The 72,089-nt window shown below is 34.8% G+C and overlaps 1 long non-coding RNA gene across 2 annotated transcripts; it reads right to left on the bottom strand.

The window, feature by feature from the left end:
* Window positions 1-39,252: 39,252 nt before the first annotated feature.
* LOC141563532 (uncharacterized) lies at window positions 39,253-52,556 on the bottom strand. 2 transcript variants are annotated; one of them, XR_012488449.1, is made up of 3 exons: window positions 52,346-52,556; window positions 49,922-50,100; window positions 39,253-39,338 (listed from the first exon to the last, which is right to left on the bottom strand). It is a non-coding gene; the product is annotated as an uncharacterized LOC141563532 (long non-coding RNA). The 2 variants fall into 2 exon arrangements; XR_012488448.1 differs by lacking the exon at window positions 39,253-39,338 and adding an exon at window positions 41,808-41,877.
* Window positions 52,557-72,089: the final 19,533 nt, after the last annotated feature.

The raw sequence follows: 72,089 nt of genomic DNA, 5'->3' as shown, positions 1-72,089 counted from the left end.
AAAGAAACTCACAAGGAGGAGAAGGGATGCTCTTCATACCTGTGAAGAAAGTACACACACTGACAATAAAGTTTTTAAACTATCGTCAAAATAAAGTAAAATTTCAGTGCTTCACTACTATTTGCTTTCAGGATAAAACATGAGATTAATTAGATGTTACTTTTTACCTATAAAGATCATTCAGCTTATTTTAGAACATTTTTGTTTCATGTTATTTTAAGAAAGGACATATAAATTCATCTATAACACCTGGCATTTAGTAAGTGGGTTATTTCTCTAAAGAAAAAAAAAAAGGTCTTTGGACACTTAACTACTAAGTCATTATGTTGTTTTTCCACCACAACAGTCAAAAGCTCATCTCATGTTGCAAACTCACACATACAGTAGGTGTCCAACTTTCTCATAGTAGAGCTTCTGAAGTACTGAACTAATAATAAAACTGAAACCAATCCAGAACTATCTCTGTCCCCTTCCCCAAAGAGAAGAACAGAAACCATCATGTAAGACCTAAAGGAAGAGGAAAACATTTCCATTCAAAATTTAACAGTGAGGGAATTGGGAGGAAGAGCATGTTCCTTCTTAAACAGAGGTTACAGTGATTTCAGAAGTGGTATATTCTAAATGTCATCTTCCACCTAACTTCCCACTTAATCTTATCAAGAGATAGGGTTTGAGATGATACTGTGTCATTAATATGTACTTTTGAGTGAGATAATAATAACTGAGAAATTAATTTTTTAAGTTTCCTAAAAGATGCTTTTCAACTTACTTTTTATTGTTCTCAATTGTTTTGTTTTGTTTTTTAATTACTGAGACATTTCTCACATGGAATAGGGATAGGTATTTATAAATTTTCTCTTTGTCTTACTAGGTCCTGGCAACTATATTTTTGACTGTAGAACTTGGACTTAAAAAAGGGAAAAAATGTCTTTAATACATGCTTAAAGGCCAGAAAATCTAAGTGGATGTAGGAGAGTCCCATTTGGGCTTTCATTTTCTAATTTCATTACAGGATAGTTTACAGAATGAGGAAAAAGTAACTACAATTCAACAGACACATGGAAATATCCTTGTGATTTCTCTTGAGGCCTTGGAACTGAAGTGACTCAGGGTTTTAAAGGCCTAATCTCAGTAAGAGAGTTGGATCGTTTTAAACCTAGTTTTTGCTGTGTTTGCTTTAATGGACATTAACAGAGGATCCTTGTCACTAATTTCTCTCTATAAGCTTTCTGTTTATGTCCTGTTATAATTCCCTCTCTCCAGTTTTTGTTCGGTATCTTAGAGCCTAAATCTTGCAAGGTATAATGGGCCTCCTTCACCATTTGCTGAATTTGTTCAGATCTGACAAGGTCAGGGAAGCTTCCTAGCACAGATACCAACCTTTCTCTTTGGTCTCAAGTGTACTCCGGATGGCCCAGTTGGTCAAATCAGTCTTGGACTCTCACTAATCCAACTCTTGCTTAAGGATCAGATACAGGATCCTTGTGGGATTTTTCTGCTTGATTATGTTCTCCTATCCCCTGAGCCTTCTCTTGCTAATTTCCTAACCTAAACATTTCTATTGCTGTTTGCCAGGAGCAGGTAATGGAATCTGCAATGAGTTGCAAAAACAGCGTGGCAGCTTAAATGAATTAGGCAGTTAAGCAAGGCAAGGTCTCTTAGTGAACATCTCTGTTTCAGTGGAACTACTCTCTTCTCCCGGCAGGAGCTATCAATTTAATAATCTAGATATGTGAGTCCTCGAGTTTATTCGGATAAAGAGACAAGGAATTTTGCTGTCAAATCTGATTGCTCAGAACTTGCAAAAAAAAAAAAAAGTGACAAGTTTTTGTTTACAATCACAACAAAGTGAAGGCAATCATTAGATAATGCGTATTTTACTAGGCAAGCGTAACTGTATTTTTCTGTTTAGCAAAGGAGGTTAAAACAGCAATCACATAGCAAATCCTTAGGGTGAAGAAGGATTTGGAGGTTTGGGCGGATTTGAGAAAAGAGGAACCAATGTCAGAGCGAACGTGAGCCGTGAGCGCTTGTCCACCACTCAGACCTGAGTTTGGAGATGCTGAATTTATTGGAACCTCCTTTTCCTTTCCTCTCCGCTTCAAGGAGACTTAGGAAAGTACTTTATCTAACTTAACACCTCAAATTATTTGGGGAAAGTGTGACAGTTTTGGAGGTGGGGAAGAAAAGCCAGAGTTCTGGAGAGGCAGCTACTCCCCACTACCCTGATCTGGCTTCTAAAGGTAAATCTTTCATGTGCGCGCATGTATAAAATAGTGCACAACCGCTTCCTAAGTGTTACCCAGAGCACTCTCGGCTAAAAATAAGGAAGAAAACAAACTTGAGACTTAACCCCCTTCGTGATCATATATGTTCTAAAAAAGGTAAGTGTGACGCGCGATTTTATTTATTTATTTATTTTTTAAGCTTGGAAAAGATGTAACAAGAGGCGATGATCCTGGAAAGACCTCGTCTTTTAATTTTCTCTTATTTTTCCTTTTCCCGAGCAGAGCTAACGTGTTGCTGAGGAAACTCACCCAGAAAAGTCTGTTTATATCCCGAGAATGGGCCCCTAAGAAAATATTCATGGACTAGGTGATCCGTAGTGATTCTCGAAGCAGTCCTTTGCTTTGCTCTCAACTCCGGCAGATGTTAGAAAAGGGGAAGGAAAGAGCCAGGGTGAATTTTCTCAAACTATAAGTGCTACAATCTCCTCCTCCCACCTATTTTCTTTCTAAATACCGAAACAGTCCACCCAAAAGGCACTAGCCCCGGTAATGATGCCATCGAGACTGAGGTGTACTTTAAAAGTAAATAAATGAGCACACGTACTGTAAGCTTCTCAATGGAAAGGCGGCTCTATCAGAAATTAAATCTGGGAGTCAAAACCCCACAAATTTCGTTTTTATTCTAAGCAACTTGTAAAAATGGAAGTAAATAATGACAGATAGCTTACATTACTAAAAGAGCTTGATTTATTTTGATCAGTTTCGCATTTATGCATAATTGTCATAGAAGATTTTCATTTTCTCTGTGGATGATCAGTAAGACAGCAAAGCACAAAAGTCGTGGGAGAGAGAAATTTGGAATTTTTTTAAGTGAATACATTCTGTATATGAATGGCAAGAGAAATTCGAACACAATTGCCTTTAAAACAGTCCTAAGTTTGGGTCACCTGCCGAAACTGGGAATAATAAAGTGTTGTTCTCAAGGCTGATTCTCCTTCATTTGCACCCTCAAAATCGGGTAACTGTCTTTGCTTTTGACTACTTTTTCCCAAAAATTTCGTTGCTAAGTGTATTACTTCTCCCATCGAAGTTACACAGCCTATACTATAACGAAAAGAGAAATGTGTCCTATCTATGAGATTTCTTGTTAATGCCATTTTTAAAACAGACTTTTCTATCAAGGTGTTATTCCCTCGTCTAAAAAAAAAAAAAAAATCAAAAGAAACTCAGCACAGATGATAATGTCCCCAATTCTTTAGGAATATAAAAGATATCCTGGAAGTGTTGCAAGGGTGGGGGAGAAGGGAGTGAGGGAAGAAATAAAGTCTTAGTAATTATTTTTATTTCTATTACAAGCATAAGACAATTACTGCCCTCCGGGTGCGATAACAATATGTAAAACCAAAAACCCATTCCGCCTCTGTGGGTGGATACTGGAAATATTACTCATTTTGTAAAGGACATGCGAAAAATGTGGTGTATACTTACTTTTAAAAGAGGGATGTTGTATTTGCTGTAAAATATAATAGAGTTGAGCGGCTGAAGTTGAAGATGAGAGAGGGAAATTAAGGAAAACGTCATGGCAATTAAGAGGAGAGAGAGGAGGGAGAGATGAGAAGAGATTTGATTCTCAGGAAGAAAAGTCATTAACATTTTGGTGTGGTATTTGGTATACTTTGCATGGAAAAATGCTTATCTAGGATGAAACCTAAAGGCATGCCTATTCCTGGTCTTTCAGAGTGTCCACAAAGTAAAAGATTTAGTATTTTCCTCAAACGTGTTGACAGAACGAAAAAAAAGACGCTTACATCGATGCTGCATCATGATAGTGGAGTTAGTTGGTGCAGCTCAGGTTCTTCAGTATATTAAGGAGTGCTTCTCAAGCACAAGCCAATTAGAAAGAACTTTCTTAGTTCGTAGATAATGAAGAGAGTAAGATGAGAATGAATAGCTAAAGCAGGCACATTAGTTGTTAAAGACTGCATATTACTTATTTTCTAAACTTTAAAGGGTCGCTGTGATATTTCACTGAGCGCTTAGACCTCAAGCAGCGGTGAGCTTTTTTTTTCTTCGAAAAGACTCGACTTAAGACAACATTCCCAATGGTCAACTCTCACTAAGATTGAAAAGAGGATGAAAAGGGTAAAAAAAAAAAAAAAAAAAAAAAAAAAAAAGTCATGTTTAAAGGCGTGTGTTGCTCCCTTCCCATAAATAACTTTTAAAAAAAAAAAAATATCTTTCGAGATGTTGTGACGAGGGCATATCTTATTTCGTAGTGAAATTTTCTTCCCCCAAACTTTCCAGAGACTAAACAAAACACAAACGGTCACTTGAAAATCATGTTTAATCTCCTCAAAATCTTTAAGAATTTTGAAGGCATAGGATCTCGTCCTCTGGGACTTGGCTCTGGCACCTTGGAGAGAAAAACGGGTGTTCGTAATTGCTTCACAAGCCTGGAGCCCTGTTGTAGGTGAAGCTGAAGAGAGAAAACTCTTGGCTTAAATTCTGTAGGCTAGAACCGAGTAATGCAATTAACTACTGCTTTGTTTTCCTTCTAGGCATTCCCACTACTTCCACTTTCTCCAATAAAACCATCCCACTATTTTGCAGGTGTTTGCTTTCCCTCCTTTTATTCTTTTCCCTTCCTGCTTTTGCAAATCCCGTTAAGCTCCTCGGGCTTCTCCAGCCAGTTTGGTCAAAACAGGTGAATTTGTAATAGAAGATCATAGAAAATAGTGGTGAAAAGAACTTTAGAGGCCATTTAGTCCTTTTACAAATCAGGAAACTGAGGCCTAGAGAGAGCCTTAAGTTACATAGGCAAGTAAGCGAGCGAAGGAAGACTGGAAGTCAAGATTCTCTGACCTCAAACGAGGATACTCTATGCTGCCGACCCCAAACCGCTACCTTTACTTTACGGGGTATGTTTTTGTTTCTCCAGTATTCTTTTAACCCTTTAGACATTTCCGATGCTAGGGGAGGAAAGGCGGAGGGGAATTCATTTCGCAAATTGCTCGATTCCCTGTAGGCTTAAAGGGTGAGGAGGGTGGAGAAGCTTAGAGGTGTAGTAGACTATTTCGGGACTCTCTGGAAGATGGGAGTGGAAGAGAACAGATCAGGGAAAATCTCATCAATTAGTCTAAATCAAGAACGGTTATTTCGTCTTCCGGAGGGTCACTGTGTGCAAGATTTTCTTTGCATTAAGAAAAAGAAAACGCCCAACTCCTTTGTAGGTGAAGAATTTATCGTTATCCCCAAACAAACTTTCTTCAGTGTAAAAACTGTTGTGCAGGTAGCCCGGAGAGGGAGGGGAGGCGGGAAGGGTAAACTGAGGTGAAGTGAGGGAGGAGCATAATCTGGGTTTGGGGTTAGCTTCTTCCCAACTCCAGAAAGGCTCTGACCTCAGAAGCTGGTCCCAAAGGGATAGCAAGTTGACGAGCTCTTTGGAAACTAGAAAGAGCCCAATAGAACAGGCGCGGGGCGTGTTGCCGTTGTAGAAGCAGGCGTTCCCATTTCCAGATCATATTCCCCATAAAACCTAAATCCAGACCCATCGCTAGGGCAAGTCCCCATTTCCCTGCGAGAAATAGATTTGTTTCCGATGTGGAATCCAAATCGAGGTCTTTGGTTAGGGTTCTGGTGGTGTGAGCAAGGCCGAGGCTTTCGATGGCTCTGGGGAATAGGTGCATTAGCAGATTACATTTTAAAAGAGTCTAAATTGTAATCATTTCTCTCCAGGCACAACTGTTTTTAAAACGCCAGAGATAGAAAACAGTGGAACTATAAAGTGAAGACAACTTCAGGTTTTAAATATACTTTTGCTATTTCTACTTTTTAAGGATTAAAAAAAAAAAAAAAAGCAAGGAATATCCCAGATCTTAACGAGGCAATAGACTGATTCTCGTCACCTCAGTTTGCAATCAAATTGTATTTTCCCAAGAGAAGTTAAAAGGGACTAGAACTGGCAAAAAAAAAAAAAAAAAAAAAAAAAAAAAAAAAAAAATCTAGAGAAACAAAAGCTCAGTGGCCATAAGTAAATCACAGGAAATTCAAAGCGCTGGGGTTCTCTAAAATACAGCATTTTTGTCTCACTATCTGGGCCAAGAAAGTTTTTAATAAATTATTTTTAAGGAAATCCAAAGCATTTCTTCTTATAAGGCGGAACTTGAAGTACCATTTCTTCTGAAAATTTTCCTTCTCTCCAGGAAGAAAAGGAAAAAAGGAAGAAAGGAAAGAAGGAAGGAAGGAAAAGAGACTGTCAATCCTACATTTTTAGACCCTGGTTACAGATATGGCTAAAGAAATTAATCTTTTTTCTCCAGTTCTAGAACTACTGGTCACTTTTTGCCAAACACCGCCTGAAAACATCATTCTATTCCAGAGAGCTCAGCTGAAATAGCTTCACTTTCAAAACTTCATCCAGCATCATGAAAAATCCTTTTGGGGATCCTTTTGGGGGTATACATAGTTCTTAATCTTCAATTCAGATTCTAGATAATCAAAAGGTAAAGAAACTTATTGCATATTTAGTTGGGGAAAAAATAACCTGACCATTTTTTAAGGAAAATAGAAGAGACGTCTGCCTAAAGATTTTTCTACTTGCTATAGAAGGAATACAATCACCTGATCCACTCAATTTGGGTGCCCATCTGAGAATGAAGCACTTGTTACGTGAAATAGATGCTATCTTTTGCTGGGCCATTTAGATATATAAATTTTAAACAATTGATTAAGCTTTTACCTGTCTCTGCTGTAAATTCTCATTAAATAGAATCCTTCCCTTACGGTAACCCATTAGATTTTTATTGGGATTTCATCTGGTCGGATTTTCCTATCAATGTACAGTACTGAATAAATAAACTTAAAAGGCAACTTTTGTTAGTGAGAAAAACCACCGTTTCAATTGATGAGCCTAGGACTAGACGCCATTTCTCTAAGGGTTTTCATATAACATAACTCTGGAAACAGCTCCTCCCAGGAAATCCTCCACTGCCCAGAGGGCCTTGCCCACAGGAATTGTACTTAATACAAATCTATACTGGGTTCATCTGTCCGTAATTCACTGGCTGCAAGAAGTGAAAGGAATGAGTTCCTCGCAAGTTTCGTGAAGTGATAATAATCGAGAGGTTTTCTGCTGGGTGTTATCCAACTCCAAGGCTGCAACAATTCTGAACGACTAGGACTTTTTGCTCGATCTTAATCCCAGTTGAACTGCCGGTTGCCCTGTGGTTAGCCGAGGTCTATTGCAGCTCTGCCTACTGTTTTCCGCACCGCTGCTTGCGCTCACCCCTTCTTCCTGTACCCATATCAGCATCTCGCTGTTCGTCTGCCACGTTCTCTGGGCAGTTGGCTAGCTTAGGCAAAACTGTTTTTAGAAAGACGTCGGGAACATTTTCCCTCCTCCTACTTCGCAACTGCCATCCCTACCCCTCGGCGCGTCCCTAATGACAGTTATTTTATTTTTACACCAGCCAGAGGCCAAAAGTTTTCCAAGTATACCTACTCCAGACTCTTACTAGAATAAGGCATTTGTTTGCTTTTCCCTGGAGGAGAAGCGAGCGGGAAAGCAATCGGCACCTCCCCAACCCCTTCCTTCAATCCCTCCGACCCTCATCAGCTAGTCTTGGCGAGATCTCGGGGAAAGTCGCTGGTCCTAGTCTACTCCAGGCTCTGGGATCTGGGTGCTTTCGTTTTCCTTTCTTTCCTTTCGCTAAGCAGTTTGGAAAGACGCGGAAAAATGCCAGGAGGTGGGGGCGGGGTGGGGAAGGGGAGATAAAAAGAGCGGAGAAAAGTGGTTTTTGGAGGTAGTAAAGTAACTCTGGTTTGGGAAGGGGTAAGGGAAGGGTGTACAAGGGGCATTAAGAGAGAAAAATGTGGAGAAGAAGCCAGGAAGCCTGAGGTTGGCCGAGTAGTGTTCTAAATCGCTGGAGCTGATTGTAAAGACTGACTGACCCCGGAGGGTGTGTCATAAAGCTATTGTTTCTTTTGTGACAAAGAAAAGCAAAACTCTACTCTTTTTCTAATGTAAGAAAAAATGTTTTGTGAAATGTAAATGAGACTGCCAGGCCGGTAAAAAGAGTCTTCAAATACAGCCTAAGGGCTAACTGTAAAATAAAAGGAATGGGATATGGGAGAAAGTGATACTAGAAAGGTCCAACTGAGGCCTATTTGCTAATTGCTTAGAAACTCGGATAGAAAAGAGGTAAACACCCATAAAGAAAATCTTTCTTCTGCAGGGTGGGGAAAATCATGAAACTAACAGAGTTAAGATTAAAATCTGTTCAAAATTCTGATTCATTTGCAACAGGTTTCACTGAGCTTGGCTTTGAAATCTTAGTGTAAAATGTCCAAGTGTACAGTCTCCATCCTCATTATCTTTTTATTTTTATAACATGTCTCGCTATTTAAAAAAAAAAAAAAAAAAAAAAAAAACAACTTGATAAATTGATTAGACCAGTCTTTACGATCCTCCTTCCTTCTCCCCCTCCCCCGCCCTGAAGTTCACACACAGCTGGAAAAGTTACACCAATATTTAACAAAAGCAATTTCTCCGTGACCTGAATCTGGAACTTGAAAAGCACTCTACAGGTTCGGACAAGTCCAGTCCCCAGGCTCGCCTTGTTACATCGCTTTCCAACCCGCAACACTCTTCGTACTCAGCGAGTATGGTGCTCTTTCTCCCGCGGATATTCTAGCCAAAGCCCCAAAGATCTCAACCCTCGAGTAAGGAGTAGTTGATGAGAACACCTTCCAATTGTTTACTAAATTGCACAGCTGCCAAAAAGAGGGGAAAGAAATCCTATGTGTTTCCTGGTCCTCTTCACTTATCCCACTCATCCCTGTTTTCTGTTGGGATCTGGCTTGTGAAATTATCCTAGTATAACTCTAAGAAAGTTACAATGGATACAAAAATAAGTAAATTAAAAGGGAAGCGGTTGGAAACTGAGATTGCAAATAACACATAGAAAAAGTTAATTTTACTTAGTTCCACTGTAAGGCCGCCTCTAGCGTTTGTAGAATACTTTATTTACACTGTTCAGACTTTGGCTTCAAGCCAAAGGAGTGCTCAGTTTCATTTTGGGGCATGGTGGAGTCTATAATTTCGTGACCAGGTATAAATAGAAAGTTCAAATATTTTTCTTATTGATCTATTGCCATTGATTTATTAAAAAGAAAGAAAAAAAGAAAACATTCAACACCTGCGGGCTTCAAACATCGTCTAGCAACAGGCGTTTCAATTCCTTAGCGGCACCCAGTAGGTGGAAGGAAACTATGGCAAACCGTCACAGCACCTGTGAAGAAATCCTTTCCGAGAACCTTTTATACGCCTGAGCTATTGCCTTCATTGTGATCACCATCTCCCGATAATGTGCAGTCGGGTCAAGATCAACACTAAGATCTTTTTTACCTCGCTCTACCTAGACATTCGGCCAAGAATGTAAAACGGAATCAAGAGGGTTTGAAACATACAAATATATACACATGCAACGCACCAGTTTAAGTCATATCTACATAAACGAACATGAATATACCCACGGGTGTAAGACGGTGCTTCTCAGGAGGGGTAGAAACAAGGACACATGGGAATATACAAATACACGTAAGCAAGGTGCCAACGCAACTGAGAACCGATCGCGTTTGCTAAGGCGCTCTGGAATCGGGCAGCTGCGGGAACGTTTGGTACTAAGTAGAGAGAGGGCTCAGGGGAAGGGAGGGGTGGGAGGCAGTTTCTCTTTGCGGCTGCTACTGCTGATGGCAGGCGGCGCGGGAGCACTTGGGTTCTGGCAAGCTGGTTTTCCCTGGCAGGCACGTGACGGGGTTTGGCCGTATTGCTCTCGGGGCTGCAGAAGTGGGAGGAGGAGGAGGTGGAGGCGCGGGGGAGGAGGAGGGGTGGGGGGCTGTCCTGTTGTGTACTTAGGTCGTGTGCTGGGGCTTTTCTCTCCTAGGAGCAGAGAAGGGGAGAGGAGGGGGGAGGGGCCACTGCTCCGCCTTCTCCTTTTCGCAATGTTGACGCAATCTATAAATAGTGGAACAAAAGGACCAACTTCCTCGGAGCTTTGCTGAAACTGCACAAAAAAATACCGTCGGGGGGTTCCCTCCAGCGGGGCGGTAGGGAGGGGAGAGTGGGGCGCGAGCCCGACCCGGGCCGCGGGGGACACCTGGCTACAGGCGCTGCCGCCTCCTCGCTTTGTAGAGCCGCAGCCCAAGTCCCCAGGCCAGTGGCTCTGCAGCTGCCTCCCTCCCTCGCCCGCCCGCGATCTCCGTCTTCCTCGGCTGACAGGTCAGTAGGTGCCGCCCGCTCCAGGGTCCTGTGCGCCCTGACTCGGGGAAGGGAGGGGAGCGGGGAAAAGAGGACGGGAAAACCGCCTCCATCCAGGCGCACGGCTAGCCCCCGGGGCGGCGGGAAGGAACGCGGGCAGTTCGAGGCGGCCGGGGCCCGGGAGCCGCACGGCTGCAAGGTTTGCTCGCTGGGGAGCCTAGCCCCGCCCCACGAGCCGGCTCCGGGGAAAGCTGGCGGTGTGAGGCAGTCTCTGCCCCGCTCCGAGCCCTCACCGGAGCTCTCCTACGCCCGAGGAGGAGATTGGAGCGGCGAGAGGCAGGAGAGGCGCCCAGCCGCACACGCCCGACCTCCGGAGCCTCCTCACCCCAAAAGCCCGCCGTTGGGGGGCGGAGGGGGCGGCGAACCTGCCCGCCGAGCGCCCGGACGCGCAGCTGTGGCAGTTGCTCCGGAGTGGGGGGAGAGAAGAAGGGAGTTGGAGGGGACGGAGGCGGAGCGGGAGCTGTTGACAGCCGGGCCAAAAAGGGGAGGGCGGAGGGGGGGAGATGGAGATGGAGGTGGGGGTGGGGGAGCCCACGAGCGCGCGCGCAATGGGGTGTGGGGGGAATGGGAGGGAAAGAGTTGAGGACACGTGATAGGCAGACGCCCCCGCCACAGGCTGACGACGGTAGAGTGACGTAATGGCCCCTAACAACGGGAGGCGGCACTTCCGTCCCCTTTCCCCAGCTCCTCCGCTACTTTATAGCGCTTGCCCCCGGCGCTGCCGTTGCTTTGCTAAGAACTCTTATTTCTCTCTACACTCTCTCCTGGAGAAGGAAATGGCAAACTATTCCCGTATCTTTGGCAACAACACCCCAAAACGGGGTCAGCGAAAGTCGGACACGACTGTAACGACTAACACCACCTTCCCCCTAGCGTCCATTCCCAGCTCGGTATTCTCGCTTGGCCCGAAGCCAGGGCATTTTTTTTTAACCCTCCCCCCTGAGGGGCCGCCCCGCTCACATTCCCGCCTCCCCATTGTGTGAGCCACAGTTCGGGGCGGAGGCCAGAGCTGGACCCCCATGGCTCCCCATCCCGTCCGACCCCACCGCACTGGGGCGGCCCAGTCCCCGCAGCTCCGCGCTCTGTCGCAGCTCGGCGCTGTTGCCAGAGTAGCTAGTGCGGGGGCGGGTTCGGAGGAAGCCTTCCCCCCTTCCCCCCCGCCCCGGGAGGAGGAGGTGTCCCACTCTAGTCCGGCCTCCAGGAGGTGTGCACGGGCTCGTTGTGGGCACTGGGGGAGGGGCGCGCTGTCCCGCCTCTCTGGGGGGAAGCTGGGGCTTGGGGTGACTCAGCGCCGCAGCAGCTATTTATAGGTCGGTTCGTTGTGGGCTAGGGAGACTTCACCCGAATCTGTACGCTCGATTCGAAATAACTCCCTTTGCAAGAATTGAACTGTTTAACTTACAGAAAAGCATATGTTTGGCTGCCGGGGTGTAGCGCAGAAACTGTCTTTCAGAAACGCGTTACTATGGAACTACGTAACTTTTTGAGACAGTGACGATAGGTGAATTTGGGGGGACGCAGCAAAAAACCCCAGTACGCATCCCCTCTTATGTGCTACCTTGAGACATATAATCAGGCAAAGATCCCGCAGTCCTCTTTAGGAGGTTCTGAAACTATAGAGCAGTGTTATTTACTGTCCCGTTGCACCAAATTTGTCAGCTGGGAGACAATGAAATCCAGATCTGAGGTCAGAGGCTAATTACAGAATTTGTAAAATATATTTTTTTAAACGTTACCATGTGGTGCCTAGGTACAAAGTAACAGTGTCTCGTTTCCTATAAGAAACTTCTAAAAACGTAATGAAGACATTGTAATTCTTACAAAAGATATGGCAAGAAATTATTTGAGGATTTATAGCGTTAGTTATCATGAGAAATGAAACCTATTACTTCCAGGAGCTTTCCTTTTAAAGTGGTACAATAGTTACCACCAATATTTTAAATTTTTAGACGTACAGTGAAAATTGCAGATACTTAATAACTGTGGATAATTTTTTTGTTTGTTAATTAGTGGCTGTTCTTCTATTTCCTCCCTTTCATCACTTTTATAAGAAGGAAAGAATTTAAAAGAGGGAGGTGGGTCAGGAGGGGAAGATAAAGATTCTAGTAGGTGTCAATCACTACACTAATCACTTGACATATTTCACTTGAACCTCATAACAATCCTGTTAGGTACGTGGTGGTTTTATCCCCATTTTACAGTTGAGGAAACTGAGGCAAACTGAAAAATAAGCTGCCCTGGATCATCCAGTTAATGTCAAGTTGAATTTGAATTCAGGTCTTCCTGACTCAAGGTACAGTGCTCTTCAGCGCCACCTAGCGGCAATGAGGGGAATTATAAACTGCCAAAGGGAAATTCTAGCGTCCTCATTCAGTTTTCCTTTAGGAAACTGGCTTTGAAGATAACTTGAAAGAGAAAAGGAGAATACTTTTTTGGATGGGGGGATAAAATTTTAAATACCTAGATAACCAGTCAACTAAAAATGAAAAGTAAAAAAAGTTTGTTTTCTATGCTTCTCTATATTCTTCATTTCTATCTTATACAGTGAAAGAACATATTTACCACAATAGCACCGTTTGAGTAGCACCTATTTTGTTACTACAAAAAATTGTTGTATCAGTTTTTTCATCTGTAAAATGAGGATATCTATGATTTCTACTCTAAATGTTAAACACTTTACAAACTGTAAGGTCTTATATAAGTGTCTTAAATTTAAAAGCTTAAAAAATACTCTTCAGTGTGCAAAATAGTCATTGGATCATAAATTTTGAACTTAAAAGTCATATTTAGCCTTTCCCTTTCATCAGTCAGTATCAAGTATGTCTTGTGAGCCAAGTACTGAGGATTTAAGTACAAAGAATGAAATGATCAGTGTTTGAAATGAGCTTGCATTCTGATGGGAGAGACAAGTACAATATACAAATATCTAGTGCATAAATATAAAGCTAATAAATACACAGACAATGAGTGTTAACTCTAAGGACTACTTATGGAGAGAGAGTCCTAGCAATTGGAATTTAGGATTCTAGGCCCGTGTTCTAACCATTGCCCTTAGTCTTCTTTAAAGCAACTAAACAACAACAACAACAACAAAAAAGCCTGGTCTTTGTCCTCAAGGAGCCCATATTCTAAAGTAAGGGTCTTAAGAGGCAGAGGATAAAGTCTGTTCCAGGCATGGAGCACTACAGGCTGCTTGAAAAAGGAAATGAAAGGAAGAATGAATGCCATGTATGGAGAACAGCAAGCAAGTCAATTTGACTGGAACATAGAAGGACGTGCATATTGTAAAAAATTATTGAAAATTAATATAATATGCTGAAGCTTTCTGTATATCATCAAAAAATATTGTAAGTCTGAAAGAATATTGCTTTCTAAAAATAAGTTCATATGTGGTATTTTAACAGCAAGGATATACGAAAGTTTTAACATGCCATTCAGTTTAAATAAGTCAGTTTAGACCAAAATCTTATGATATGCTCGATAGTCAATTCAAAATGGATACATGACCTAAATATTAAATATTCTATTGTTGACAGACCTATGAATTAATGTAACCATTACAAGATAATTTAGAATTATTCAAAGAAAGCAACTAAAATATCCTTACTTTTTTTTTTTTTTTTAACTACTTGGCATATTTTCCAAGGAGAACAATGACAAAAAAGTCTCCATCAAAATGGTTATATCAGCACTTTTTATGGTAAATATAGAAACAAAAGTTCCATTAAGGTATGGTTAAACAAGTTGTAGAACAACTATGTAGTGGAATATTATTGAGCTACAAGAAACAATATGATGTATGGAAAGATTTAGAAAAACTGATGCCAAGTTAAATAAGCAGGAGCGGGGAAAACTGAATGCACAATAACCACAACAATTTAAATAGAAAAAGCAGCAAAACAATCTAAACAATGCTTTGCAATTATAATGACCAAGTTTGATCCCAAAGTGGTGAAATGAGAAGTCACCTCCTCTCCAATGAGAAGTTGGGGGATATAGGTGTGGAATACTACATATAGCATTTGACTTTTTCAAAATGTTGGTTAGTTTTTTTTGAACTTTTTTCTTTATTATATTGATGATTCTCTTGGAGATGTTCAGGTGGTAATATGATGGAAAATTATTAAAAACAAAACACAGCCTTATAGATCAGGCCTCAAGTAGTAGTGCTCCTAATTTTCTGACTTAATAACTACCATGGAACAAGCCCATAGGAACTTAGGTAAACCAGCATTTCCAGTGGGGTGTTGAAGAGAGAATAATATCACCATACACTTTTACAGTACTATTTCTCTACAAAGCAGTAGGCTTGCTCTGCATTGAAGAAGGACATCATAACAATGTTCTTATGACAAAATTATCAGTGAGCCAACTTTTGTTGAGGAATCTAAAATGATGGCAAGATTGCAAAATAAGTTTCAAATTAATTTTATGATAAATGCTTTTTTAAAAAAACCTTATATGCCATTAAGATTATTATACCTAAATACAAACACTTTAGAAGAATAATAAAATAAAATTATATATTAAGTTTGTTTAATAAAGATCATATACTAGTATTGCTAGTGTCCTAAAACAAGACCAAAATATAACCTTTATTAATTAGTAAAAACTAATATTTCAAAATTATTCTGCATAATGTTCATCTACTGTGTTTAATAGTTTAATATAAAATGGATTTTGAAAGAAGATTAAAAATATTATATTGAATATTTTTTATGTACAAGTAGCATAATATATAGTTAGAGCAACAAGCATTTATCAGCTTATTAATATATGCTCAACACTGTGCCAAACACTATTTATCAGTGTATAAAATAGTCCATAAGGTGGCATAGATAATAAAATGACTACAAGATGGTAGAAATTTAACTGCATCATAGGATTATTCTTGCTGTGCTTATTTCCTTTTACTGCTATGAGGTTACCTTACTGCATATATTTTAAGCATACTTCCTATGACAATACATAATCTTTAAATACCCTAGTAAGCAAAAAAAAAAAAAAAAAAAAAAAAAAAAAAAAAAAAAAAAAAAAGATTAAAAGATTTCCAAAATAGTATTTCGTAAACATATAACAAAAATAAAAGAAAAAATTTAACAGTATAGTTTTATTATGGCAAAATCTCCTTCTTTTAAAGCTCATATCCTTACAACTCAGCCTATCTTTTATGAGATATTTTGTCCTTTACTCTTTACACATATTAAGCTTCACTTGATTCTTACTTTGCCTACTTATGATAACCATTTACTAAAATAATTCATTTCTTGTATGCTCCTATTAAAGTTATTCTGGTCAACTAACAGTTGAAGAATAACAAAAGAACGGACATTTATTTTCACATGAAAATTCAACTTTAGTGAAATCCTTAAATTCTCTCTGAAACACACCCCACACATCCAATTTTTACAAGTCCTACTTTCCTCTCATCTCTCATATGCGGCTTTCTACTTATTCAGTAGCCTTGGTAAAGGTCCTCATCGCCTCATGCTTGGACTTCTATAGTAGCCTGCTGATTGGCTTTGTTTCTCCCCATATAGCTTCCACCTGATCCTCTAAGCTTAGCTTCCTAAAATGACGGTCTAACCGTGTCATTCTTCTCCATAAACTGCTTCCTGAGATGAAAAATTCTATTTGACATTTTTACAACCTGGATCTTTCCTACCTTTCTAGTCTTCTTTCTCCCCTTTACACTTTATAATCATTATCCTTTAGGATTTTAATTCTCACTTCAACTACCTTGAATAGTACTTAAATGATGAAATTCTTCAACTTCCTTATTTCTGGCTACCTCCAGTTCTTCGATGGCCAATCCTAAACTTTACAATACCACCCTTATACTATAATTTACCACCATCTCACTCATACACCTTAAACACAATCCTTTCTCCTTATATTGCCGGTCCTTATTTTCCTAGCCCATTTTCCCCATTCCTATTTCACTTGTTTTACAACTAAATCTGACCCCCAGATTTTCCACTTTTATGTTCTTAGAGAGCTTTTTGTCCCTAATCTTCTCTTCTTCCTCTCATCTTCAACCCTGGATAATTCACTATCAGATTGTGTGTTCTCCAGATTGCTAAAAGAAAGTTAGGAAATCATGTTGATTACTCTTAAGTCATATTCTGCTCTTCTGTGACCCCATGGACTATAGGCACACTAATACTGGCCATGGGGTTCTTTTGGCAAAGATACTGGTTTAGCATGTTCCCCAATGGATTAAGGCAAATTGAGTTTAAGTAAATTGCTCAGGATTATTCTATTACTGTCTGAAGTTGGATTTGAATTTAGGTTTTCCTGGCACTAGACCCAGAGCTTCATCCACTGAGTAGCTACCTAGGTATCTCACAAGTTTATGTCATATTTATATTTCAACTGAGCTGTTGTCTCCAATATTTACTGACTCAATTTTATTCTCCAAAGTGACTTTTAAACTATTATTCTCTCAAATTTTTATTACAGTCTTAACTCCCACCATCCTTTACTGCTTTGTACCCTTTTCCCTCTCCCACTGATTTAGAGCATATAATTTAGTTTCTTGTTTATGGAGAATATTGAGAAAATCTGAGGAGCTGTTCAGCTAAATCCACAGGAAGTAGGACATTTGTTCCTCTTGGTCCTGACTGTAGACATGTGGTTTGGATCCAGGTCAGACATGAGGCTCTTACTCTCTAATGAGGACTAGGTTCCTTTCCCACTTGTTTCATTCCATCATGCTACCCACCCAGGATCCTATAGAAAAAATAGCTTGCAACTTAAGTACTGGGGGAAAAAAGGAGGAATCCAAGAGGTATTTGGTATATGATATGCAACAGTGCTAAGCATAAGAGAATCACAGCACATATTAACATAACATATGATTAATATGGAATTCATTTAATTTATAAGGAATAACTTGTAGGGGGGAAAAACACAAACAAACAAACAAAAACCAACTTGTCATAAGGCAGAATACTTAAACATCATTTGAACATGAAGCAGTGATACAGAACCAAGATGGTGGAGTAAAGGCAGGAACTCTCCCAACCTCTCCCCAAGACCGCTTCAAATTCCTAAGCAAATTTTAGAGCATCAGAATACCCCAAAAGATGGAGTAGAACCTTTTCCAGCTGAAGACAACTTAGAAGGTAGCAAAAAAGCTCTGTGACACCATAGTAGGAGTCCAGCATGCAGTTCTGATGCATGCTGTGCCAGTGCAGCTCCAGCCCTGCAGGAACAGTTTGAGGGACCTTTGAATCAGCAGGTGTTGGTGACTTCCAGACCTCTCAATTCAGACACTGAAGAGGAAGATCAGCAGAAAAGATCTGTAGCAACAGGGTAGGAGTCTGATGTGCAATCCCAACATAGCCCCAGTGCCAGCAAAGGAGGTCTCTTTTGCACACTAGATCTCACAGCTATAGTGGGGCAAGGACACTCCTAACAGCAGAAAAGAGGGCTTGTGGTCAGGACCCTAGAAGGAACTCTGAAAACAGCTACCAAAACCTTGAAGCTTGGGACAGTACACCCTCCATCCTAGAAACAGGCCCAACTTTAATAGTTAAAAGTCAAAATAAGCAGACAACAGAAAAAGTTTCTGACCATAAAAAGTTACTATAGTGACAAGGAAGATCAAAACACACACAAAAATATAACAAAATTAAAATTCCTACATCCATAGCCTCCTCTTAGAATTGGTCTCAGGCTATGGAAGAGCTCCAAAGGGATCCTGAAAATCAAATAAGAGAAATAGAGGGAAAATTAGGGAAAGAATTGAGTGGTGCAAAAAGAAATACAAAAAACTAACAAGAAGAAGAATGCTTTAAAAAGCAAAATTGGCCAAATGGGAAAAGAGGTACAAAAGCTCTCTGAGGGAAAAAATTCCTTAAAAATTAGAATTGAGCAAATAGAAACTAATGATTTTATGAGAAATCAAAAGAAAAAAGAAAAAATAGGGGGAAATGTGAACTATCTCATTGGAAAAACAACTGACCTAGAAAATAGATCCAGGAGGGATCATTTTAAAATTACTGGTCTACCTGAAAGTAATAATCAAAACAAAACAAAACAAAAACATCTTTCAAAAAATTAAAGAAAACTATCCTGATATTGTAGAACTAGAGAGTAAATTGGACATTGAAAGAATCCACCCATCACCTCCTGAAAGAGATCCTAAAAGGAAAACTCCTAGGAATATTATAGCCAAATTCTAGAACTTCCTAGTCTAGGAGAAAATGTTGCAAGCAAGAAACAATTCAAGTATAGTGAATAAGGAGATAAGGACAGTAAGGGTAACAGAAAACTTAGCAACTTATACATTAAAAAACCAGAGATTCTTGGAATATATTCTAGAGAGCAATGGAGCTAAGATTACAACCAAGAAAAAACAATAAAAACAAACCAAAAAACTGAGTTTGATCCTTTAGAGAAAAAGGTGGAAATTCAATGAAGTAGAAGGTTTTCAAGCATTCATGATGAAAAGACCAGAGCTGAATAGAAAACTTGACTTGACTTAGTAGAAGCATAAGGAGGTAATCAGTAAAGTGATATCATAAGGGACTTCATAAGGTTTTTTGTTTACATTCCTACATGGGAGTATGATACTTGTAACTCATTAGAGCTTTCTCTTTATTTTGGCAGTTAGGAGGAGTATAAATAGAAGGTATGAGTTGAATAAAAAAGGATAATATCTACCAAAAAAAAAATTAAAATTAATGGGAGAGGAATGTACTGGGAGAGAGGAAAAGGAAAGAGTGGAATGATGTGAATTATCTGCCATAAAAAGAGACAAGAAAAAGTATTTATTGTAGGGGAAGAGAGGGTGAGTGAGTGAACCTTACTCTGAGCAGAACTGGCTCAAAAAGGAAATAATGTTTAAACTCATGGGTATAGACATCTATCTTACCCTAAAGGAAAATAAAAAGGGAATGAGTATGGGAAGGGGAGGAGATGATGAAAGAGAGAGCATATTGGGGGAGGGAGTGGTCAGAAGCAAAACACTTTTGAGGAGGGACAAGATGAAAGGAGAATAGAATAAATGGGGGAAAATACAGTTAGTAATAGTAATTATAAAAAGAAATTTGAAGAAAGTTTATCTGATTAGACCTCATTTCTCAAACATAGAAGGAACTCAGTAAAAGTTATAAAAAATAAGAGCTATGCCACAATTGATAATCAAAAAATAAGATCTATGCCCAAAGGGCTATAAATTCATGCATATCTTTTGACCTAACAATACCACTGCTGGACATGAATCCCAAGGAAAATTAAGGAAAAGGAAGGGTCCTATGTGTATGAAATTTATAGAAGCTCTTTTCTCAGAGCAGAGAGTTGGAAATTATGGTATTACGATGGAATGTTATTGATTTTGGGGAAATTGATAAGCAAAATGCTATCAGAAAATAACCTGGAAAATCCTCCAAGAACCTCGAGCAAAGTAAAATGTTCTGTATACAAGATAATAGGTTTGTAGGATGATCAGCTGTGAATGACTCTGAAGAATTTATGATGAAAAAAACCTATCCATATTCAGAGAGGGAACTGATTATGTCTGGATATAGATTGAAGCATTCCTTCTCTCCCTCCCTCCTCCCCCTCCCTCTCTCTCTCTCTCTCTCTCTCTCTCTGTTTTTTTTTTTTTTTTTTTTTTTGGTATGTTTTGAGGGGTTTTTTTAGGGTGGGAGATCTATGTTTTCTTTCACACCATGACTTTTATGAAAATGTTTTTCATAACTTCACATGTGGTTTCTTAATGGTGGCTGGAGGGAAAGATAAGGGAAAGTCTGGAACTCAACTTTTTTCTTTTCTGAGGCAACTGGGATTAAAATGACTTGCCAGGGACACACAAGTAGTAAGTGTTATGAGTCTGAGGTCAGATATGAACTCAGGTCCTCCTGATTTCAGGGCTTTATCTATTACACCAAATAGCTGCCCCAGAACACATTTTGAAAAATAAGTGTAAATAAATTGTTTTAAATGTAACTAGAGGAAACTATTAACTAACTAAATGAATGAATGAATAAATAGATGGGCATGAAGCAGTTTGCAGGTCTACTAATCAGACATTTTATTTTTCACCTTGGTTTGACACTGTCTAAAAAGATGTTGCCAGACTTAATCCTCTTATTAATGGTTGTCTTCTCCAAATGTGCTGGATAATCACTAGAAATTCCTCCTCCGCTATTATTTAGTTCCAATTGTTAGTAGAACTTCCAAACTTTTCAGTTTCATATTGTCTGCAATAATGGAAAGAACAAACATAAAGGTTACAGATGTGGCCAGGGACCCAAGTGCAAGCTTGCTTCTTTGTGGCCCCTGGTACTACACTGACATGGAGTAGGGAAATGGTCAAGGGACTACTCAGGGTTTATTTATCAAATCATATTAACAAGCAATACAAATTGCTAGAAGCATTGGAAAATTTTTCATCATCCTTAAAAGGCCCAAGCAATGAATCACCATATCATTAGGGTTCTCAGAAATTTCCAGGGGAGCTCTGATTTTGGGCACATGTTCCCTAGGATGGTCCTTATAGGCCATTTAGGTTCAATACAAAATGGAAAATTCCTCAGATTCTCTTTCATAATCTAAAACTTAACAATGTCCCTGTCCATTATACCTCACTCCTATCTTAGAGGGAATTGATATTATTATTCTCTAAAGTCAATCCCTTTACTTGAAGATTTTACCCTTTCTTCACAGTGCTTCTCCCAGAAAATCATCCCTCTGTCTTTTTCACATATCTTAAGCTGAGCTGTTTTCCTATTCCTAAAAATATCTTCCATTGACCATTCTATAATCTAGCTACCATCTGCTCTCCTTCGTAGACAGTTGTGCAAAATAGCCTTTATCCCTACCTCTCTACTAAAACTGCTCTTTCAAAGGTCATCAGTGATCTACTAATTATCATATCAGGCTTTCTTTCCTCCTTGTCTTTAGCATTTGTCATTATTGATCACCTTTTTCTTCTGGTTATTCTTTTCCTTCCTTGACTTCTAAGATCTTTTATTCCCTTGACTTTCCTGTTGTCTCTCTCTGACATGAATGTTCCCTGAAGTTCTGGTCCTAATCCTCTTTTCTTTCAGTAGTCTCTCTTGTGTTCTTCGTAAAATCATTCACTGCTATGGTTTCAATCTCACTCTTAATGTAATTAATTCCAAGGCCTAACATGTGCAGCTCCAGACCTCTGAAAATTTCTGTGATAGTTCTTTAAAGTAAACCACAACTCATAACTTCTTCCTAGCCCCAATTCTTTCCAGGCATCAGAGCACACATCCTTGACCACTCTCCCTTTTATATTTCTTTTCCAGTTACTCTTCCAAGTGACCCTGATTCACCATATGCTAGGATGGTGATGTCAGACACAAAACTTCAACTGGCATAGGCAGCTGGCTAAAAGAAATAAGGTAAGAACATATTCTTAAAAGTCTATATTATTTGAAACTATAATATCATATACTACCTTACAAAACATATACTACAAACAAGGAAAAAAAGCAATTCTGAGCTTGGTGATGGAGCCTTATTGTAACCACTCTTAGAAGAGACTGTCATAAAATTCAAGGAATTTCTAAAATGAAGGGTAGTGTAATGTATCTTTTACTTATCAGCATTATCAGCCACTTATTTAAAGAATTTATTCTTGATTACCTGTGAGATATTTAGCAAATTACAGGGGGAAAAGCTTAATATTTAATCTTAACCAAAAAACAAATAAAATTTTAAAAATACTTACTCTGAATATTTCTATATGTCTAAATTTCTCCAGTGCAAAAACTGTTACATGATTAAATGTACTGTTTCACAGTGGTTTGGGTTGTTTGTTTTATATTTCTAAGCTGTTTCCTTAGGGGAAAAATAATAATTTTTTAAGTTAAAGAATTTATTTAGTATGAGAATAAAAAATTTAATCTGATCCTTTGGGGGGGTTTTAGGTATTTTATTTTGAAGTTTTTGTTCTTACATCGTATTCATTTCTGAGAATATCTCTTCCAAAAGTAATTCAGCAAAACTAATCTAAACATCAACTATGCTTGACAATGTATATATAATATTCCATATCCATTTGCTTCTACTTCTACAATGAAGTGCAATGAGGTATAATACATTTTTAAAAATCATGGCTTTTACTTTCAAATTGTTACAAATAATTTTCCTTTTTCAAGCTACATTCTTCCAGTCACAGCTGCCTCCTAAATCTTCAGTTCAGATTCACATTTTTACCACTAGTCTGTAGGAATAAGTGTAAGCATGTATTATTGAAGCACAATTATAGGCTAAGGCTCTGTCTAAACTTAGAATAATAGTTATCTAAATTACCAACGGATAATAATATTTTATAGCAAATTTTATCTTACCATGTTATAAAACAGTTTCACTTGGTTTTTAATGTTCCTTTAGAATATCAATAGAATCATAATTCTGAGAAAAGAAAGCTACTAATTTATATTTCTAAAACTAGATTCTGTATCAGCTAGAATATAGAAAGAACAACAGTATAAATGCTCACTAATAGAAAGAAGACAAAATCAAGAAAGGAGCCAAGAGTAATAATAACCATGGCATCATAGCTACATAAATGCATAAGGGCTATAGCAAAATGAACTAGATCTCCTAATGTAAGGAATCAGATTTTACTTCATGTATGTTTTAATAAGATCTTGTGACTAGAATAGAGCTCTGAAATTATATGGTTATTGTCCTTTATTTTCGAAGAGAACCAAAATAACATCACTGTGTTGGAGTCAAGGTACAACGTGTACAACTAGGGCTGATCAGATCAGTAGTTTGGGAGGGCTCTACAAGATGTCAGGCACAAATAATTCATCCACATGAACATTTGGAGTGGAGCTGTCTCAAAATTTGCCTAGCTCACATTTCTTTTGAGCTGCTGCAATTCTGCTTTGCTCATAGAGCACAACATCTTCTTGGATGCAGGCACAGAATGCTGACCAATCCTTTGTCAATGCCACGCAAATGATTTCAAAGTTCTTTAGAAAGCCTTGGGAAGTATTTTTGTATTGTTTCTTCTGACCTCCCTGTGAGCATCTGCCATGTGAGAATTCTCCATAACATAATCCAAACAAATGTATGTTTGGCATCTGAAAAACGTGGCCATCCCATCAGTGTTGCATACTCTGCAGGAGAATTTGAATTCTACGCCTTTTTCATAAAGAACAGAATAGCTAAAATGAGTAGCAGAAGAAAACGAATCATAAAGCAAGTAGCCTTACATGTTAAAAAGTTATAGTTATACAAGGAAATCTAGAAGACTGAAGCATCGTGAGGAACATTTGGGTGAAAATCAGTGAATGGAGAAAAAAAAAAAAGCAATATTGATATGGTGGCATACTACCCACCACCATGATAAAAAAAAGAAGAAACTGATATACCAGCTTGGTTAGAAGGCATCAAATGGGAATGACAAAGAGTTTAAATTATTGATTTACATTAATGAAGATGTCACATCTTGAAAGGTAAAGTGAGAAGAAGGAAGACCTATTCTGGACCTGAGTAACCAACAATGAACTAATTTCAGAAATAGCAACATGTGACATTAGGAGAAGGGGAGGAGATATAACTTCTTGGTAATTTAGAATTATTGATAATTAACTGAAACACAGCCAAATAAACAAATGTAATTTTAAGCCTCATTAATAGAGTCATAGCACCTAAAGCCCAAGAAATGAGTCTTCCATACTTCATCCTACTCAGATATAGAGTATTAATATTCATTTTGGAACATTATTTTTATAATGTTGTCATTTATAGGATGGTGATGATGAAGAGCCTTGAGACCATCTTACACTAAATGATAGGGATACAAAGAAAGGGAACCCTTTCCCCCCCCAAGGTCCTGCTACCATGTCCTCTTTGGCCCAAATCTTCTCCCTTCTCTAGGATAACTATTCCCACTTCCTAGAAGATGGTCTCAAAGCTCTTCATCATCACCATACTTAATATTTGTTGATTGATTGTCTGACTCAGTGACTGACAGAGACAAAAGCATGGGGTCTATACAAGGGACAAGGCCAGTAGTGCAGTGTAACTGAAGTGTAGAGGGAGTGCATGGAGGGGAAGGCAAAGAATAGTTTTAAATAAGACTAGAGAGGAAGGGTGATTGTGAACAAATAGAATTCCAGGTAAACATTTTTGAATAACATCAGGAGTAATTGGGAGATTTTCCATCAAAAACTGTGTCATGACTAGATCTATGTCCAAAAGGAAACAAATGGTAACATTGAAGATGGTTGGTAGCATAGTGAATTTTAATGGATCTATGTTATTGTAGAAAATGACTCTAATATTGTTCTGCGGTATATTTGAACCTGTCCCATTCAGTACTTTAATCAGTAATTTGCATGGAGATACTGGAATTACAATTAACAGGTTTGCAGATGACTTGGAATGATTTCCAGTATATATTAGATTTAGGAAAAACACAATCCAAGTTGGAATGAGAGTGAAATCTCCATCAAAATTATGGTGATAACCCACTCCCCCTTTCTCCCGTTTTTTTCCCCCACCACAAAAGTATAGCATGTTACTTTTGAGCAATTTACTAATACTGTTTTACAGGCATTGAACTTGAACAGCTAACAAAACCTCTCCAGATATATTTGTTCTATGTAATAGATGAAAAAATTAAACAAATGAGTATTTATTGGATAAAAACATGTTTCCAGACAACATTGTGTAAGAGTTGTTAAGTTTACTGAAATATATACAATCTTTTGGACTGAAGAGAGCCTCCTCTCTGTTTGACTTTAGAACTTTGAAATAGATTCTTAGTATGAAGTTCCTCTTATCTTTAAAAAGCAAACTTCTGGTTTTTGTAATATCACATTCAATGTTATTGTAGACACATCAACTAAGAACTCATCAAATTGAAGAATACTATGTTGACATACTTCAAAGTCCTACCTTTTTTCTTTGAGTTTCTGGCTTAAATAGAAGATATTAATTCAGTCTAGATCTAAAAACAAGCTATTTAAGATTTTTTTCTGTGCTTTGCTTTAATCCCAAATCCCAAAATTATCCAGGCTAAAATTAGCTAAGGAGTCTTGCTATCCCCAGGCTTCCATCTAACTGATCTAAGTTATGGGATTGCAAATTGAGAAAATAGAAAACCAAATGCTCAGTAAAATTAAATATAATTTAATATTATTTTTAAGGAAGAGAAATTTTTTAACAAAGTTGAAATGTTTTCATTTAATAATTGTCAACCAGTTTCATCTATTTGCTTTTATTAATATAATTAATAAAGAAGTAGAAATTGAGCTTTTCAATTTGAACTATCCAATTTATACTACTTAGTGAATTAAAATTATTCATAAATTTAGGACAGTAACAAAGAATATATTTTCTTAAAAGTTGTAAGCTATTATAAAATTAAGAACCACCAACTTTTAATTTCAAGACATAGGTTCCCATTTCAAGTAAAAAGTAGTTTAATAATATCTCATCTCTATCTCAGGAAGACTTTCATGCAGTTTAACAACCAGAAAGATAAGAACTATTACTTTTATATTATATTTTATAATAACATTTTATGTTAATACTATTATATTATTATAAGAATCAGAAAAGCAGAACTATTTTTTTGTTTTCATGTTACTGGTTTAATTTTATTACTTGGGTGATATTAAGTTTTCAAATTAACAAAATTTAGAGGCATTTTTTTTTTGAAACTAAATCTTAATTCAAAGTACTAATGAAAAAGGTGGTTTGAGTAATGAAAAAAGTGGTTTGCATACATCTTCAACTTTGTTCAGAAAAGGTATTTGTTTGAATAATTAGTTTTCATTTATTTATATGGTTTAAATATTTTACCATTTATAAATATGAGTTTAGAGTATATGTTAGAATTGTTATGTAATTAATAAGTTGATGCCTCAAGTTTTTGAAAGAAAACAGCAAAGAAGGAAAAAGATCCACATGTACAAAAATGTTTATAACAGTTTTCTTTGTAATAGCAAAGAATTGGAAATCAACCAAGATGCCCATCAGTTGGGGAATGGCTGAACAAATTGTAGCACATGATTGTAATAAAATGGTACTGTGCTAAAATAAATGAGGAGCAAGTGGACCTGTTAAGATTTATATGAATTGATGTGGAATGAAATGAGCAGAGCCAGGAGAACATCATATACATTAATATCCATATTTTGAAATGATCACCTTTTTATAGACTTTTCTCCTCTCAGCAATACAATGATTTCAAACAATTCCAAAAGATTAATGATAGAAAATACTATCTACTTCCAGAAAAAGAACTATAGATTCTGAATGCAGATCAAAGCGTACTATTTTCACTTTTTTATTGTCGTTTTCTTTTGTTCTGATTCTTTTTTCACAACATGACTTGTAACATGCTCTCCTGGCAGTTACAATTACTAGTCTGTCCTAGACCCACCAGAGTACCTTTGACCACTGTCCTTTGCAGTGTGAACTCTACCCGGCTCGCCTCCTCTGAGGCCTTCTAAGGTCTCTGACCACAATCTCTTGAATCTATAGCTTAATAACCGGTAGCGCACTCAAGAACAACCACGTGTAATCTTAAAAGCCTTTATTATACCTATTCACATAATGCCCTAACTGATGCCCTGACTTGTTGGTTCCCGAGTGAACACCTGGTCAGAAGACCCACGTGTTCACTACCAAAACCCTTACCTCTTTTGGCTATCCATCTTGGCTTGGCCACCCAGGCTGGGAAGCCAGGATGAAGAACGCCAGGTTAAAGAGAGCGATTGCTGCCTGCAGTGGGCTTACATAGGGCCTGTGAGGTCACACACACAGCCAATCAGCAAGAGAGTCACCCATTACGAAGCTTATCTCAATATGGCCAGGATCCCACCCAAGGGCAGTCCTAATATCCACAGAAATTACTTCCGGACCATTCAATCTCCCAATGCACTGTGGCGCCCATTTAAAGGCCCCTTACAATGACTTATGTGGAACTATGTTTAATATGATTGTATATGTAGAGCCTATATCAGATTGCTTGCTGTTTTGGGGAGGATGGAGGGAAAGGAGGGAGAAAAAAAATGAAAATCAAAATTTTACAGAAGTCAAAGTTGAAAACTATTTTTACATGTAGTTGGAGGAAAAAATACTATTAAGTCGGAAAACAAACAAATAAAAAACAAAGAAGTCAACCAACAAGCTTCTAGCACTTAAAATAAGTGTTACAAAGTCCATGCTCAAATGCTTCATTCAAAGGAGAGCTCCTGAGACCCTCCTTGCTACCCTCCTTGCTCTAGAACCAATCATCTCCTTTTTTTCCCACATTAATTCTTAGTTTATCCAAATCTAAGAAGTTATTTGTTTTCTACTCTACTATGGAGTTATTGTGAAGAAGATGCTTTACAAAACTTAAATAACTAGAAATTTAAGGTATTATTAAAAGCAACAAATAAGAAGGCAGATAGCTGATAGAAGGCAAGGACACAGAATTATAAAAACTAAATGCAAGAACTAAAGAGTTTAGTAGAATTGGTAGAACTCATTGCTTAGAATAAGGGCAAATTGTTCTTCATACTTTGGTAAAGGCATTGATATATCACTGGAAATGATAACTGTCCTTTGTAATGACAACCCTAAGTCATCAAGAAAATTATGAAAAGAAGAAAATGATAGTATTCATATTTGCTCTACTAAACTTGTATCATCAAAACCTCATCAAAAAAGAAGATAATCTTCAGTTTATACAGACTATTGCAGTCCTATTTGAATTGTATTCTGTATATAAACAGCAGAACTATATGAAAGACCCAACCTTTCTGAAAAGAAGTTTCAAATATGTTCCTTCTTGATAATAGATTCTATGTCCTCCGAAGATGATCCCAGCTTACTTTTGAAAGGCACATCACTGAGTCATTTTATTATGTGTTCACTGTGCAATTCCAACAATACACAAGAAAAAAGAAAAAAGTCCTTGCCTTCAAGGAACTTGTATTTTAATGGGGTAGAAAATACCCACAAGGAAGCTGGGAAGTGAGGTGTTTTAGAAGGATTTCTGTTAAAATGAGTAAAATTTAAAAAAAAATATTTTGGAGCTCTAGTGATCTTGGATCTTCAATTATGTGAAATACCCTATTCACTAGTAATGCTTAATAATATAGGTAGACTAATACTCTCTTCATATATCAACATTGTCACAGTGGTAATTACTGAATTTTAATTTATGATAGTAAGCACTGTTTTATAGAACCATTCAAAAATCATTTGTATCCCATAGAATATTTTAATCTTATTTTTGATCACTGAAACGTTTAAAAATACCTATTAATGATACATTATGAACATATTTTAGAGTACCTCTAGTGAAGCTCCATGAGGGCAGAGTTATCTCAGCTAAACTTTATAATTCACATAGTGCCTAGCCAAATACTGTGCACAAAGTAAGAATAACTTCTCTCTTGCACTTATTCTAGCTTACATGCTGCTTTTTCCCAAACTGGGAGAACTGTTTAATAGAGATGAACTGAAGCTGATCATCTACCTCCACAAATAGTAAAGCAACAATATCAACATGGAAGAAGCACTACATTTCTACAGGTAACAATTACTAGTGGTTTATCAGCAGAACAGGTATATGCAATGCAATAGATAAAGAAAACTATATATAGATAAGTTATCTTGAAAATAGATATTTTGTTTAGTTTTAACTTAGACTTTCTACTTTATACTTTTTAACCTAACTAATCATTTTGCAAATTATCTCCATCACTGATTGTATTCAAATGTATTCAATGTATGTATTCATATATTGAATACAATAAATGTATTCAAATAAAAGTTGTTACAGCATTATTTCACTAAAAAACTGTTTGAAATATATTTAGTTATCATTATCTATTAACATGTATGCATTTATATCAAAGTAAACATATACTCATGAGAGAGAACAATTTTTAACAATTTAATTCTCAGTAAAAATAAGTGGATATGCTATCTAATTGATGATTTTTTTTGTCATATGCTAGACGTCATCAAAATAGTTATCAAGGTCATGATTAACTTTGATGGCCTTTCTATCCACCTAAATCAAAATTTTCAAAGAATAAAGAATTTCATTAATTTCCAGTCATCTCACAATCTTAAATATTTGTATTTAGGAAAAGAGAAAATTTCTTTGTATCCACTTCAGCCTTACCTGAAGAAGCTGTATAAAAGAAAGTTGTAAATTTTCTATCAATTAAACAAAAAAAGTTTGTTAATCACTCTTAAAAAAGAATGGATGCTTGGGCAAAGGAGAATAATTATTCTAAACATTCTTAAAAAGGAAACAAATGTCTCCTATTACTTGACTTCAACATCAATTTAGACACAAGAAGGAAATGTGATGATTGGTGTTCTAAAAATACCTTTTTCACTTATGATTCTTATTTGTATACTATTTAACAAGAAAAACATGAAAACAAGGTCTTTGTAACATAGAATAAGAATGGTAAGCAATTGAATTAATTTAGAGAAAAATTCAAGTTTGCATGAACGAGTTCTGTTTATATCACAGTTCATTTTTTCATTCAATTCTTCATTCAGTCTTCAAAAGACCCATAATTTCATGAGTGTGAATATTCCAGTCATAGCCAAGCTTCTGATGATAAACTTCTATCCTTAGCTAGACTGATTTTCACATAGCCTCATAGACCTCTCAAAATTCAGAGTGCACTTTAATAGCATACCGCAAGATGGATTAAAATAGGACATTCAATTTAGGATTTAAAATAGGGCAGAAGCATTTTAAAAGTAGAGGATACAGAATAGTGAGGCTGTGATCAAAGGCCATTTTTCCACTGGTTGACTGAATTTGGCAGTAGTTAAGTAATTGCTCATGGGCATCCATCAATAATTTTTCTATTATAGACAGTTTTGAACAATGTTCACAGTAGAAATAGGAATTTGAAGTAGAACAAAGCATTATTGAAATGTGTTTTATTAAAAAATTACAGTCATCTTATTTTCTACTTTCTACTCTTTCCCTCAGTTTAAAAAAAACCTCTTATTGATATCTTTTTTTAACATGATAGTTATTTCTGGATTTCTATCCTCCAATCTCTCCAGAATGAACCCTTTTAATAAAAACAGTTAAGCAATAACAGCTAGTACTATCATTGTGACAGTGACAATGCATCCAATACTTAAGTCCTGCAAATAAATCCTTCTCTTCAAAAGGATGAGAAGTTGTATCATTATCTGTGCTCTAGGATCAAAATTGAGTTTGATTTCATTTTATTAATATTTTAATGAAACACTTTTATTTTTCTTATATCTCTGTTTCTTTTCAGTGGTTCCATTTTAGCCATCCAGTAGAACAGTGGTCCTCAAACTTTTTAAATAGAGGGCCAGTTCACTGTCCCTCAGACTGTTGAAGGGCCGGATTGTAGTAAAAACAAAAGCTCACACTCTGTCTCCGCCCCTCAGCCCATTTGCCATAACCTGGCAGGCTGCATAAATGTCCTCAGCAACTGCATCTGGCCCACTGGCCGTAGTTTGAGAACCCCTACAGTAGAACTTCTTATAACAAACATAGGTAAAACTAGTCCACACATTGGTTCATATCTAAAATTTTGTGCCTCATTCTGCACTCCATGACTTCTTTGCTGCTAGTAGGAATGGATTTTGGAGTGTGTGGGTATTGAGGGAAGGAGGGGGAATTGAAATGAATCAATTTCCCCAAAGTCATAACATTTATCAGAGATCTGTAAGTCTTTCTATATAGTGTTTTCTTTTGCATGATTGTGATCATCATGTACAATATTTCAGTTCTGCTTACTTCAGTCTTTATTCATTGATTAAAAAGTCTTCTGAAGTTTCTCTGTATTTTCATAGATATCATTACTTATGACATAATAATCATAGGGTGATAAAATTTGAGTTGAAAGGAATCTTACAAGGCCATCTAGTCCAATGTTTCTCATTTTCAAAGATGGCTAGTCCTAGATATCCAGCTACCAGATCATACCAATAATGTGATAAACAGTGGAATTTGAACGCAGGTCTTCTGACTCCAAGTCCAGGTTCCTTTCTGTTCTACCACACTGTCTAATATTCTTGTCACACAACATTTTTTGTTTCCATTTGTCATATACTACAATTTGTTCAACCTTTCATAGTTGATAGGAACTTTGATTCTTTGCAATTCTTTGTGACTACCCAAAAAAAATATTTTAGTGTTTATGGGATTGTAACCTCCTTGGGGCATATGCCTAATACTTGTATCAATGAGTATTTACATGTAAGTGCCATTTTTAGTATAATTCCAAAATTGCTTTCCAGAACCATTTATAGATCTACTAACAATTCATTAGGATGCCTTTCTTTCTTCCCATGGCCTCTGCAATATGTATCATTTCTGTCTTCTTTGCCAATCTTAGAGTGGTATGAAATGTAACTACATTTATGATTTTACTATTGTGGTTTCTAATAGGGAAATTCCTTCTACCAATATCAGCATAATACATTTTTTGCAATTTATAGTCTTAGAGGATTGCCTGTGACTTGTACAAGGTCACATAGCCAGCATCTGTCAGAAGCAGGATTTCTTGAATCCAAGGAAGGCTTACTATTTACTATGAAACTATATCCTTTAAAAGGAAAAGACTCTGATCTTGAACTTGTATTTCTCTTCATTATTAATGATTTAGAGCATTTCTTCACATGGTTCTAACAATTTGTATTTAATCCTTTGGAAAAAATGCCTCTTCATATCCTTTAACCATCTGTCTAATGGAGAATGGTTCTTATTTAAGATGTAGTGATACAAATATAGAAAAATATTAGCTCTTTTTCAGAGGTATTTACCGCAAATATTTTCCCAGTTAACTGTTTCTCTTCTAATTAGATGCAATGATTATGTTCATGCAAAAGTTTTTCAATTTTGTATAATCAAAGCTCTTTTATTTTTTATAAAGAGCTTTATTTCTTGTTTAGTTAGGAAATATCTTTGTATAAGATCTCTCTTTATTCTTTCTTTTTTTCAAATTACATTAATTTACATATTTAGTTATGTGTGCATTGGAAACTGTCATAGCACATAGTATAAAATGGTGGTTGATCTAAATCCAATTTTTGTCAAAATGCTAATTTTCCTCAAAGTTTTGGGGATTTTTGTTTTTTTATCAAGTAGGGAATCTATTTCAGAAACTAGTTGGTGTATTTAGATTTTGAATCTTGTATAATCTCATCTATTTCACTGATCAACTTTTCTACTAACCAGTAGTAAATAGTTTTGATGTTTCTATACTATATTCTAGTTTGATATCTGATAATTCTAGATATCAGATAATACTAGACTCCATTTTCCTTATTTGTTTAGACAGTCTTGACTTTTTGTTTCTCCAGATGAATTTTATTATTTTTCTACAAAATAATCTTTTATGTCATGATTGGTTTGACAACAAACCTATAAATTAAGACATGTTACTTATACTGCTGTAGCACAACCATGAACATTGAATAGATCTTTAGTTATTGAATTATTAATTTATTTTTTAAAAAAATGTCATAGTTATATCCACACTTTGTTCTAAGTATATATTGGTAAGTCATATTGAAGATATTTTATACATTTTGTAATAACTTTGAATGGAATTTCATTTCCTAGGTCAGAGACTCATAGGAATTTAGATATAGAGCCTAAAGTGACTTCAGAAGTTATCTAGGCCAATTCATTCATATTAATTAGTCAGGAAAACTGAGGAACATTGAGATTTGATGACTTGCCCAAAGTTATACTAAGCATCACAGGCAAGATTCCAACTTGGGCTGCTGACTTAGCAGCCAATATTCTTCTAGAGCATTGGACTTGGAATCAAAATAACTTGAATTCAAATCCAATTTCAGATTTTTATTTTTATTTTGATTTTTATCTATTTGACCTTGGGGAAGTTACTTAGCATCTCTTTTCTCCAGTTTTCTTATCTGTAAATGGAAATAACATAGAATAGGAAGAAATGTTTGTTTGCAAACCTTAAAGCACTATTTAAGCACTTTTATTGCTATTGTTTTTATTTTCATTATACCATCAGTCAATCAAGAAATAGGCACTGGAGATGATTACTTGCAAACTGCTTGCAAGTTCCTCTAATGAGGAACTAAAAAAATGTGTATAAATATGTACAAATAGAAAGAATGAGTACAAAGTAGTTGGGGAGGAAGGGCATTAGTAGTTACACAACCAGAAAATTATTTTAGTAGTAATATGTTGGATGGACTGGAGTGGTGAGATTTGAAGTAGGGAAACTAATTAGGTTGTTTGTTACAATAGTATAGATGACAGAGATGACTACACTAAAAAATGCTATCTTTTGAGAGTGGCAAAAAGCAGTCAAATGTATGGGAAAGGTAGAAATGATAAAATTGGGACAACTAATTGGATATGGATATTGAGAAGGAGTAATGCCCATAATATGAATTTGGAAAACTAAAAGGATAGTACTTTAACAGAAATTGGGAGGTTTGGGAAGAGATTTGGGGGAAGGTTGGGGAAAGATAAGTTCATGCTTCCCAATGGGTTTTATTAGTGATTATGTAGAAAGGTTTATTTCATGTCCTATTTTGCTGAAGTTGTTTAATTTTTTGATGGTTGTCTAGGTTTCTCTAAGTAAACCATTTTATCTTTTCAAATTAGGATACATTTCTTTTGTCTTATTCTATAACTAGGATTTTTAAAAATGTAACAAATAGTAACGATCAACATCTTTTACCCATGATTCCCTCTCCCCAGGCAATTGGGGTTAAGTGACTTGCCCAGGGTCACACAGCCAAGAAGTGTTAATGTCTGAGATTGAACTCAGGTCCTCCTGATTTCAGGGCTGGTGCTCTATCTACTACACCAACTAGTTGCTTTTACTTTACTTATTAAAAAAGAAAAGCTTTTAATGTTTCATAGAATGCTAGTTCTTGGTTTTAAATAGCTACTTTTTAACCATAAAGCAGCTAAGTGGCACAGCAGGTAGAGTGCCATGCCAGGAATCAGGAAGACTAAAATACTTATTAGCCATGTGATCTTGGGTTAGTCATTTAATCCTGTTTGTCTCAGTTTGCTCATTTATAAAGTGAGCTGGAGAAGGAAAGGGCAAACCACCCTTTGCCAAGAAAATCCCAAATGAGGTCATAAAAAGTTGGACATAACTGAAAAAAATCTGAACAATAAAATTTATTAAGAGAAGGCCTACGTATTCCAGTACTTAATGTTTTTAACATAAATGAGAGCTATTTTTAATAGTATTTTGTTTTTCCAAATATGTGCAAAGATAGTTTTCAGCATTCATCCTTGCAAAACCTTGTGTTCCAAATGTTTCTCCCTCTGTTCCTCTCTTCCCCCTCCCCAAGATAGTAATAAATTTGATGTAAATTGAATATTTGCAATTTTTCTCAACATATTTCCATATTCATTATACTGAGCAATAAAAATCATATCAGAAGGGAGAAAAATCATAAGGAAAAAAACAATAACAAAAAGGTGAAAATACTATGCTTTGATCCACATTCAATCTCCATAATACTGTCTCTGAATATGGATGACTATCACAAATCTTTTGGAATTGCCTTGAATCATCATTGAAAAGAGCCAAGTCCAGAGCGAGTGCTTTTTTGTTGAAGACTTTTTCTGCACATTTTATCTACTCCATAAAACCTTCCCTAATCTGCTTAATTATCCCTCCAACTAGACTACAAGCTCCTTGAGGGAAGGGATTATGTTTTTATCCTTAACTATATTCTAGCACTGTACCTGCCAATAAATAAATTGTAAAATTAAATTTTTCCTTGCTGACTTTGTAATTAAGAGGAAAGAACTGCCAGCAGTAATGAAATCCACAAATGATCCCACAAACCAATTTTAACCAATAGTCCCAGATATCAGGCAAATGTTGAAAGATGTTGGAATGATAACACTTGGTGCTACACAGCTTGGCCAATGTATGACTTTTTCGTCACAGCGATTTTTTTTTTTTTTTTTTTTTTTTTTAAGCATTTCCTTCATTTGCTCTGTCAGTACTTTTAATCAGTTTTAGGTAGTCCTGAAACTTTTTAGTTGCACCAGAGGAACCCATGAGGTATGTTTAAAGTGTTCCAGCAGGATTTTTTTAAAGGCAATTGTAATTATCAATTTCCCAAGGAGTGCAAAATATATTAAAGTTTGTAAAGTTCATTTTGGGAATCTATGCAACTGCAAAAGGACCAGAAATTTCTGTTCTTTTACTCAATCAGTAATTCCTTTGGTTACCAATTTGGATTATATTTGAAAGCAATTAAAAAGATCTCTGTTTTTATCAGTGAGGATTCTCTTTTTCAGTCATGTAGACCACAGCCTTTGCATGTTTTTAGTAAGTGGATTCAAGATCTGCTGTATCAGAAAAAAGTGTATCAATTTGTAACCAGTCTTCTGGCAGTGAGGCTCCCCAAACTTTGAACAAAGTTGGTCCTTAAGAGGACAGACAGGATATAAATGACAGTTAAAAACGCACTCCATACTTTGACTTTAAACCTTTCTGGTTTGTTAGGACTAACTATAAGCTTTTTGTTTCTTTTTTACACCGACATAACTGTCAAGAGTTAAGTTCCCCTTTGTGACCCACTGGGACTTAGTAGAAGCAGACAAACAACTAATTCAGTCTTGATTGCTTTCATGCTTTCTGATGTTTGGGGGAAAGGAAAATTTGAAGTCAGGTGGGAAATGAAGAGTAACAAATTTAGATTACATTCAGAAACTTTTTTCCCTATGAAAAGAGTATGTACTTTATAGATTTGTCTATGATAAATAACTTCGAAGACAATCACATTCTCATCTACCTATACCATCTCACTAACATCTTTATTCCAGAGGTCCATTGCTTTCTTTATAAGTGTAATATGTCTGGGTTAATCTGAATAGATTTCAGTAAAAATTTTGTTTTTATGATAAAGTTTATTAAATCAAGTCATTAAGTTAGTGGACAATACCTCAATTATACAAATAAATACAAGATCCCTGAAGTATGGTGTAGTAAAAACAGTACTAGACAGAAATAGTGTATTTGAATCCTAACTATAATAAAACTTATAATCACTTTCTTCACATAATAATCATGAAGGCAAATGAGAATGGGCATGTAAAACATTTTGTAAACCATAAGGTATTATATAAATGTAAGCAGTAAATATCGTCTATTACAAGATCTGGGTCAAGACTTTAGCTTTTATAGCTAATCTCCAAACATCTCTCCAAAGCCAGGGAGGAATCACATGGGATCCTTTGACTTGGATATCAAAGATGTCTTTTAATTCAGCCATATAAAAATTCACTATCCTAGTTAGCCTCAACTGCTGCTATTATAAGCTCATCTCCAGGAATGAAATTAGCCATCTCTATACATACTTGATTAATTTTTTAAAATCTTCCCCACATATGTTCTTTTAATAGTAAGATCCCAAATTTAACAAATGTGTTTATCACTGTATGTAAATTTTTTCAGGATATAAGTTCTTGAGTTTGAAATCATAAGACTCTGCTATCTTATTACATTACATCATGTAAATATATAAATAACATACATAATAAGTGAGCATTTGCATGTGTGCTTTGGGATAAGAAAAGAGGGAATTGGCAAATCCAGTTAGGTAGAGGAAAAAAAAAAAAAGATTGGGGGAAAGGAAAATGGGTGTGATCAAAAGAAGAAACGTAAAAGATCTAAAAAGATAATATAATTATTTTACTTGCTATATTCAGATATGAGTGTCAGTGTGACAGTTTATAAGCATTTTAAAAATACCTACTCTGTACCTGTGCTAACTATTGGGAAACAAAGGCAAAAAATAGTCCCTGCTTTCAAGGAGTTCAGAGTCTAATGGAATAGAAAACATGTCCATTCTCATTTGCCTTCATTAAAGTGGTTATAAGTTTTATTATCCCCATTTTACAGATGAAAAAAGGAAACATACAAAAGTTATGTAACTTGTTTAAGGTGACACATAGTAAATGGTATAGTTAGGATTCAAACACTATTTCTGTCTAGTACTGTTTTTACTACATCATACTTCAGGGATCTTGTATTTATTTGTATAATTGAAGTATTGTCCACTGACTTTCTAATTCTATAGAAACCATATACTGGATTATAATCCTGTATAAACTACACGAGTAGATAAGTAAATTAAGATCAGGAGGATTTATAGTAAAAGATGCAATTTTAGCTGGGTCATGAAGAAAACCAGGGGAAGATAAAAAAGGTCATATTCCAATCATGAGACACAACCAGTGATAATTCTTGGAATCTTGAGATGGAGTATCTTGTGTGAACAGCAGCAAGGTGACCAGTATCATTGGATTGGAAAATATACAGTAAGGTGTGAGAAGACTAGAAAGGAAAGGTAGGAGATGGGTAGGTTATAAAGAACTTTAAAAGCCAAAATAGAGGACTTTTTAAAATATATTTCATCCTTGAGATGATAAGGATCTACTAAAGATTTTTGGGTTGAGAATGGCATGATAAGATCTGTGAATTAGGAAAATTAATTTGACAGATGAGAGGAAGATGGATTGGAATGGGGAGAGACTTGAAGAACAACTAGCAGAAGCAAAATAATCCAGGTATGAAATAATATGAGCCTGCACCAGTGTGGTAGCAGTATGAGACGAGAAGTATATTTGAAAGATGTTAAAAAGGCAAAACAAGAAGTCTTGACTAGGTTACGTTACAAGTTTGGATGACTGGGAGAATGGGTATTACATTGACAGAAATAGGGACGTTCAAAAAGGGGGACATTCAGAAGAAAGATAATTAGTTCTAGACATACTGAATTTAAGATGCCTATGGGACATTCAGTTTGAGATATCTAAAAGACAATTGGAGATATAAATCTGGACATTAGGAGAAAGGTTAGGGCTGAATAAGTAGATTTGAGAATAATCAGCATTTTTTTTTTTTCAAAACCATGGGAGCTGATAAGATCAAATGAAATAATATGGGGTAGAAGAGAAAAAAGTCTAAGATAGAGTCCAGGACAGTAGAGACCTAGCCTAGAGATTAGGAAGACTTGGATTTGTGTGACAGTGGACAAATTACTTTAACCTCTCAAGTGTCCTTGACAAGTTTCTAAACTATAAATTGTAGATGAATTGCCAATCAGCATTGGTAGAGGGAATTTTCAGACAGAAAAACAGGCAAATTAGTGCACTGTTTGTAAAGCTATGATGTGATCTGAGAAAATTTTGAAATTATGTTTAAGAGACTAAAATATCCATACAAAGATTTTAATATTAGGCACTAATCCTCATTTTCAACCTTATTTTTGTAATAATTTAATTTTGTAGGTTAAAATTGTAAGCTAAATCTAATAAGAGAAAATTTAGAAATTTAGTAAGAATAAATACAAAGTCCTTATAAATGGCTTTAAAAACATCAGGGTCAACATGACTAGATAGAAGTTCACCTGAAAAAGATCTGGTGACAAAAGTCTCTGACAAAAGTCTAACAGTGTGACATAACAACCAAAAAAAATAATAAAAACTTAAGGCTGCTTTTATTAGAGGCATAATGTCCAGAGCAAAGTTGGGCTTTGCCCTAGTTTGAATACAATTTGATTATTCTATTCAGTTAGGAATGTCATATTTCTCTTTTTTTTCAATCTTTTGACTTATTTTAATATATTTTTTATTTTTACTTATTTTGTTAAATATTTCCCATTTACATGTAAAAATATTTTAGTAATCATCTTAAAATTTTGAGTTCCAAATTCTCTCCCCTCCTCTTTTTCTTGAGCAAGTAGGTAACTTGATTTCAATTACACAGATGAAGTATCATGCTAAATAAATTTTCATATTAGCCATGCTGCAAGAGAAAACACAGAAAAGTAAAAACAAGAAAAAAAATTTAAAGTATGCTTTAATTTGCATTCAGAGTTCATAGTGTCTCACCACAGTATTTTCATCATGGCACCTTTGGAAATATCTTGGATCATTGCTGTGATCAGAGTAGCTCACTCTTTCATAGTTGATCATCCTTATAATGTTGCTGTTACTGGGTTGAGAGTTCTCCTTATTCTGCTCACTACATTTTTCATAACATTATGTCTTCCTAGTTTTTCTGAAACCATCCTGCTACTCATTTCTTATAGCACAGTAGTATTCCATTACAATCATAGTTTAAACTTATTCAGCCATTAGCCAGTTGATGGATATCCCTTTGATTACTAACTCATTCATACCACAAAAGAATTGCCATACATACTTTTTTTTTATACAATAGTTTTTACCCCAATGGATCTAGTGGTAATATTACACAGTTTTATAGCATCTTAGACAACTTGCTTTCCAGAATAGCTGGACTAGTTCACAGTTCTCATGAGTGTTCCAATTTTTCCACATCCCTTCTAACATTTGTCATTTTCCTTTTCTATCGTTTTAGCCAATCTTAACAGGTATGAGGTAGTGTCTCAAAGATGTTGTCTTTTGCATTTCTCTACTCGGTGGTGACTATTGATAGCTTCGATTTCTTTTGAAAACTGACTTGCTACAAAATTTTCCCCAGTTTTCTATTTTCCTTCTAAATTTGGCTATATTGGTTTTGTTAGGATAAAAGTTTTTTAAATTTCATATAATAAAAATTATTTTACTTTCTATCTTTTATTTGGTAATAAACTTTCCTTTTCCATAGATTTGATAAGAACATTTTTTCCATGCTCACTAGTTTATATCATCCCTTATGTCTAAATTATTTTTCAATCTTGATCTTATTTTGGTATATAAAGTGAGATGTTGGTTCATGCCTAGTTCCTGACAAACTGTTTTCCAGTTTTCCCAGCAATTTTTATCAAATGTTCTTAATCCAAAAGCTTGAATTTTTGGATTTTATCAAACATTAGATTACGATAGTCATCATTTACTACTGTGTATTATGTACCTAACCTATTCCACTGATCCCACTACGTATCTCTTAACCAATACCAGATTGTTTTAATACCACTTTGAAATATAGCTTGAAATCTGGAACCTTGAGGCTTCCTTCACTTTTTTTCATCAATTGCCTTGATATTATTGACCATAATTCCAGATGAATTTTATTATTTTTTTAGCTCTATGAAATAATTTTTGATAGTTTGGTATGGCACTGAATAAGTAAAATAATTTTGGTATAATTAACAATTTTATTATTTTGTCTTAGCCTACTCATGAGCAATTAATATTTCTCCAAATACTTAGATCTGTATTTGTATAAAAATTGTTTTGTAATTGTATTCATATGCTGCCTTAGTTTGGCTTGGCAAGTGGGCTCCCAGGTATTTCATAATGCCTGAATGCATTATGAATTTAATGAATGAATTTAAATGCAATTTATCTCTTGATGCTGGGTTTCATAGGTAGTGCATGGAAGTACTGATGGTCAATGTAGGCTTATTTTATATCTAATTTTGCCAAAGTTGTTAATCATTCCAGCTAACTTTTTAATTAATCCTTTGTTAATCCTCATTCTCATCACTCTACAAGGCCTTTGATTCACTATATCATTTTCTCCTTTTTTATGATAGTTTCTTCTCTCTAGGTTTTTGAGATACCACTTTCTCCCGGCTCTCCTCCTGCTCCTTGGATGATTTATCTTCTAGATCATGCTCTCTAACCTTAGTCCTCAGGGTTCAGTCTAGGGCTCTCTTCTCTTCTCCCTCTATACTACTTTACTTGGTGCTCTCATCAGCTCCCCTGTGAATTTAATTAACGTCTCCGCACTGATGATTCTGAAATCTACCTCCACTGTTTACAGCCTCTCTGCTGACTTCCAGTCTCCCATTTATAACTGCCTTTAAGACATCTTAAACTGGCTATCCAGGAGACATTTTAAACTTAATAAAACAGAACCCATTGGCTTTCCCTCTATGCCCTCCTCCCCTTTTACCTTCTCTATGGCCGTAAAGTATAACACCATCCTCCTGGTCTCTAAAGTTCCAAGCTTGGAAGTCATTCTGGATCCCCCACTGTCTCACTATCTGTATCCAATCTGTTAACAAGGAACAGGCAACATCGCTGAAATGTTTCCTTCTTTCCACTGACACCCTGGTGTGGACCCTTAGCACCTGATGCCTGACTATTCCAGTAGCCTGTAGGAGGGTCTGCTTTCTTCAAATCTTTACTTCAGTCTATTCTCTATTTAACCCAGCATTCTATATCCACTTTATCACTTAGCTGTCCCAAAAAGTACAGCTAACACAAGGTTATATAAACACAAGGCATTCATGTAAAGGAGCTCAGCCAAAATGGTTGAAGAAACTAGGGATATTTACCTTAGAGAACAGAAGACTTACGGATGTAGATAGTTGTATTTGAAACATTTAAAGGGCTGCTGTGTGAAAAAGGGGACAGACTTGTTCTACTTCACTCTAGAGGTGAGAATTAATTGTAGGTTTGTTAAGTTACTTATCACAGTAAAAGAAAAAAAAAAAGTCTAGTCCCTATTCTGATGTTAGAGCACCATATCACTAACATTAATACTATTGGGCAGTATTTTGTAATATGAATTGCAAAAATGTTAAGTATTTAAATGTAGAATATATAACAAGTCTAATCCTTTAATGGAGTAATGTAAGTAACAAAGTATTCCCTTTAGAGCTATAAACTGCTAAACTATTTTAAATGAACTATTTCTTCAAGAGCAGTCTGAAGAGGGTAATTTGGCTTAAACACATGTTTTATTCAGTTTATTTAACTATAGGATTGGTTCTATTTTATGAATTATAAAAAAGGACAAGACTATGCCCTCAGTAGACAGCATAACCTAATCCAACTGACAGATAAACTCTAAAGTCCCTTGCAGATGTTAAAACAAAAAATAACGTGATCAGGACAGCTAGTTGGCACAGTAGATAGACCACCAGCCCAGAAGTCAGGAGGATCTAAGTTTAAATCTAGCCTAAGACACTTAATACTTCCTAGCTATGTGACCCTGGCCAAGTCACTTAACCCTACTTGCCTCAGGGGAAAAATATATTGTGATCCATTGTGTTAACACAATATTGAAATGATGTAGAAAACCAGTCAGTGTTTCTCAGTGAGGCTTCTTGGTACAGTGTTTTCCCTTTTCTTTCCATCACCAATAACTTACTTTCCTGCCAATTTCATGCAAGTAATTATTTTTATTTTTACAGTATGAATAATAGCAAATTGTAAAGCAAGTGACTTGCCTAGGGTCATAGAATTAGGAAATTATGAGTAAAGGAATAGAGATATGGTTAACAGAAATATTTGGGCCCCTTATTCTTTAAACTTTCCTGACAGTATCTGCTGCATCAAACCAAAAATCTCTAAAAAAAACTTTTAAGGTCTTAAGCACTACTTGTAAAACATTTCCTCAATATTTTTTCTAAACGTTGGACTTTTACTATATTGTAACTTCTCTAATTTCTTTCAATAAACAGTTAAAATAGATTAATTTCTACATCTTTAACAGTTCTGCTTTTAAAATGGTATTTGTTTCCTGAAAACAAAGATTTTCAGGTCCATAAAATTTTCATTTAATTTTTTTTTTAATTTTCAAGTTTGTTAATGGGAAAATTTGGATAAAACAGTTTGTGTTTTAAAATGTTTAAATTAAGAATTTTAGGTTGGGGGCAGCTAGGTGGCACAGTGGATAGAGCACCAGCCTTGAATTCAGGAGGGCCGGAGTTCAAATGCGGTCTTAGACACTTAACACTTCCTAGCTAGCCTGGGGGTGGGGGGGGAAGAATTTTAGATCATTGCAAGCTCAGTGAGTACCAAGAGAAATAATCTGTTAATGCCACCTAAGCAATAGCCAAAACAATACAATTGAACACAGAGGGCGCTCATGTACATGTCACATCTAGAATACTGTACTCGCTACTGGGTATCATATTTTAGGAAGTTCATTGATAAGACTGAAGGGAATCCAAAGGAGAGAAACAAACTGAAGGGCCTCTAGATCATGCCATATGACAACAAATTATGGCCACATACTCTCTCCAGAGAAGTTATTAAAGCTGCCTTCAGGTCTTTAAAGAACTCTTGCATGGAAAAAGGATTAGACTTTTACAGTTTCAGCTCTTCAGAAGTGAAATAGATTAAACTTTCAGAAGATAAGCAAAATCAGGATGAACATCTCTTGGGAATGTTTTAGAAGGATTCTTTCAGGAATGAATTGGACTAGATAATCTCTGAGTCACCTTATGATCTGACCAAGTGTTACTGAACCAGCGTTTATTAAGCAATTACTACACACCTCCGAAAAATGGTCCCAGAGATCACATTTTAACAGGTAAAACAAACTGGAAAACAGTTTACATACATATGAGATATGTACAGTAAAAATAGGAATCTAAAGGAAAGGCACTAGTATTGGGGAAGGAAAGAAAAGTGACCAAGAAAGGCTCCTTTCAAAATGAGTTTTGAGATGTATCTAAAAGAAAGCTAGAGAAACTAGAAAATAGAGATGAGGAGGAAAAGCAGGTGGCTTTTCCTGGGCCTGGGGGATGGCCAGTGAAAAGGCAAAGAATCAGAAGATGAAGTGCTATGTTCAGAAACAGTAAGAAGATTTTGGAGGGGAGTGTGTGGGGAGGGGAGTCAAGTGTAAGAAAAGTAGTATACTAAAAAGGTAGGAAGGGGTGAGGTTCTGAAGGACTTTAAAAGTCAAGCAAAACATTTTATACTTGATCTCAGAGATAAATCACTAAAGTTTATCAAATAGAGAGGCAATTTGGTCAAATCTGCCCTTTAGGGAAAACACTTTGGCAGTTAAATGGAATATGAATTATAGTGGAGAGGATACTAGGGGAAGGGAAACCAGCCAGAAGACTATTGCAATAGTCAAGGCCTGAGATGTATGGGTCTGCACCCATAATATGTAAACAGAAATACACAAGAAACATAATGAAAGTAGAAACCATAAAATTTGTAAACATATTGGATAGAAGGCAAGTATGAAAGAGTTGAGGATTGACACCTTAACTGCATGCTTAGGTGACTTAGGATGGTGGTACCCATTGCTAGGGAAGTTTGAAAGAGGGGAGAGAGCTTAAAGGGAAAGAGGAGGATATGGTTATGAACATATTAATTTGGGATGTCTTCAGAGCATTAAATTTGGGATATCCAAGAGGCAGTTGGTATAGTATATGCAAGGTAACAGGAGGTAATGTTTCTATTTTACTCTTATTAAATGATACTTGAAATACTGAATTCAGTTATGAGCTCTACATTTTAAAAGACTTTGGTATACCAAAGCCTATACAGAGAAAAGGCCCGAAGAATAGAGAGGATTTGAAAATCTATGTTATATGAAGAATACCTAAAACAATTAAGAGATAATTAATCTTGCATTTAATAAGCCCCTATTATGTGCCAAGTACTATACTGAGCACTATGGATAAAAATGACAAAGTACCTAATTTTTGCCCTCAGTCTTTTAACAATCTACTAAGGAGATACATTGTGTTCATAAACAAATTGAAACTATCTCTTAGAAGGGGAAGAAAGAGCCCTAGCAGGGGAGTGGAAGGGGGAGGGAGGATCAAGAAAGTAGTAGTAAAGGAACCTTGAAGGGACTTTTTACAGAAAATTTGAGTATATTTTATTTAACTGTCCTCTAAAGGAAGTTCCAGCGTGTGAAATTAAGCCTGAGTTTTTAAACACTGAATGCTCACATCAACACAAATAAATAAGACAAACAGCAGTGCTCTAGCTTTTTCAAAAATCAAGTTATAGAATTTTTGAATTATACTTAATTTCTGTTAAATCTTAGTTTATAAGAATTATATGATTAATATTAGCTAGAGAAATTTAGTTCAACAGAGAAACAGGGGTATATTACAGTTGAAGAATCACTAAGATTCTTAAAATGAGGTACCCAGACTATTCCACATTAATTAAGATTTTTAAAGTTTGTTAGATCAATAGACATTTTAATGTAACAAATCTTTGCTAAGCACTTGTTGAATAAGAGACAGATGGGATAGACACTAAGGATAGACAAGAATGAAATGATAAATTCTAGATTTTAAGGAGCTAATGATCTAAAGGCAAAAGATGTATACTCAAAAAAAAATCTTTCCATTTAGCATAATTAATTCTGAGAAAATATTAAAGGGCATGATTAATGTTAAAGAACTAATTCATACATACATAGCAATCAATATGGAAAGAATAAACTATTCAATTCAGGAGAATTAAAGCCACTGGGGCTTACTTCAGATAGTTATTTGATCTTTTCTTGAGTGATGGCTTATAATATAAAGTTGCCATAAGAGGATTTCACATTATCATAAGTAGAGCTTATGATTGGTTATAAACATTATACATGACATCTGTATGACTAATAGAAATTAGAATTTGATAATTGTAGGAGAGAGAAAAAGTCTTAAGCTTTTCCTGTTGTTTTTTTCCAAGTTGTTTTCTATTTATTCTGTATTTACTTAACTTTAGACATGTTGTGTCTTGCCAATGGAACGTAAACTCCTTTAGGGCAGAGATTATTTCACGTTCATATCTGTATCCCCTATTATATAGCATAGTATTACATATCAGGTGTTTGAAAAATACTACTTGATTCATTAATTCACAACTTTTTAGACCTATAACCTTTTATTCTAACCTTTTCCCAATAAACTAGTACTTATTAAATACCTACTATGTGGTAGGGACTGTGCTATCCACTTAAACAAGAATCTTTCCAGTCATTTCTTGTAATACAGAGTTAAGGATACTAGATTTGCAGACAAAAGCCCTATATTTGAAGTTTGTCTTTGGGAAAGTTACTTCTCTTTTCTAATTTTTAGTTTCTTTCTATATGAACTGAGAAGGTTGGATTAGATGATCTCTAAAGTCCTTTTTATCTCCAAGATCTTTCAAATTTATGCTTTCCTTCTCTATGCCATCATTCTAATATTGTCCTTAGATACAATATTACTTTATTTTCTGCCTATTTCAAACTTTATCCATGCTATTTCCAGAACAATATTTCTTACATTTGGTCATGTCATTCCTCTACTGAAAATATTTTCTGTGAATACTGCCACTGAATAAAGTCCAATTCCTTTAGCTAGTTTTCAAGGTACTATCCTCCCTCCCCAATTATTTCCCATTAATCCTTCCATAAATTCTAGCTGCCATTCAAACTGAACTACTCTCTGCCCTCATTCCTTTCCGCAAAAAAATACACTATGCCCTTGGCTCAGCCTTCCTACTCATACAATTCCTGTGTTTTGGAGTCTTCAACTATCTTCAATTTTATCTATGTATTTCATATCTTAACCATTCTTTCAAGAATTGGTTTTCAAAAATCAAACTTCAATGCTATCCCCTCTCTGACATCTCCTCTGACTTCACATTAGTTTTTTGTCTAAAAATAGTTCACTAATGCACTGTATACGTTTTCCATTGTTGTTTAGTCATTTTTCAGTTGTTATCTGAGGTTTTCTTGGCAAAGATACTGGGATGGTTTGTCGTTTCCTTTACCAGAATATTTTACAGATAAGGAAGCCAAAAGCAAACAGGGTAAAGTGACTTGCCCAGGGATACACAGCTAGTAAGTGTCTACGGCCAAATTTGAGCTCAGGAAGATGAGTCTTCCTGACTCTGGGCCTGGCACTCTGTCTATTGTGCCACCCTGTTGTCCAATGTAGCATGATATTATACTTATATTTATATTATATCCTTCTTTAAGTTTGAGGAGGGAGGATTTTACCCAAACTTTGTATTTCCAAAATGTCTCTGCTAGTACTGAATTATATTTTTTAAATAAATGAATGGGAAAGAAGAAAATTGTAGTGGGGAAGCATAATAATTGACATCAAGTATTTGAGGGATTGTGATTTAGAAGAATAACAATAAACCTTATGGAACTCCAGAGAATAAAATTAGAAACAATAAGTAAAGATTATTTAAAACCCTTTGTATGATGCTCTTCATGCTTTCCAGGCCTAGAGAAATTGTGTGAGCAAGGGCTGAGGCCAGAAAGCACAGTAAGTTCCTTCATTGAAGGTAAGAATTTGGCTTAATAATCCCAACACCTAACATATTTCTGCACACACTAATACGTGTTGGTATCATTATATTTATTTACTAAGTAATAGGAGCCACTGAAGATTTTTTAGGAATGGAGTGCTGTGAACAGAGTTGTGTATTAGGAAGATTAATCTGGCAGCAGCATTTAGGATGACCTAGGAGGATGATAAACTGGAAATGGAAGGCCCTCGTCCTTCATGGGAGTAGGAGATAGTGTTAGAGAAGGAAAAGAGGAGACAAATACTAGAGATATTATTGAGGCAAAATCAACTAAGGATTTCAAAAGTAAACGGGGAAGGCATAATTGAAAGGAATTAAAAGGATGTGAGATTTCAGACCTAGGTCACCAGAAGAATAATGGCCGTATTTATAGAAGTAGGAAAATCAGAGAATTATTGGCAAGATATTAGTTAAGTTTTTGGAAAGGTAAAGGGACATAGGAATAAATTTATGTTCAAATTGCTTTTAGGAATAGGAAAATATAGCATGGCAAAAGACCATATCACATCCTCAGCCCTCATCTGGATACATGGTAAATGGCACAGATAACAGGTATTTATCAAGCAAGCACCTACCATATAACAGGTAAGCACTGAGAATACAACAAAAGACCGAAAAAAATTCCTGACTTCAAGAACTCATGTAATGAGATAAGACAATATGTAGATAACTTTATACAAACAAGATATAGGATAAATTGGAAATGATCCTTGATGAAAGGTGCTACTATTAAGAGGGGCTTGAGAAAGCCTTTTTCAAAAAGATGGAATTTTAGCTTAGACTTGAAAGAAACAAAGGAATTGAGGAGGAAGAACAGGAAAAGGATGAAATAAAAAGAATTGCAAGTATGGAGGACAACCAGTGACAGTGCTCACTGTAGAGATGAAATATTTTTGAAAGAACCGTAAGGAGGCCAGTGTTATTGGATCCTAAAGTATTTGGAGGAAATTAATGTGGAAAGGCAGTAGGGGACAAAGTTAAGAACTTTAAAAATCAAACCAGAGGATTTTGTAATTGATCCTAAAAGTGATTATAGGAGGCCATTGGAGTTTACTGAATAGGAGAGAGATATAGTCAGATCTTTTAGGAGACTGAATTTGACTGAGTGGACAATGGATTAGAATGGAGATATTAGGGAGACCAGTAAGAATGCTGTTTCCCTTAGTATTAGGTTTTAGGTTTTAAGAAGGCAATTATCAGAAAGAAGCATATCAAAAATATATTCCAAAGATAAAGTCAACTGGCTTTATCTACTGATTGAATTTTTGGGGAAAAAAGAGGAATTAGCAGTGTATACTTCAGTTGTAAGCCAGGGTGAAAGTCAGGATGATAATACTCTTGATAACAGTAGGGAAATTAACTTAAAGGGGAGTGTTCTTTAGCTCTAGAATGAAGTCTGGAAGGCCTACGTTTGCATACTGCCTCAGATACTCTCGAGTCTTTTCTATAAAATGGGGATAATTAATAGGATCTAACTCAAGATTTTTATAAAAATAAGAGAAAATATATGAAGCCCTTAACTCACATTGCTATTTGTTAATTTAAAATATGGGGCTGGAAATAAAGATAAGGGTAAAGCTGGAATTACAGATCAAGGAGGATGATAACTTGAAGCCATTGGAAGTGGATGATACCACTAATGCATATACAGAGAGAGGAGAATTGCTGACAAGATCTCAGAAATTGAATTAGGAGTTTTGTGTCAGACACATATAAAAGATAAACCATCAGCAAAATAATGGTACATTCAGCAAAGTAAGAGAATTTATAAGACTAAACCTTGAAAAAGACCATGAGATTACCAATTAGGAAGTCATTCCTGATATTTAGTGCTGGGAACAGAAACCAGATTAAAAGAATTAAAGATAATTAAATGATGAAGAATGGTAGGCAATGAATGTATAATATTACTTTCTGGAAGTTCAACAACAACAACAAAATTATAGTTCCATGTTTGTTCTTACAAAGAAAGACCTGAGCACATTTTTAGATGGAGACCAAGTGGAAAAGGAAAGATTGGAAACACAGAATGGGTTTGTTTGTTTTAAGTAGCATATAAGACGTCGTAGATTTTTGCCTCAGAGTAGACATTGTCCAGGGAAGTTAAGGGATAAGAGCACTGAGGATTTCTGAACCTGACTCAAGAATCTTCACTCCCAACTCCTATCTTCTACCCCCATGATCAGATTTTCAGATTCTCAGCATTCAAAAAGCCATCTTTTTTTGTTGTTTTGCCAGTAAAGGAGCCATGCTATTTTAAAATTTATCTTTTTTTCCTTTCCTACTTGCACAGTATCAGTTTTAGCAATGAACAGCAATCTGGGAAATAAACAAGGTATTGATCCTAGTTTAAGTTAATGGAAAAAAAAAATCCAATACATATTTCTTCACTACTACACTTTACACTGTACGTACCTTATTGGTAATGAATGTTGCAGTTTTCAGAACATCCTGGTATCACTATGAAAGATAGCTTAGTATTCTGAAGGATTCAGAATTTATTTTGTATGGGCATACATTCTGCTACAGATATTCCTAATTTGAAGTCCACAGGCCCCGCTAAGACTATGGATATATTTCATCAGGTCTGTAAACTTGGACAGGAAAAAAAAAAAAAAAAAAAAAAAAAAAAAGTCATTACTACCTAATAACTGAACTTTGGCATTTCTTTTATTTAAAATACTGTGAGAAGGGATCTGTAGACTTCATCAGATTATAAAATACCAGGATTCTTAAAAGATTAAGAATCCCTATTCTATTAAAAACTGTGTTAATTCTTATTATCATATGATAAAAGACCCATGATGGAAAACGATCCAAAGAAGTAACTATGCAGTCCAAATGCAGATCAAAGCATATACTCTCTTCAATTTTTTTTTGTTGTTGTTTCTCACGGTTTTTCTCTTTTCTTATTCTTCTTTTACAACATGACTAATATGGAAATACGTGTAATATGATTGCATATGTATAGCCTATATCAGATTGCTTGCTATATAATCAACTTGTCTATGGTAGGCTTTGAGTAAGCACAATGTCTCCATCATAGACAGACACATCTTTCCCCAGCTTGGAAGGACCTTTCTTAAAGTACATGTTCCATTAGATAAGTCTTCAAGAACCTAGCCCAGGAAGAAGTAATTTAATGGAAGCTGGTGGATAAAAAAAAAATCAGTTTAATTAACATTTAAGCGCTTCCTATTTGAAGAGTACTTTGAAAAAGACAATTACTGCCCTCAAGGAACTTAATATTTGTCTATAATTGCACAGCAAATAAATACAAAACACAGTGGATTGTTTGGTCCTTGAGGGCTGTGACTTTCCTTTTTCTGTTTTCTTCTTGTGTTCTCAGTATTCAGCACAGTCCCTGGTGCACAGCAGGTACTTAATAAATGTTTGTTGATTGTTGACAAAAGTAATTTCAGGAAGAAACCTGTCCTGCCAACCAATGAGAATCAGGAAGTCTTTTTCTTGGAGGTGGCAGGTGAGTTTGAATGAAAGCTTGGGATTGTTAAGAGAAAGTTGGTAGAAAATGACATGTCAAGTAGTGGAAACAGAAAGCTAGCTAGCAAAATGTCCTTTCTAAAGGGGAATAATGTGCAATAAATCCAGATGAGGGCAGTTGTGGGAGGTTTCAATATAAGGTTGAGGAATTAGTATTTTAATCTTGGAAATCAGGAACCACTTGAGATTTTTGAATACAGACAAGGCATGTTCCACCTCTAACGATAACAAATTTAACTATTTTGTGAAGAATAGATTTGGAAAATAGACTGCAGATAGAGAACTAGGGAGAACTAGAAAGATAAGGTTAAAAAGTGCATGGAAAGGGGATGAGAACCTGAAGTGAGGCAAAGGCTGTAGAGAGAAGGGAATGCATTTAAGATATGGACAAAGAATCAAGACTCACGACTAAGGAAAGGAGGAGGAGGGGGAAAGTGAAGCGTAGAGAAGACTGGCCTTACAGAACAGAGTAAGGACGGTGGGGTCCGCAGCAGACACCGGACAGTGTGGGAAAGAAATGTGTAACATGAGTCTGAGACAACCTTAAAGTCTCTGAAAGGAGACGGCAAAGATAACCAAATGAAAAACGAGGACGTTTAACTCGATGGCCTCTGACGTCTCTCCCAGCGCAAACTACGATTTAGTAATCAGGGGATTGAACAAGTGGAAGGGAGCACTAGTCACTGGCCAGAAACACCTGAGGACTTTTTTTTAAGTTGGATGACCTGGTCATAGACAAAGTTGGAAGGTCTGAGTAATCACCAAGTCAAACCCTCTCTGATACTTCGGTGGACACTGAGGCTGGGGACTCCGGAATGTGCCGAGCCCCGCACGCGGCTGGACTCCCGGGCCGGGAGCGGTCCACTTTAACAGACATGGGAAGGTAAAAGAGGCCCTTTTATTCCAGAGTCTGCCCCCCTTACGCGCTTACAACTAACTCCCTCCTGTTCTGAGTGAAGGGGTTCTGCTTACCAAGGACTCCACCCGTTACACTTTTATTGGTTAATAGTAAAATTTACGTTAAAAAGGAAGAGATTTGTCCAAGTCAAGTCTCTCTCGAACCGCGTGCTGTGCACACACAGGCACCTAAAAGAGGGAAGGATTCACTCGATCGTCAAACCCCATTCCTTCTAACTCACTCCCGAAGTCGTGCTTGTGGGCGCCACGAATGCCCGGGCGCCCGGACTGCGGCTCCGGACCGCACACGTCCGAGCCGGCTGCAGCGCGAAACCTGACGGATAGGTTTAGACAGGAACTCACTCATCGCATGGGTACATACACACACAGTCTTACAAGCATTCTCTTGTTCCGAGTCTTTCCGAAGGGTCGGTTGCCTACCGTTTTCTTTTACGTTTATCCTAAACCACACTTGTTTACTCCGTTCAGTTCATTAAACGGCAAACTACCTACGAACCGTTGCTGCGTAGCTGCAGCAGTTGGCTAGATCTCTGCGGTTGAGAGGTATGAGAAAATACGCATGCGCCAAGATCGCTACTAAAGGATGTTGAAACGAGGGGGCGCGAATAGTTTGACGCGCATGTGTAAAAGACTCGAGGGAGGGGGTGGAGAATTGGGTGGGGTTTTGCGCATGTGCAAAAGTTGTTGGGAAAGTGGAGGGGGAGGGTTGAGGGGAGAGATATTGACAGTAGTAGCCGCCCGCGTTCCCGGCATGCCCCGGGGCGGCGGGGTTGGCTCTAACGAATTTGAATGAGGAGCCCCAGCGCTTTCGGCGCCATTTTCGAGTGATGCCTGATCGCATCAATTTAGCGAGAGAGACTGGTCATCCCAGTTCGGGTGGAGAACCCTATGGGAAACCTGCCGAAAAATAACCAAAAAATCTTTTAAAAATTCCTATAGATGGAGACTGTTCGGGGAGCTTCTTTGGGGCTAGCGCCATCGGTAAGGAAGCTAAGGAGACGGTGGAACGCCACCAGGGAGGCGGCAGAGCTGCAGAGGGGGAGGGGGCTTTGGGGAAAGGGCGCAGAATCCGCCCTTTCTCCGGACGGGAAAATTCTCCTAGCCCGGGGACCGGCCAACCTGGGTAGAAGGGATTGGGCGGCGGCCGGCGGGATGTGGCGGGAGAGGGAGAAGTGAAGGTGGGGGAGGGGAGCTTAGTTTGAGCGGGACCCGGCAGAGCGGCGGCGGTCGCGCCGAGGCAGCCGCGGGATCTGTCATCCCTGCTCCTCCGCAGAACCTGAGGGGAGGGGAGAGTCGGAGCGGGGGGCGGCGGGTCCGGGTGGCTGCGCTGCTTGACAGCGGCTGGCGGGGTGTGCCCTTACTCTTCTCCGGCCGCGCTCTCACCCGGACTCCGGATTTCTGAGTTCCCGAGAGCTGGGTGTCTCGTGCCCTTCTCCTAGTCCTCTGACGAATTCTTCCTCGAGACGGGAAACTTGGGGGGAAGGAGTGGGGGAGGGGAGGGGAGGTATCGTGGGTGGAATTCAGGAACCTGGGCAGCAGATGTCAGAAGACCCAGCATGGGCAGAGGACAGTGCCCGCTGTCCAGGTGGACAATTAGTCCTTCTCGTGAGCCTGGTTCAGGACGTCCCGAAGAGAGGCTGGACGCCTAGCAGCCGCTGCGTCTCCTTCCTCCCCCCCCCCCCCCCTCCCCAGTTAGAGGAATTGGCTGGGAGGGACTTTTAACGGCGCCTAATTTCTCCTTTGCTGGGGGGAGGGCGGGGGTTCGGAGGTGGCACCCCTGCCCTGGCCTCCTGTTCTCCCCTGCGATTTGTCGGGTTTGGTTTTGTTTTGGAGAGGGGGGAGCTCCCTTCTTTCCCCTCGGACCTAGTTTACTTCTGTTTCTATAACACGTCGCAATCAGAGAAAAGGCGATTTGCAAAGCGTCTGTTTCCCCCGAAAAGTCTTCTCTCGGACCAATCTCTTCTAGAGAGCGCGCTTGTCTCCGAGGGGTAAGGAAGTGTTACTTGTCTTTGGCTTAGTCGTTGTAGTTAACTCTCCGTGGATTTTCTGTACTTTTTTTGCCCTACAGCCCTGGAATGACTGTAGTGATTGTCTTAACTTCATTTAGGCAATATTTATGTGAAATGTACCTTGTAAAATTCTCTAAAGATATGGGTTCTAAATCTTGCCCCTCTTAACTCTAAATCGCTGGATTAACCCTTCTCGAGCGAGTCTTTGGCATGTGGGGCTCTCGCCCTGGGAAGATGGTTTTTGCTTCAGTTATTGGGTTGTTCACGAGAGGAATAATGATGCACGGCGAACACAATTCAGGCACTGTTAGCTGAGATTGGATTGAAGATTGGGTTTATTCCGGAATTACTATGTGGATTAAGTTCCCGGGGGTGAGAGGGAGAAGGACTGGCCTTGCTAACTATAGTCTTTTCGGGAGAAACGTAGGGGCAAAGGAGTTTGATGATTTTCAAAATTTGTGTAGTACGGACCCAAAAAGCAGGGGACTGAAGGGTAGATCTGCCTCTTGCCCCCCGATTGGCTGGCAGGAAGCGGTTCAGGAGGTGAAGGTTGAACTGGGTGGTGGTATTTCGATTTCCCCCTATTCCTGGGTTAATTAATGATGAGAACTGATAATTTTTCCATAGGACTCCTGTAACTTGAAAATAACTAATGGAGGGTGACCATCGAAAAATGGTGTTAAAAGTTAAAAAAAAAATTTTTTTTTAATATTTTTCTACTATATCTAAAGTTAGTAATTTAAGTAAAATAGTAGGGACAATGATTTTACAAAATTGTGATCTAAAGCAACACATTTAAGACTTTCTTATTTTGAAACCTTAGTTTTCATTGGTTAATGAAGTAGGCTTTGTTTAAAAAAAATTATCCGTTAAATTTAGACTATTTTATTTTTGTTTAGCTCTTTTTTTTTTAAATAAAAACATCCTGTTTGTGAGTGAATATACTTTTTATATATGTGTTTATCTAGCCATTCACACACACACACACATACATATGTGTATACGTGCATTTTAACCAAATTTTAAATTTAAAAAGTTTTTCCTGCAGGTTTTTATAGGTGGAAAACAAAACTTTTATGAAGATATTTTACAAAAAGAAAAATCAGTAAAAATTAAGCGTTTGTTTAATTGGCTACTCATTTTAAATAAATTTATGCAGCTTCTCACAATTTAGACCATATAATAGATAAAACATGCACTTGTGTATGCCTTATTTCCTTCTTTTGGTGTATTCATTACCTAAAAATGTCCCTTTCCCTTCTGTAACTTTATTTTTTTCTGTAATTTGTGCTTGTTTAAATATACTATTAGAAGTAGATTGTTTTCCGATTAATTTCTCAAACTGTCATTCTCTTTTTAGTTGGGCATGATAAAAGAAAGGTGGGTGTGGTTTTCACTGTTAGATCAGGTGGCTGTAGATGGTGTATAGATAATTTTTTTTGTATTTCCTAAGGATTTTCTTCATATTTTGATGCACGGAATGGAACATTTTCATTTTGTTTTAAATTCTCACCTTAGGTAAAGGTTAAGTTCTTTAAAAACATTCAAGTAATTTTTAAATGAAATATTTAAAGCCAAATATTTTTAAAATCACATCTGTATTGATAAATTGAAAATACTTTGATCACAGTAATAGCATTATTTATAAACAATCTTGTATGTTTTTCATATCCAAGTTCCATAGTTTAAAGAATATGAAAGGACATGAAAGGAGGAGCTACCTTCAAAAAGTTTTTAAAGATTAGATATGGGTCATAATTTCAGTTTTTTACTTTTCATTTTCTTTAAAGCTATTGAGTGTTTTCAGAGGATAGGAAGTATTGGATTTAATTACATTGGTCAAATTTAACTATTAAATACATGAAGTGCCTTTCTTTTAAATTTATTTTGTGTTTAGAAAAATCCTTCCCCAAAAAACAGGTAATAATTTCATGAATTCCAGATGCAACAAATACATTGTTTTGAACTCAATATATGTATGAATGGATTTTAGTTGATAATGGTATATTTTTAAAAAAAAAAAATTTTAATGACTCCTTTAATGTGAATTTTAGCCAACATTGAAACTTGACTTGGATTTTGTGATAAGTAGGCATGTGTTCCAACAGGTGTAAAAAAATATATGTATTTAATACACCTTTATTTCTATACCAAACTTTTATTTATTAGTATACAAGAACATAGTCCTATGCCAATAATGGTGGCTCATATATTTTGATAATTTTACTTTATTTAATGTTCTGTTTAGTTGAAGTAAGAATAAATTAGGGTATACTGCCATTAGATATAGGTTACTAGTATATAAAACTTTTATCATTTATTAAAAAATTTTTAAAGTATTTTTAGTTTGTTAATTATTCAATCAAACAAAAATCATTGCTAATTTGCCAGGGCCTGTTCTAATCAGTGAGAATACAAAGATGAACTCTTCCCACCACCACCACAAAAAAAAAAAAATCTCAATATATTCTGCAAAATATAAATAGAAATTAATTTTTCATACATTTCGTATTTTCCACTTACCTTAATAATTGATTTTTTAAAATAATCAATTGCAATAGCCTGTGGCAAAAACAAAAAACCTGTTTTTTTAAACTTTTTGTTATAATTTTAACTGTCTTTATAGGGTGTTGTGAAGCCTTTAGTTTTCAATTGTAATGACTTCAGTCATAATAAAATCAAATGTAACTTACAAAAATAAATTTTTGTAGCATAATTATATTTATCAAAAAGAATGAACTGAAAGACCTAGTGTAAAACTCAATTTATTTTTGCATTTGATAGTTTATAACAAATTCAAATTAGATAGCAAATTTTCTTTCTTTTTTTTTTTCTTAAAAAAAAAAATAAAAACAAGTTTACAAAATTTTGTCACTTAATTTGTCGAACTGTTTTAGGTTGTTACTTGAAATTGGCCCTTGAGTCAAGACTTCTGTTTTTCTGTTTTTGTTTAATGGAGCTTAAATCCACACATGTATTGATTTGTTTAACCCTTTCTAAGAAAGAAAGAACAATATGACTTTGTCTGATTTTACTGGAAGGAATATGCTAGATAACCATGTCTTATTTGAGATTTAATGGATCTGTGGTTTTTAAAAGTAATTATGGTATAGATTTTTATCTTTAATTCCTCAATAAATGCCTCCCCTGACATTACTTCCTTACCCCCAATCTTTTAAAACAAGCAAAATTACACTTTTATTTTAAAAATAAGTATTGGAATTTTGAATTTTTAAGCAGTATTTCTATTTAATTTTAGTTTAAGTTCATTTACAATAAGCTCATAATTTGAAGAAGTAACATCAATTCTAGGTTATCAGTATTAATTGTGAACGTTCGTATTTGTCTGATTTATTGTATTTGTCTCTAAGGATTTTTTTTTCAATCATCCTGTTTCCTAACAGAGAAATAAATATGGCTCTTAATAAGTTACTTTAATATTTAAAATAATACTTGTTTTTTTGAAAGACAATATAGATACTTGAATTGAGGGCTCAAATATGTGTAATAAAAAAGTTCTGAACTCCACCCTTTTTATTTTTCATAAAGTTTCAGGATATTTAATATACTAAGAAACAAACAGAAAATATTTGTGCTATCACAAAGAAATTTGCACAGATTTTTAATTTTCCTCATTACTGCTGCATTTGTTCAAAAGTAAAACCAAAAATGTCATCTAGAAAAGTTTTCCCAAAAGAAATAAGTTACAGAAAACTTCAACTATATACTTGTAGTTTGTTTTTTCTTAACAGTGAGAAGTCATTTGAATGTTTTCTTAACAAAATAATGTATGATTTCCTAACAGTGTGAAATTGCACAGTATTCTTGTACTACACTTGAAACTTGATTCCTTATGTTTTAGCATTTTCTCCACCTTACCCTATACATATGACATTAATATTTGTTTATAATGTGTTTAATCTTCTACTTTCATTACCCTTGTCAGTATAACAATTGCCTCATTTAACGATGTAATTTTTTTTTCTTGGATTCTGTTTTAAAATAGCATCCCTTATATCATTTTAAACTCACTTAAGAAAATGTATTGAAGTGGATAAATAGGTAGGTAGATAAGAAGTTATGTAGATTCACATATTTTGATTGATCTTTAAAGGATTTTGCATGCTGAAAGAATACTTTTGGATTTTTCACAAATACTGTATTTGAGGAAAGATTTTTAAAAATCTTGAAATAAAGATGATTTAAAAATTTTTCTACTTAAGTGAAAATGGAAAACTTCAAGCACTAAAGTTCATTTTAATTAGTTGACTAATATTTGCCATCTTTCTTTGTTAATATTAAAAAATAGCATTTAAAATACATTGTCATTGAGACATCAGAAAGTTAAATAGTAAATGTACATTTGGTGGTGGTATTCTTAGAATGAGACATACTAAAATGATTTGGCCAAATGATCTTTCAAATCTGTTTCTTGCTTGAAAATAAGAGTATTTTTTTTCCATTTCATTTGATTGAGTAGAATCGTATTACAGTCCTTTTATGTTTTGTTATCTAAATTTTATTTCAAATTTAGATATTAAGGACTATTGTGGAAAGACTACATAGTAATTGCTATTTTGATAACCTTTGTTTATATTTATATCATTACTTAAAAGTTTGATAATTTGAAAATATGATTAAACAATTTGCTCAAAATACACCACTATCTTTTTTTAGCAATTAAAATTTAGGAATAGCTGTTTAGCCGCTCTTAAATTTTTATCATCTTTTTTTTTTTTTTTTTTTTTTTTTTTTTTTTTTTTTTTTAGGTATAAGTAACATTTTGAGAGAAACAGGTCTTCAGAGATAGTAATGCCAATTACTCAAATTCACAACAACTCTATTAGAGAGTTGTAGATGTACTCTTAGTCATACAGTAGCTATTACAGATTCCCATTTCCCTTCATCCCTTCTAATTTCTCAAATGAATGCTGTAAGAAGAAATGAAAGCAGAAACATTAATCTGATTTGAAGAGGCTTCTGATGATTTTTTTTAAAGCATATCACAGGTGTTTCTAATCAGTCAGTCTTTAAAAAGAGCAGTTTTTTCACATTAGGACTTCCCCTGAACATAAGCAAGGTAAGGGTCATATTGATGACCTACATCTATGTTTAAGGATCAGCTACAGAACTGTGGGTGTCGGAAATCTGTTGAGTGTCTTCGAACTATAATACATGACATTTTTATTGCAGGTTTTGACCTTACTTAAAGGAGAACTGATTCTGGAGAACAACTTAACTTCTGTGATTGAAAATCCCTATATTCTACCTGAAAAGAGATGGAAAAATTAAGGTAAATTAATGAATTTATTGCTCCTGTGGTTTTGTATTTCAAAAGTTTTAAGTTTGGCTTTTGACATGATTGAACTTCAATGGAAATAGCTGTTGATGTAGTTAAGGATTTTAAAGTTGGGCAACTTGATTTTTCATTGTGAAGAAATTTTAAAATTAGCTATCTTAGTCTCCTTAAAAAGACTCTATGAGGAGCCAATATGTATAAAAACAACTTGAGTTTGTCAGCAGTTTAGGGAATTAAAAGAAATTAACCACAGGATAGTTTTTCCAACTGAAATGCTAATGGGGCTCAGAAGGGAAGTATGCATAATTAAAGTGGGTTTTTTTTGTTTGTTTGGATTTATCCTATTGTAAATAAGTCATTTTGTGGTTTACAACCAATTTTTGTTGAAAGTAATTAATATTTGGGTAGTTTTGAGAAGTAGGGTCTATATATAGTCTGTGGAATTAATTTTCAAGAAACACTTGTTGGTAAACTTAACAAAATAATATTAAAAAGAAAAGACTCCGATATGAAATTAATTTAAGTCCTGATCCTAAACAAGAATGTCAATTTGGTTGAAACTGAAAACCCCACTTTCATTTAAGTAACAACTCTTAGTCTTACATGGAGCAAAATGTTTAAATTACTCAAATCATAAATTGTAATAAATGTTAATTTTCTACACTACATCTTAGAGTAGCATGTGTTTTAATTTTGTGGGAATGGTTTAGAAATCAACTTTAATATTTTATATTTTTATGGAATCTTTCAGTCTGGGACATTTGGAAATTTAAGCTAATGACAAGGATTTTCAAAATAGGAATCAAGTCTCTTAATTGAAACACTAAAAGTGCAATTAAAATAATAACAAACGTATAGTGTCATTTTCAAATAATATATTGAGTTTTGGGGGGATTTTTGTTTTACTTACCAGATAGTTCTTTATATTTTAATTTGCATGAAGTCCCCAAACTAGATTTTTATAAATGGTGAAATTTGAATTTTAAAATAGCTGAAGTATAGTTTGTTCTTACAAAACTTATTTTTTGGTCATTTTTAAACAGTAAGAAAAAAGTAAGTATTCATAAGGGTTTTTAAAATTTTTTTTTCTTGTTTAATGTTATTCTCAATTCTAATATTAGTCTCTTATTAATCATAAAAAAATCAATCTCTTAATATTTGGAATGAATGAAATCAATGTAAACATATTATAAAAGTACTTTTATGACCGAATCATGAAGGCTTTTTATTTAAGCTAGGCTATACAAAATGTTTCACTATTAAAAATAAATACATTGATGTATTTTTAATTAGAGGACGATTGGGATAAGAATGAGTAGTTTTTTATAAACGTTAGCATCTCATGCCTTTTTTTTTTTTTAACTATAAAGGTATAGGTGCAATTTGATGTTTTATTTCCCCAAGTATGATAAGCGTAAGACACATAACTATTTTCTATTTTATCAAATAACATCCAAAACAAAGATGAAATTTCATATAATGATCTAAATACTTAGAACCAATCAGAATTAATACATCACTTTTAAATTCACAATTTTTAGACTTTAAGTGACTTCTGTATCAAATGTTGATAAGAATACATTTTTATCCAGGATTTGTAAATCAATAAGTTATGTTGGTTGCTATTTTAGTAAATTATCCTTCAAGGGTTACTTCATAGAATTGCTTTTTCAAGTTTAGTAATTTACCTAAATCTATTTTTTAAAACTGGCCAAATGTATTTGCCTTGTCCTTTCTTCTTTTTTTTTTTTTTTTTTTTTTTTTTAATGCAGACAATTTTGCCTGACTCAAAAACTTAAATAGATAATGCTTCTTATTTAGAGACAGATACTAAAGGCTTAAAGAAGGGCATACATGGTTTAAAGAGAGTGAGGAGATATTTTATAAAATTGTGTCTGTTTTAGTTTAGAAATAGCTTGACTAGCTAAGTTTCTCTTTCCAGTTTAATACTGTCAGCGTTTTTTGGTGGAATTTTTGTTTTCATGCTAATACTTGTCTACTTTTTTTTTTTTTTTTTTTTCTCATCACTTATATTCCATGTCTTCCAAATTCTCAACATATATATGCTTTTTGCAGAGAAAATCATAACTGATTACAAAGTATTTATTCTATCAAAAAACTTGCACTTTATTCAAATTTTTACAATTTTCAAAACTATTGCCTTTTCTGAACATTTCAGTAACAAACTAGAAATATAAAGAAATCACGTGATGAATAATGTTGTTTATGTAGTGTATTAGCAGCGTTGCTTTAATTTTAGATAGTTTGTCTATTGTAAAGCTTGTGTTAAATAGTATTTTCCCCCTAGGCAGCGTTTGCTAGTGAATTTATTAAATTATTGTTAACCATCAACTTTGTTTTTACTTTTTTTTTTTTTTTTTTTTTTTTTAACCTTAGTGGCAAACATTATAAAATTAATTGTAATACGTGGCTTTTAAAGGAGTAAATATTTAGTAGTTTGACACGTAAAGCAATAGAACTACAATGAAGTGATACTTTGGGTAAATTTTGTTTTTGTTTTTTAGAAAAGATATATGAAAAATAGCTGGAAATATTTTAGGTGCTTATAAATTAATATTATACAATCTAGGCTATGAACTACAATATTTACTATTTTATTAATGTGTATATTACTGTGAGTTGGTTTTGCTTTTTTTTTTTTTTATGACTAGACCATCATTTGGAGAATAAACAGAATGTTTCATAATGGGATTGCTGAGATAGCTGATTAATCCATTGGTTAAAATTTGGGTAATCTATTAGTATTTTGAAATATATTTGTAGAAATTTTTAAAATTATACTTTAATGCTTACGGTAGAATTTTTTCTTTGAGCAACTAGGGTTTTGTTTTAATTTGATTTTTTGTGTGTGTGATTTTGAGATGCTTGGATTCTTGTGAAATAAACATGATTTCATGGGGACTAATCAAAATTAGATTGTTATCTATCTTCTAATGTTCTTTATACTTATTTTGTAGTGAACTTTGACATTATTTGCTTTTTAACTGTTGGAGCAGAGAAATTTCTTAGATTTGGCCAAAATTATATTCATTATCCTCTTAAGAACAACTTTATGTAAATGATTCAATAAAATTTAACATTGCACATTTTTCTTTTAATACCATAAAACCTTTTGGGACAAGTAATATTTGTGTCTGTTAAATGATACTTTAATTCTCATTTCTATCTCTATAAATATCTATTGAGTTATTAGCTAAGTTTTTATCTTTTTAAAAAGTTGAAGTGTCATTTTGAAGCTTATTTTTTAAAAACAAATAGGTGTTTTTCAAGAGAAAGAGCAGACCAAACTTTGTTTTTTCTTTCTATATCAGAGTTTGAAGTTGTAGTGCCAGGGATCTGCTGTTTTTCTTTTTGGATGGGACTTTATAATTTTATAGGTTTATATAGATGAGATACCTGAACTTGTTTTATTAAGTTCATTCAGAAAGACTTCACATCAGTTCTCCATTTAATACTTGTCTAAGCAAAGTTGGAAGGAGTGTAAATAGTGGATTAATTGAGTATAAACTTGAGAATTCAAAATCATGTTTACTATTAAAAGGAAACGAAAACTCAGAAAAATATAATCAAATTTTCCCCCCTCAGTGAGCAGATGCTTTGCTCACAGCAGTATACCCCAGCCCACTGCTTAAGCAGCTGCTGATGGGCTCTTCTTCCCAGTCCTTGTTTCTGTTCCCTTGAAGCTGGAAACAAGAGCTGGGGAATCTCTGCTTTTGTCAGCTGCTAAATATTTAGGAATATTGGCGTTCAGGAGTTCTACCCGTTAGCTGCTGATAACCTGAGAGAAAATCAAATACCAATAAGTATATGCAAATCATACTAATTTAGGGGGAAGTTATTTTTCACAAAAAGTACTATTATACACTGTGGTGATACTATTGGTAGATTATTCATTACCACACAAAAAATCTCTATGTAAAAATTATTTTTCAACTTAACTATTAATAGCAAGAGGACTTTAGTAATTAGTTGCTTTCTTTGTGTGATTTGTTGTGTGATTTTTAATTTCTTTTATTCCTTTTTAGAACTACCTAGCAGAAATAAGTGTTGATGTTAGACAGGAAGAAATTCTTAGAAAAAAAATAATATATGTTGATACTAAATGTAGGCTTCAATTGTCAAAAGAGAAAGGAAGGGAAATTTCTATGTGCCAATTTCTGTAAGTACCATAGTGGTCAACATACTCTGCATCTCACTTTGAATTCTGTTTTGAATACCTGCATTTTGCCTCAATAGTGATAACAACCTATAAAGTGCAATACTGAAATTAGGACTTTCTCTTTTTCTTTGTTGCTTTATAATTAGCCCACCTCCTTTCCTAATAATACCTAGCATTGATGATAAAATCTAAAAGAAAAAAACATCAATACAATAAACTTTTATGAAGTTATTTATCTAAAAACATGAATAAGAATTGTAGTGGGATGGGGAGAGTCTGAGTCTAAAATCTATCCTTATATAAGGAGTTATTACCCAGATTTGTTGGAGGGTTAGAACAAGATAAATTTTAATATCTAAGAACTTTCCTCTAAATTTTTCATGTAAAAGTTTCAGAATTTTTCATCTTTCTAGACTAATTAATAATTTGTTACACCTAGAATTTATATAAATAATTTATTTCCCAAGAAATAGCTTAATAATTTTTCCCATTAAATTATAGAAATTTCCATAATGCTAAATTGAGTGAAATTTCTGAAAAGCATATATATTCCTTAATCTAAGGTAAATAATTGTGGACAAATTACAAAGAAAACTTAACATTAATGTATCCTCTATGACATAATTTAAAATCTTGGTGTTTGAAATAGTCTCTATTTCTGAAAAAGTTGCAGTGATTTCATTTTCTTTATTACTATTACATAAATTATTTGCAAGATGAATTCAAACCATAAAGTTGCTTGCAAATAATACAAAAATTTTTTTCTGATAACCTTAGTATTTGTAGAGTTGTGAGAATAAGTTTAATTGCAAATTCTTAAGGCTATAACTTTGCATTTGTACACCCAAAACTGCCTTAAAACTAGAACAGGAAAATAAAAATATTAAATTCAGAGATGCAGTATTTGTATTTCTTTTGTTATTCCCTATCTGTAGAATGAGATGGTTTCTGAAGTAACTTTTGGCTCCAGATTTAATAATCTTACCATAAAATTAAGTCATTTTTTCTTTAAATGAAATTGCTTTGTTTCCATATTTGCTTCAATTAAAAAGGAAGAATTTTCTGTACGCATTTTTTTGCTTGTTTTGTTTTTTTTTTTTTTTATTTCCCTAATGCCTAAACAGATTTAAAATGTTGTACTATGCCATAAGCCACTTGTAAAAATTCATACATTTTGTAGGTCATTGGATATAATTTGAAAAAGTGGTGGTTTTTATAAATCATTTTATTGCTGTAGGACTGAATATTCCTTTGGCCAAATTCCCTGCCATCCTTGTTATTTGAAACATTTTAGTAGATTGTGCCCATGCCTAGACAGTGCTAAACAGCATAATGAAAACTTAGATCCCCTCAAAATGAAGTAACATTCTTGGAAAGTGAATGAACCTAATCTGATTCATCCTCATTCTATCCTGTTGCATGTCTTTGTGGGATAAATTGTAAAGTATTTAAAGGCTAGCACTAGAAAAAAGTAAAGACTATCTGGATTGTAAGAGACCTCCAACTATAACCTTGTTCTCATTGACTTGCTAATTTAAAAGTTTTTTGTTGTTGAGTTTTATGTTTTTTATTTTTTTGATACTGAAGGGCCAATAAAATTTCCTGTCTTGATATAATGACCAATCCTTTTTCATTATTGCAGGTAGAAAATCAACAATGAAACAAATTTTTTTTTTTTTTGTTATTGCCCCTCATGTGTAATTATAAATTTTTTCTAATATTTTAGGTCATAACTTTAATACCACATAATAAGTGGGGAAAGGGAAGTTAAGAATTTGTAGGTTTCAGATATGTTGCCCACAAATAAGTTTTGCCAAAATGTGTTCAATATGTAATCCGATTCATATTTACTGATAGAACATAAAATGTTAATTGAACATTTGCCATGATTATTTCTTTTTTTCTAGTCTCTCAGAATATTTCTGCTAAGCCTTAATATGTACATTTTAGATACATATATAATTTACTTTTAGTTTACAGAAGCTAAGATTAATAGGAAAATAGTCCTTTTTTTAAAACTTAATACAAATGATTTGAAGTAATGCAAGGAAAAAAAAAAATTTTTCCCTAATCATATTTGCGATATATAAGGACTAGAAAATAGATTTGTTTTTCAACATAAAGAATATGGGTCAAACTGTGGAGTGCATAAATAAGATTTTAAATGATCTATTTTCTATGAATTTTTTTTTTTTTTTTTTAAATCTTTTCTGTTTTTTCCTAGGTCATAACAAGTTAAAGATAGGCTGTACTGGTATTGTGATAATAATTCTTGACATGTAAGTATTCTGTGATCCTCGGTCCTTTATCTTTTTAAAATGATGTTTATTATATTTCAACTTCTGATTTGTGAAATATACTCTTAAAAGCCTGGATGTTAGACTATCAGCCTTCCTTTTTCTATCTAACATTTTAAAAGTTAAGTGATAAATGACTCACTATTTAAAAAGGGGGGAGGGAGAGACCAAATCCATACTTGGTAAGTGTTATTGATTTTGAAGGGTATTTCTCCTTTTAAAATTATTTAACATACTTTTGACTTCTTTCCCCCTTTTCCTCAAATAAAGAAATGGTAGTGATTTTAAAGGAAAATTTGTTTTTGTATCTTTGTTTTATTCCATTTTATTGAAATATTTAGTAACATAAATTTGATAGTTACCTTATATTTCCTTCATTTAAAAAAAAAAAAAGTGGCATAGCCACTATTATATGCCTGTTACTGGAGTGTAGATTTCTTGGTAAGCACTAAGAGGTGGAAAAACAGGAAGAAAGTGTCCCTTTTCCTTCCCCATATATGCACACATCCTCCTACAGGATAAGAAACAGACTTCTCTTCCAGTTCCCTTAGTTTTAAGAAACTTGTGAATTATGCTAGAATCATTCCAGACAAAAGTTTGTTAAATATCAATACTACCCCATATAGAATAGATTTTTGCTAACCACTTTTCAAATTGATCTCAGGTTTATCCCATCTTCAGATAACCTTTGAGGGAGTGGATTGTAAACCTTTAAAGAAAATCCAAATTATCAAATTACTGTTTTAATGATGTTGCACTGTGAGAGGTAGGGTGGGGGGGGTGTGGTGGGGGGTTTGTTTTGTTTTGTTTTAAGAAAACTTAATGCTTCAGATAACTTGTCCATTACCTAGGTACATTTTCTCAATATGCCCTTGTTTTGATGATTAGTATACTAAGTAATATTAGATGACTATTCTACCCATAAAAGGTCAAGCCCTAAATCAGAGCATATTAAATTCAGCAATTGGTGTAGTAGAGTTTTAAGGGTTTACTTGAATTCTTCTTCAGACTGATTGATGGAAACCCAAATCATCTTAATTTTCTTTTTTTCCCCTCCTTTTTTTATTAGCACATGTATAATCCACACTTGGGTTTCTTAATTGGTTCCTGGAAGCCAACTTAACTTTTTCATTCTTCAGTCTTATGGCCAAAAAAAGGATCTTTTTGGTGGCAATTGTAGATGCCTGTGACTAGAAGGTTATCCATTTTCATGTAGACTTGAGTTTATCTGTTCATATCAGACTCTTTTATGAGAAAGGTTAATGTATTCTTAAACTCTTTCTAACTATTTGATATTTTTCTAGGCAAACTTTCTGGATGTTCTCTGACTTTTTTTTTTTTTTTTTTTTTTTAACAAAGGATGTTTGTCAATTTTTGGATTGCAGTGTTTTACTGGGGTCTCCTTACTGATAGTGTGCACTAGACCCTAGATCATGGTTTAGGATAAATCTGATTGTAAAAGCCATAAAAGTCCTCAAATTAATTGGAACATAAAATTGCTATTTTTGATCCTGTTTATTTATTAATCTATTCCTTATTCCTTTTAAATTTCTTGTATCTCTTGATAATATTTAGAGATCATAGAATTCTAAATCAAGATAGAGTCCATGAAATATCCTTGGCTAAAATAAGGTAATAAACCAGTTTCTCTGATAAGGATGATTACCTTAGATCAGTGAAATGTTTTGTTTTCTGGCTTATTTATTTGTGATAACGTAGGGGGAAAGGGTTTAGATTTTAGAAGACCTAGAGTTTTACGCTTGTAGCTTTGTTAATCTGGGCAAGGACTTTGTAACCCTAGGCTCTATTATGACCCAAGTTTCTTTATTTGCAAAATGTATACTACTTATACTAACAAATTTGTATGATTGTTAGGAAAATACTTCTTAATACTTCTTAAGCCGGAAAGTACCATAATGACTTATTATTAATCTTTCATGACTAAATCTGAATATAGATAGCAATATTTTATTTTATATATTTAAAAATATCTTTCAGTGAAGAGGTCTATGAAAAACAAGAAAGGTTAAAGATCTGTTCTAAGTGCAATTGTTAAAAGATGTAAAGTGAAGTTGAATTTAATGGATAGGAAAAATTCTAAGAGAAGGAGAATAAAAAAACAAAAGTCAGGAAAGTCATTAGGGTAGGAAAAACTATCAAAACCTTTTTTTTTTTTTTTTTTTTTTAAGTCAAAGGGTGGAGGTGTTGCCAAAAGTATTTCTAATGGAGAGGGTAAGTTATAGCAAGTGGGGTCTTTTTCTGTTTTGTTTTTGTTTTTAATTAACATTATCAAGATGATATAATAGGGGGAAAAAATGAGGTGGAGTCTTTTTAAAGCCTTGTAAGATTTGTGAAGACTAATTTAATAGTATTTTTATACCTAATTAGCATTTCTCTTGTTGAATCCATGGGGCAAATATTGATACAAAGTTTTCCGAAGATTAATTGCACTGTGATTTAGTCACTCTGAGTGAAAGTCATTTTGCAAAGTGGAATATATCATTGGTATTGGAATAATATTTATACTTAAAATGAGCCAGCATAATTTTTTTATTATTTTATAAAATTATATGATATAGTTCCAAAAAATTATTATATCAAAATAATTGGAAAATGAAATTTTAAATTACCATAACAAAAAAACTTTTTAACAGCTGCATTTTAGTTTTTAGAACTATTCATTTGAATTAATATATTTTGATTGTGTTAAACAAAAATTTACCAATGTGATTTAGTTGTTACTCTGTAATTCATTGAGGAATATTTTGGACAAAAGATATTCCTGCTCTTCAGTTTGTACATGGATGATGGGAAATTTTTTTCTAATGGAAATTATTAGATTGGTAATACCAACAATTTCAAAGAAGTCTTCCACAAAGTATTAAATTATTAAAAAATAAGAAAACTTGTTAAATTTTAAGTGATAAAAAAAGTTTTATTTTGCTTACTCATCTTCTATGATCATAATCAGATTTTGATTATTATAGAGAGGATTATTTAGGCCCTCACTGCTTCTTTCCCTTATGCTGCCAGCTTTTGAATTAGTTAATTATTCATTAGCTTTTCTATCTGAGGAACTCAATGGAAAAGTAGGAGAAGCAAAACCCAGATTAATCAATTTGGCAACTATAGTCAAGACCTCAGACACTTTAACACTTCCTAGCTATGTGACCCTGGGCGAGTCACTTAGCCCCAATTATCTCAGCAAAAAATAAATAAATAAATTCTAAAAATAATAATAAGTAATAGTCTGGTCCCTTTTATAATCCTTTGCCAAATGGCTTTAAAAATGCATTTGTTTTTTAATTTTCTTCCAGATCTTAATTGTATACCAAATCTTACCACTGAACAACTAGGGGGAAATGGAATATAGCATTTAACAGTTTTTTTTCACCCTGAAATATGATAGCTTTTACTTTATCATGAGGTATATGGTATGGAACCTAACTTATATGGAGAAAATCCTACTTTGGGTTTTTTTTGTTTGTTTGTTTTTCTCCCAATATCATTCAGTGGGATTTTTTCAAAGTTACATCCTTGTAGGCTATAAAATACATATGAACTGTAATAATAACTTCTACAATCATTTCTTAAGCACAGCAGACTGTAACAGAGAAGACAAACTTCAGTTGGTATTTTTTGTTTAATTAGTTTTACATTTATACTGTGAGTATAGATAGGCCTTTAAGAGTCTGGCATTCAAATATATAAATTATATGTCTATATATATTTATATACATGAATATATTCAAATATATTATAAAAGAAGCTTTAATGTTGGTAAAATAAATAAATGGCTAAGCAGACACTTTATTAGCAATTGGAGTGATGGGATTATTGAAACCTTTTAAAATTTTGTAACATTTTCCGAATTTTGGATATTTTACTGAAACAGTTTAGCAGGTTAGGTCACAAAGATCAAAAAACTTATACCTTGAAATCATTGTTGAAAATTAAAAAAAATCCCTAAAAATGTCCCAAATCAAATTGAAGAATCGGATGGTGACCTCCAAATCAGCTAGGCAATTTATTGTGCTCTGTAGAGTGACTTTGGAAAAGGTAATGTTTCAAAACTGCTAGGTCTGGGGAAATTTTTTATAGCCAAGAACAAGATTTGTCCAAAGTTCTCAAAACCTTCATAGTTTCTGAATTTAGCATTTCTTGTCAGAGTTTTGGTCAGATTGTAAATTTAAGGAGAAAATAAGCAGAATTTTTAGAAAGTGTTTACTACATTTTTAATGTAACTAGCATATCTAAACTTTACTCCATGTCAAAAGATAAAGCAATAGTATTACATAGAATAATAACAAGGTAGATTTTACTCTGTATTTGTTAGGACTCAAAATTAATTTATATCTTTTTAGTACTGAAATCTCTTGTCCAGTGTTTCCTTTAATCATTAATTAACAACTGATATGAATGATTGGATTTCAAAAAGATAGAAATCAAATAAAAATTTTCATGGAGTGTCTTCATCAAAGAACTGCTGCAGCTTAGCACAACTGATTATAAACCAGACTTCATTAGAAAGGAAAATGCATCCACAATTATACTGAGTTTTAAATTTAGGTAAAATGCTTTTCATACAGTATAATCTAAATCAATCTAAACATATATTTGAAAACATAATGCTTTTTTTGCCTTTCTTTGCTTTAAAAGATAGATGAAATGTAATTTATGACTGAGTATATTTTATAAATGCAAATTAAATACTTTTTTTGCAAAGTCAGATTTTTTTTTTAGGTAATTGATAAACAGATTGACTTCAATGTTATATGGCAAGATGCTTAAAGACTAAAAGAAAACATAGGGTAGAATAAGTTAACTTGGAAAATACAGATTTCTCAGGATGGGGACTGTGTGGTGATTTTGTTTGTATTTTCAATAAAATAGAAATACAAAAACCCCACTTTCATATACAAAGGAATATTTGATGACTTAATAACATTTATTATGAATTAATTGGGGTACACAAGTGAAGCAGAGGGAACAAAATTTGTGAAGCCTTTTAAAATCATCCTGTTAATTAAGAACCTATTATATGTGTAATATATATTTAGCAGTGACAGTGGTGAATTTTGTTTACTATGTTTGATGAGATTGACTACCCTGACCTCATTTTCTGCTTACAACAGTCCTATAAGATAGCTAGGCCAGCTTTTCCAAAATTTGATAAAAGGGACTTAAAGAAGTTGTTAGGGGTAAAAGCATGTTTTTTTTATTTTTTGAAAATATAATTTCATTTCTGATCAAGTCAGCTCTTTTGGAACTAACTAAATAATGAAGGTAAAGGCATTAAGTTGATTTGCCCAGGATTGAGCAATTTAACAGCTGTTTAGTATCAAAAGACAATGTGCTGTCCATAACTGTGTTTTTTTTTTCTAAGAGACTATATACTTAAGATTTTTCTGCCTTCCAATTCAAGAATTTGAAGTTACAAAGTATTAGTAATAATATAGTCAGCTTTTGAGACAAAATAAATATTTTTCCTTCTTTTTTTTTTTTTTTTTTTTTTTTTTGAACAATGAAAGATTTATTTTAAACTTTCCTGAGTAAGCCTTTATCATTACCTCACTTTAAATTCTCCCTCAATTGGCTCTTAAATTTTTTTTCTTAAATATCATTCTTTAGAGTATTACAGTTGTAATCAGAAAGACCCAAGTTCAGATCCTGAATTGATCAGTTAAAACTCAGTGCTTTCATAATCAGTTTCCTTATCTTCAAAATTGGTGGAATAGCACTGGCATATCAGAATTGTGAGATCCAAATGAGATAACATATATAGCAAAGTGTCATAAATACTATTTCCTGTCAGTGAGCATTAATATTGAAATTGAGGCATTGAAGGGATGGGGAGGACAATTTGCTAAAATTATGTATTGAAGAAATCTCTGCAGTATTTCACATCTGTAACACATCCTCTACTTTCCTACTCTGCAAAGAAATTGGGAGATCCTTTTCACAGCATCTAATTTTAATTAATTTGTAATATCTTTATATATATTATTTTCCTAGTTCTTCGATCACTTTGTGTCAGTTACATGATCTTTTAATAAATATATGGCTAAAATAACAAGATTACTCTTGGAGGACTATGTGTAAACTTCTGCTATCTAAGGTAAAAATAAAATCATGTTCATTATTTTTTTGTTTCAGGTTAAAGTAATTTCAGTTTATTGTCAAGACAGTATTTTTTTCCCAAAAAAAATGTTAAAGGAAAAGGCCTAGCTTATTCTTGTGTTGCTATATATACTATGTAAAAGTAACTATAAACTATTTTAAAAAATAAAAATTTGATTAATGTCTAATTTTTTTTTCTAAAAACTGTTATCTTACATTCTTCTTTAGGAGCTAGTGTGTAGACACCTTGGGGTAAAGT

This window comes from Sminthopsis crassicaudata, chromosome 3 (assembly GCF_048593235.1).
Source record: "Sminthopsis crassicaudata isolate SCR6 chromosome 3, ASM4859323v1, whole genome shotgun sequence".
NCBI classification, from domain to species: Eukaryota; Metazoa; Chordata; class Mammalia; order Dasyuromorphia; family Dasyuridae; genus Sminthopsis; species Sminthopsis crassicaudata.
Note: the sequence above shows the minus strand (reverse complement) of the source record. Positions and strands in the feature narration are given on the sequence as shown.